Consider the following 72,089-nt stretch of genomic DNA (forward strand, 5'->3'; position numbering starts at 1 on the left):
TGTACTTTTAAAGATTTATAAAAATTTGGTGAGCCGAATCTGAGTAACATGGTGAATTCGGTTAGTTCCCAATAGGCGGCACTAGTAATAAGTGGACTGTTCGGGATATAGGAAAATTTTCAAGAACGGAATCAAAATTTCTAGGCGAATTCAGTGAGTTCCCAATGGGACATGCTTGTATGAGTTTGCTTTTCAATATCGAGCAACATTTTAAGGAACGGAATCTAAGTATCATGGTGAATTGAGTAGGTTCCCAATAGGATTCGCATGTAATAAGCTTGTTATTCAAGATAGAGCAACGTTTTAACGCACTGAAACACTGTTTCTTTGTGAATTCAGTTAGTTCCTAGTAGCCTGCTCTTGTAATATGTGTACTTTTAAAGATTTATAAAAATTGGGTGAGCCGAATCTGAGTAACATGGTGAATTCGGTTAGTTCCCAATAGGCCGCACTAGTAATAAGTGGACTGTTCGGGATATAGGAAAATTTTCAAGAACGGAATCAAAATTTCTAGGCGAATTCAGTGAGTTCCCAATGGGACATGCTTGTATGAGTTTGCTTTTCAATATCGAGCAACATTCTAAGGAACGGAATCTAAGTATCATGTTGAATTGAGTAGGTTCCCAATAGGATTCGCATGTAATAAGCTTGTTATTCAAGTTAGAGCAACGTTTTAACGCACTGAAACACTGTTTCTTTGTGAATTCAGTTAGTTCCTAGTAGCCTGCTCTTGTAATATGTGTACTTTTAAAGATTTATAAAATTTGGTGAGCCGAATCTGAGTAACATGGTGAATTCGGTTAGTTCCCAATAGGCCGCACTAGTAATAAGTGGACTGTTCGGGATATAGGAAAATTTTCAAGAACGGAATCAAAATTTCTAGGCGAATTCAGTGAGTTCCCAATGGGACATGCCTGTATGAGTTTGCTTTTCAATATCGAGCAACATTTTAAGGAACGGAATCTAAGTATCATGTTGAATTGAGTAGGTTCCCAATAGGATTCGCATGTAATAAGCTTGTTATTCAAGATAGAGCAACGTTTTAGCGCACTGAAACACTGTTTCTTTGTGAATTCAGTTAGTTCCTAGTAGCCTGCTCTTGTAATATGTGTACTTTTAAAGATTTATAAAAATTTGGTGAGCCGAATCTGAGTAACATGGTGAATTCGGATAGTTCCCAATAGGCCGCACTAGTAATAAGTGGACTGTTCGGGATATAGGAAAATTTTCACGAACGGAATCAAAATTTCTAGGCGAATTCAGTGAGTTCCCAATGGGACATGCTTGTATGAGTTTGCTTTTCAATATCGAGCAACATTTTAAGGAACGGAATCTAAGTATCATGTTGAATTGAGGAGGTTCCCAATAGGATTCGCATGTAATAAGCTTGTTATTCAAGATAGAGCAACGTTTTAACGCACTGAAACACTGTTTCTTTGTGAATTCAGTTAGTTCCTAGTAGCCTGCTCTTGTAATATGTGTACTTTTAAAGATTTATAAAAATATGGTGAGCCGAATCTGAGTAACATGGTGAATTCGGTTAGTTCCCAATAGGCGGCACTAGTAATAAGTGGACTGTTCGGGATATAGGAAAATTTTCACGAACGGAATCAAAATTCTAGGCGAATTCAGTGAGTTCCCAATGGGACATGCTTGTATGAGTTTGCTTTTCAATATCGAGCAACATTTTAAGGAACGGAATCTAAGTATCATGTTGAATTGAGTAGGTTCCCAATAGGATTCGCATGTAATAAGCTTGTTATTCAAGATAGAGCAACGTTTTAACGCACTGAAACACTGTTTCTTTGTGAATTCAGTTAGTTCCTAGTAGCCTGCTCTTGTAATATGTGTACTTTTAAAGATTTATAAAAATTTGGTGAGCCGAATCTGAGTAACATGGTGAATTCGGTTAGTTCCCAATAGGCCGCACTAGTAATAAGTGGACTGTTCGGGATATAGGAAAATTTTCACGAACGGAATCAAAATTTCTAGGCGAATTCAGTGAGTTCCCAATGGGACATGCTTGTATGAGTTTGCTTTTCAATATCGAGCAACATTTTAAGGAACGGAATCTAAGTATCATGTTGAATTGAGTAGGTTCCCAATAGGATTCGCATGTAATAAGCTTGTTATTCAAGATAGAGCAACGTTTTAACGCACTGAAACACTGTTTCTTTGTGAATTCAGTTAGTTCCTAGTAGCCTGCTCTTGTAATATGTGTACTTTTAAAGATTTATAAAAATTCGGTGAGCCGAATCTGAGTAACATGGTGAATTCGGTTAGTTCCCAATAGGCGGCACTAGTAATAAGTGGACTGTTCGGGATATAGGAAAATTTTCACGAACGGAATCAAAATTTCTAGGCGAATTCAGTGAGTTCCCAATGGGACATGCTTGTATGAGTTTGCTTTTCAATATCGAGCAACATTTTAAGGAACGGAATCTAAGTATCATGTTGAATTGAGTAGGTTCCCAATAGGATTCGCATGTAATAAGCTTGTTATTCAAGATAGAGCAACGTTTTAACGCACTGAAACACTGTTTCTTTGTGAATTCAGTTAGTTCCTAGTAGCCTGCTCTTGTAATATGTGTACTTTTAAAGATTTATAAAAATTTGGTGAGCCGAATCTGAGTAACATGGTGAATTCGGTTAGTTCCCAATAGGCCGCACTAGTAATAAGTGGACTGTTCGGGATATAGGAAAATTTTCACGAACGGAATCAAAATTTCTAGGCGAATTCAGTGAGTTCCCAATGGAACATGCTTGTATGAGTTTGCTTTTCAATATCGAGCAACATTTTAAGGAACGGAATCTAAGTATCATGGTGAATTGAGTATGTTCCCAATAGGATTCGCATGTAATAAGCTTGTTATTCAAGATAGAGCAACGTTTTAACGCACTGAAACACTGTTTCTTTGTGTATTCAGTTAGTTCCTAGTAGCCTGCTCTTGTAATATGTGTACTTTTAAAGATTTATAAAAATTTGGTGAGCCGAATCTGAGTAACATGGTGAATTCGGTTAGTTCCCAATAGGCTGCACTAGTAATAAGTGGACTGTTCGGGATATAGGAAAATTTTCACGAACGGAATCAAAATTTCTAGGCGAATTCAGTGAGTTCCCAATGGGACATGCTTGTATGAGTTTGCTTTTCAATATCGAGCAACATTTTAAGGAACGGAATCTAAGTATCATGTTGAATTGAGTAGGTTCCCAATAGGATTCGCATGTAATAAGCTTGTTATTCAAGATAGAGCAACGTTTTAACGCACTGAAACACTGTTTCTTTGTGAATTCAGTTAGTTCCTAGTAGCCTGCTCTTGTAATATGTGTACTTTTAAAGATTTATAAAAATTTGGTGAGCCGAATCTGAGTAACATGGTGAATTCGGTTAGTTCCCAATAGGCCGCACTAGTAATATGTGGACTGTTCGGGATATAGGAAAATTTTCACGAACGGAATCAAAATTTCTAGGCGAATTCCGTGAGTTCCCAATGGGACATGCTTGTATGAGTTTGCTTTTCAATATCGAGCAACATTTTAAGGAACGGAATCTAAGTATCATGTTGAATTGAGTAGGTTCCCAATAGGATTCGCATGTAATAAGCTTGTTATTCAAGATAGAGCAACGTTTTAACGCACTGAAACACTGTCTCTTTGTGAATTCAGTTAGTTCCTAGTAGCCTGCTCTTGTAATATGTGTACTTTTAAAGATTTATAAAAATTTGGTGAGCCGAATCTGAGCAACATGGTAAATTCGGTTAGTTCCCAATAGGCGGCACTAGTAATAAGTGGACTGTTCGGGATATAGGAAAATTTTCAAGAACGGAATCAAAATTTCTAGGCGAATTCAGTGAGTTCCCAATGGGACATGCTTGTATGAGTTTGCTTTTCAATATCGAGCAACATTCTAAGGAACGGAATCTAAGTATCATGTTGAATTGAGTAGGTTCCCAATAGGATTCGCATGTAATAAGCTTGTTATTCAAGTTAGAGCAACGTTTTAACGCACTGAAACACTGTTTCTTTGTGAATTCAGTTAGTTCCTAGTAGCCTGCTCTTGTAATATGTGTACTTTTAAAGATTTATAAAAATTTGGTGAGCCGAATCTGAGTAACATGGTGAATTCGGTTAGTTCCCAATAGGCCGCACTAGTAATAAGTGGACTGTTCGGGATATAGGAAAATTTTCAAGAACGGAATCAAAATTTCTAGGCGAATTCAGTGAGTTCCCAATGGGACATGCTTGTATGAGTTTGCTTTTCAATATCGAGCAACATTTTAAGGAACGGAATCTAAGTATCATGTTGAATTGAGTAGGTTCCCAATAGGATTCGCATGTAATAAGCTTGTTATTCAAGAGAGAGCAACGTTTTAACGCACTGAAACACTGTTTCTTTGTGAATTCAGTTAGTTCCTAGTAGCCTGCTCTTGTAATATGTGTACTTTTAAAGATTTATAAAATTTGGTGAGCCGAATCTGAGTAACATGGTGAATTCGGTTAGTTCCCAATAGGCCGCACTAGTAATAAGTGGACTGTTCGGGATATAGGAAAATTTTCAAGAACGGAATCAAAATTTCTAGGCGAATTCAGTGAGTACTCAATGGGACATGCCTGTATGAGTTTGCTTTTCAATATCGAGCAACATTTTAAGGAACGGAATCTAAGTATCATGTTGAATTGAGTAGGTTCCCAATAGGATTCGCATGTAATAAGCTTGTTATTCAAGATAGAGCAACGTTTTAGCGCACTGAAACACTGTTTCTTTGTGAATTCAGTTAGTTCCTAGTAGCCTGCTCTTGTAATATGTGTACTTTTAAAGATTTATAAAAATTTGGTGAGCCGAATCTGAGTAACATGGTGAATTCGGATAGTTCCCAATAGGCCGCACTAGTAATAAGTGGACTGTTCGGGATATAGGAAAATTTTCACGAACGGAATCAAAATTTCTAGGCGAATTCAGTGAGTTCCCAATGGGACATGCTTGTATGAGTTTGCTTTTCAATATCGAGCAACATTTTAAGGAACGGAATCTAAGTATCATGTTGAATTGAGGAGGTTCCCAATAGGATTCGCATGTAATAAGCTTGTTATTCAAGATAGAGCAACGTTTTAACGCACTGAAACACTGTTTCTTTGTGAATTCAGTTAGTTCCTAGTAGCCTGCTCTTGTAATATGTGTACTTTTAAAGATTTATAAAAATATGGTGAGCCGAATCTGAGTAACATGGTGAATTCGGTTAGTTCCCAATAGGCGGCACTAGTAATAAGTGGACTGTTCGGGATATAGGAAAATTTTCACGAACGGAATCAAAATTCTAGGCGAATTCAGTGAGTTCCCAATGGGACATGCTTGTATGAGTTTGCTTTTCAATATCGAGCAACATTTTAAGGAACGGAATCTAAGTATCATGTTGAATTGAGTAGGTTCCCAATAGGATTCGCATGTAATAAGCTTGTTATTCAAGATAGAGCAACGTTTTAACGCACTGAAACACTGTTTCTTTGTGAATTCAGTTAGTTCCTAGTAGCCTGCTCTTGTAATATGTGTACTTTTAAAGATTTATAAAAATTTGGTGAGCCGAATCTGAGTAACATGGTGAATTCGGTTAGTTCCCAATAGGCCGCACTAGTAATATGTGGACTGTTCGGGATATAGGAAAATTTTCACGAACGGAATCAAAATTTCTAGGCGAATTCCGTGAGTTCCCAATGGGACATGCTTGTATGAGTTTGCTTTTCAATATCGAGCAACATTTTAAGGAACGGAATCTAAGTATCATGTTGAATTGAGTAGGTTCCCAATAGGATTCGCATGTAATAAGCTTGTTATTCAAGATAGAGCAACGTTTTAACGCACTGAAACACTGTCTCTTTGTGAATTCAGTTAGTTCCTAGTAGCCTGCTCTTGTAATATGTGTACTTTTAAAGATTTATAAAAATTTGGTGAGCCGAATCTGAGCAACATGGTAAATTCGGTTAGTTCCCAATATGCGGCACTAGTAATAAGTGGACTGTTCGGGATATAGGAAAATTTTCAAGAACGGAATCAAAATTTCTAGGCGAATTCAGTGAGTCCCAATGGGACATGCTTGTATGAGTTTGCTTTTCAATATCGAGCAACATTCTAAGGAACGGAATCTAAGTATCATGTTGAATTGAGTAGGTTCCCAATAGGATTCGCATGTAATAAGCTTGTTATTCAAGTTAGAGCAACGTTTTAACGCACTGAAACACTGTTTCTTTGTGAATTCAGTTAGTTCCTAGTAGCCTGCTCTTGTAATATGTGTACTTTTAAAGATTTATAAAAATTTGGTGAGCCGAATCTGAGTAACATGGTGAATTCGGTTAGTTCCCAATAGGCCGCACTAGTAATAAGTGGACTGTTCGGGATATAGGAAAATTTTCAAGAACGGAATCAAAATTTCTAGGCGAATTCAGTGAGTTCCCAATGGGACATGCTTGTATGAGTTTGCTTTTCAATATCGAGCAACATTTTAAGGAACGGAATCTAAGTATCATGTTGAATTGAGTAGGTTCCCAATAGGATTCGCATGTAATAAGCTTGTTATTCAAGAGAGAGCAACGTTTTAACGCACTGAAACACTGTTTCTTTGTGAATTCAGTTAGTTCCTAGTAGCCTGCTCTTGTAATATGTGTACTTTTAAAGATTTATAAAAATTTGGTGAGCCGAATCTGAGTAACATGGTGAATTCGGTTAGTTCCCAATAGGCCGCACTAGTAATAAGTGGACTGTTCGGGATATAGGAAAATTTTCAGGAACGGAATCAAAATTTCTAGGCGAATTCAGTGAGTTCCCAATGGAACATGCTTGTATGAGTTTGCTTTTCAATATCGAGCAACATTTTAAGGAACGGAATCTAAGTATCATGTTGAATTGAGTAGGTTCCCAATAGGATTCGCATGTAATAAGCTTGTTATTCAAGATAGAGCAACGTTTTAACGCACTGAAACACTGTTTCTTTGTGAATTCAGTTAGTTCCTAGTAGCCTGCTCTTGTAATATGTGTACTTTTAAAGATTTATAAAAATTTGGTGAGCCGAATCTGAGTAACATGGTGAATTCGGTTAGTTCCCAATAGGCTGCACTAGTAATAAGTGGACTGTTCGGGATATAGGAAAATTTTCACGAACGGAATCAAAATTTCTAGGCGAATTCAGTGAGTTCCCAATGGGACATGCTTGTATGAGTTTGCTTTTCAATATCGAGCAACATTTTAAGGAACGGAATCTAAGTATCATGTTGAATTGAGTAGGTTCCCAATAGGATTCGCATGTAATAAGCTTGTTATTCAAGATAGAGCAACGTTTTAACGCACTGAAACACTGTTTCTTTGTGAATTCAGTTAGTTCCTAGTAGCCTGCTCTTGTAATATGTGTACTTTTAAAGATTTATAAAAATTTGGTGAGCCGAATCTGAGTAACATGGTGAATTCGGTTAGTTCCCAATAGGCCGCACTAGTAATAAGTGGACTGTTCGGGATATAGGAAAATTTTCAAGAACGGAATCAAAATTTCTAGGCGAATTCAGTGAGTTCCCAATGGGACATGCTTGTATGAGTTTGCTTTTCAATATCGAGCAACATTTTAAGGAACGGAATCTAAGTATCATGTTGAATTGAGTAGGTTCCCAATAGGATTCGCATGTAATAAGCTTGTTATTCAAGATAGAGCAACGTTTTAACGCACTGAAACACTGTTTCTTTGTGAATTCAGTTAGTTCCTAGTAGCCTGCTCTTGTAATATGTGTACTTTTAAAGATTTATAAAAATTTGGTGAGCCGAATCTGAGTAACATGGTGAATTCGGTTAGTTCCCAATAGGCCGCACTAGTAATAAGTGGACTGTTCGGGATATAGGAAAATTTTCAAGAACGGAATCAAAATTTCTAGGCGAATTCAGTGAGTTCCCAATGGGACATGCTTGTATGAGTTTGCTTTTCAATATCGAGCAACATTTTAAGGAACGGAATCTAAGTATCATGTTGAATTGAGTAGGTTCCCAATAGGATTCGCATGTAATAAGCTTGTTATTCAAGATAGAGCAACGTTTTAACGCACTGAAACACTGTTTCTTTGTGAATTCAGTTAGTTCCTAGTAGCCTGCTCTTGTAATATGTGTACTTTTAAAGATTTATAAAAATTTGGTGAGCCGAATCTGAGTAACATGGTGAATTCGGTTAGTTCCCAATAGGCGGCACTAGTAATAAGTGGACTGTTCGGGATATAGGAAAATTTTCAAGAACGGAATCAAAATTTCTAGGCGAATTCAGTGAGTTCCCAATGGGACATGCTTGTATGAGTTTGCTTTTCAATATCGAGCAACATTTTAAGGAACGGAATCTAAGTATCATGTTGAATTGAGTAGGTTCCCAATAGGATTCGCATGTAATAAGCTTGTTATTCAAGATAGAGCAACGTTTTAACGCACTGAAACACTATTTCTTTGTGAATTCAGTTAGTTCCTAGTAGCCTGCTCTTGTAATATGTGTACTTTTAAAGATTTATAAAAATTTGGTGAGCCGAATCTGAGTAACATGGTGAATTCGGTTAGTTCCCAATAGGCCGCACTAGTAATAAGTGGACTGTTCGGGATATAGGAAAATTTTCACGAACGGAATCAAAATTTCTAGGCGAATTCAGTGAGTTCCCAATGGGACATGCTTGTATGAGTTTGCTTTTCAATATCGAGCAACATTTTAAGGAACGGAATCTAAGTATCATGTTGAATTGAGTAGGTTCCCAATAGGATTCGCATGTAATAAGCTTGTTATTCAAGATAGAGCAACGTTTTAACGCACTGAAACACTGTTTCTTTGTGAATTCAGTTAGTTCCTAGTAGCCTGCTCTTGTAATATGTGTACTTTTAAAGATTTATAAAAATTTGGTGAGCCGAATCTGAGTAACATGGTGAATTCGGTTAGTTCCCAATAGGCCGCACTAGTAATAAGTGGACTGTTCGGGATATAGGAAAATTTTCAAGAACGGAATCAAAATTTCTAGGCGAATTCAGTGAGTTCCCAATGGGACATGCTTGTATGAGTTTGCTTTTCAATATCGAGCAACATTTTAAGGAACGGAATCTAAGTATCATGTTGAATTGAGTAGGTTCCCAATAGGATTCGCATGTAATAAGCTTGTTATTCAAGATAGAGCAACGTTTTAACGCACTGAAACACTGTTTCTTTGTGAATTCAGTTAGTTCCTAGTAGCCTGCTCTTGTAATATGTGTACTTTTAAAGATTTATAAAAATTTGGTGAGCCGAATCTGAGTAACATGGTGAATTCGGTTAGTTCCCAATAGGCGGCACTAGTAATAAGTGGACTGTTCGGGATATAGGAAAATTTTCAAGAACGGAATCAAAATTTCTAGGCGAATTCAGTGAGTTCCCAATGGGACATGCTTGTATGAGTTTGCTTTTCAATATCGAGCAACATTTTAAGGAACGGAATCTAAGTATCATGTTGAATTGAGTAGGTTCCCAATAGGATTCGCATGTAATAAGCTTGTTATTCAAGATAGAGCAACGTTTTAACGCACTGAAACACTATTTCTTTGTGAATTCAGTTAGTTCCTAGTAGCCTGCTCTTGTAATATGTGTACTTTTAAAGATTTATAAAAATTTGGTGAGCCGAATCTGAGTAACATGGTGAATTCGGTTAGTTCCCAATAGGCCGCACTAGTAATAAGTGGACTGTTCGGGATATAGGAAAATTTTCACGAACGGAATCAAAATTTCTAGGCGAATTCAGTGAGTTCCCAATGGGACATGCTTGTATGAGTTTGCTTTTCAATATCGAGCAACATTTTAAGGAACGGAATCTAAGTATCATGTTGAATTGAGTAGGTTCCCAATAGGATTCGCATGTAATAAGCTTGTTATTCAAGATAGAGCAACGTTTTAACGCACTGAAACACTGTTTCTTTGTGAATTCAGTTAGTTCCTAGTAGCCTGCTCTTGTAATATGTGTACTTTTAAAGATTTATAAAAATTTGGTGAGCCGAATCTGAGTAACATGGTGAATTCGGTTAGTTCCCAATAGGCCGCACTAGTAATAAGTGGACTGTTCGGGATATAGGAAAATTTTCAAGAACGGAATCAAAATTTCTAGGCGAATTCAGTGAGTTCCCAATGGGACATGCTTGTATGAGTTTGCTTTTCAATATCGAGCAACATTTTAAGGAACGGAATCTAAGTATCATGTTGAATTGAGTAGGTTCCCAATAGGATTCGCATGTAATAAGCTTGTTATTCAAGATAGAGCAACGTTTTAACGCACTGAAACACTGTTTCTTTGTGAATTCAGTTAGTTCCTAGTAGCCTGCTCTTGTAATATGTGTACTTTTAAAGATTTATAAAAATTTGGTGAGCCGAATCTGAGTAACATGGTGAATTCGGTTAGTTCCCAATAGGCGGCACTAGTAATAAGTGGACTGTTCGGGATATAGGAAAATTTTCAAGAACGGAATCAAAATTTCTAGGCGAATTCAGTGAGTTCCCAATGGGACATGCTTGTATGAGTTTGCTTTTCAATATCGAGCAACATTTTAAGGAACGGAATCTAAGTATCATGTTGAATTGAGTAGGTTCCCAATAGGATTCGCATGTAATAAGCTTGTTATTCAAGATAGAGCAACGTTTTAACGCACTGAAACACTGTTTCTTTGTGAATTCAGTTAGTTCCTAGTAGCCTGCTCTTGTAATATGTGTACTTTTAAAGATTTATAAAAATTTGGTGAGCCGAATCTGAGTAACATGGTGAATTCGGTTAGTTCCCAATAGGCCGCACTAGTAATAAGTGGACTGTTCGGGATATAGGAAAATTTTCAAGAACGGAATCAAAATTTCTAGGCGAATTCAGTGAGTTCCCAATGGGACATGCTTGTATGAGTTTGCTTTTCAATATCGAGCAACATTCTAAGGAACGGAATCTAAGTATCATGTTGAATTGAGTAGGTTCCCAATAGGATTCGCATGTAATAAGCTTGTTATTCAAGTTAGAGCAACGTTTTAACGCACTGAAACACTGTTTCTTTGTGAATTCAGTTAGTTCCTAGTAGCCTGCTCTTGTAATATGTGTACTTTTAAAGATTTATAAAAATTTGGTGAGCCGAATCTGAGTAACATGGTGAATTCGGTTAGTTCCCAATAGGCCGCACTAGTAATAAGTGGACTGTTCGGGATATAGGAAAATTTTCAAGAACGGAATCAAAATTTCTAGGCGAATTCAGTGAGTTCCCAATGGGACATGCTTGTATGAGTTTGCTTTTCAATATCGAGCAACATTTTAAGGAACGGAATCTAAGTATCATGTTGAATTGAGTAGGTTCCCAATAGGATTCGCATGTAATAAGCTTGTTATTCAAGAGAGAGCAACGTTTTAACGCACTGAAACACTGTTTCTTTGTGAATTCAGTTAGTTCCTAGTAGCCTGCTCTTGTAATATGTGTACTTTTAAAGATTTATAAAAATTTGGTGAGCCGAATCTGAGTAACATGGTGAATTCGGTTAGTTCCCAATAGGCCGCACTAGTAATAAGTGGACTGTTCGGGATATAGGAAAATTTTCACGAACGGAATCAAAATTTCTAGGCGAATTCAGTGAGTTCCCAATGGGACATGCTTGTATGAGTTTGCTTTTCAATATCGAGCAACATTTTAAGGAACGGAATCTAAGTATCATGTTGAATTGAGTAGGTTCCCAATAGGATTCGCATGTAATAAGCTTGTTATTCAAGATAGAGCAACGTTTTAACGCACTGAAACACTGTTTCTTTGTGAATTCAGTTAGTTCCTAGTAGCCTGCTCTTGTAATATGTGTACTTTTAAAGATTTATAAAAATTTGGTGAGCCGAATCTGAGTAACATGGTGAATTCGGTTAGTTCCCAATAGGCCGCACTAGTAATAAGTGGACTGTTCGGGATATAGGAAAATTTTCACGAACGGAATCAAAATTTCTAGGCGAATTCAGTGAGTTCCCAATGGAACATGCTTGTATGAGTTTGCTTTTCAATATCGAGCAACATTTTAAGGAACGGAATCTAAGTATCATGTTGAATTGAGTAGGTTCCCAATAGGATTCGCATGTAATAAGCTTGTTATTCAAGATAGAGCAACGTTTTAACGCACTGAAACACTGTTTCTTTGTGAATTCAGTTAGTTCCTAGTAGCCTGCTCTTGTAATATGTGTACTTTTAAAGATTTATAAAAATTTGGTGAGCCGAATCTGAGTAACATGGTGAATTCGGTTAGTTCCCAATAGGTTGCACTAGTAATAAGTGGACTGTTCGGGATATAGGAAAATTTTCACGAACGGAATCAAAATTTCTAGGCGAATTCAGTGAGTTCCCAATGGGACATGCTTGTATGAGTTTGCTTTTCAATATCGAGCAACATTTTAAGGAACGGAATCTAAGTATCATGTTGAATTGAGTAGGTTCCCAATAGGATTCGCATGTAATAAGCTTGTTATTCAAGATAGAGCAACGTTTTAACGCACTGAAACACTGTTTCTTTGTGAATTCAGTTAGTTCCTAGTAGCCTGCTCTTGTAATATGTGTACTTTTAAAGATTTATAAAAATTTGGTGAGCCGAATCTGAGTAACATGGTGAATTCGGTTAGTTCCCAATAGGCCGCACTAGTAATAAGTGGACTGTTCGGGATATAGGAAAATTTTCACGAACGGAATCAAAATTTCTAGGCGAATTCAGTGAGTTCCCAATGGGACATGCTTGTATGAGTTTGCTTTTCAATATCGAGCAACATTTTAAGGAACGGAATCTAAGTATCATGTTGAATTGAGTAGGATCCCAATAGGATTCGCATGTAATAAGCTTGTTATTCAAGATAGAGCAACGTTTTAACGCACTGAAACACTGTCTCTTTGTGAATTCAGTTAGTTCCTAGTAGCCTGCTCTTGTAATATGTGTACTTTTAAAGATTTATAAAAATTTGGTGATCCGAATCTGAGCAACATGGTGAATTCGGTTAGTTCCCAATAGGCCGCACTAGTAATAAGTGGACTGTTCGGGATATAGGAAAATTTTCACGAACGGAATCAAAATTTCTAGGCGAATTCAGTGAGTTCCCAATGGGACATGCTTGTATGAGTTTGCTTTTCAATATCGAGCAACATTTTAAGGAACGGAATCTAAGTATCATGTTGAATTGAGTAGGTTCCCAATAGGATTCGCATGTAATAAGCTTGTTATTCAAGATAGAGCAACGTTTTAACGCACTGAAACACTGTTTCTTTGTGAATTCAGTTAGTTCCTAGTAGCCTGCTCTTGTAATATGTGTACTTTTAAAGATTTATAAAAATTTGGTGAGCCGAATCTGAGTAACATGGTGAATTCGGTTAGTTCCCAATAGGCCGCACTAGTAATAAGTGGACTGTTCGGGATATAGGAAAATTTTCAAGAACGGAATCAAAATTTCTAGGCGAATTCAGTGAGTTCCCAATGGGACATGCTTGTATGAGTTTGCTTTTCAATATCGAGCAACATTCTAAGGAACGGAATCTGAGTATCATGTTGAATTGAGTAGGTTCCCAATAGGATTCGCATGTAATAAGCTTGTTATTCAAGTTAGAGCAACGTTTTAACGCACTGAAACACTGTTTCTTTGTGAATTCAGTTAGTTCCTAGTAGCCTGCTCTTGTAATATGTGTACTTTTAAAGATTTATAAAAATTTGGTGAGCCGAATCTGAGTAACATGGTGAATTCGGTTAGTTCCCAATAGGCCGCACTAGTAATAAGTGGACTGTTCGGGATATAGGAAAATTTTCAAGAACGGAATCAAAATTTCTAGGCGAATTCAGTGAGTTCCCAATGGGACATGCTTGTATGAGTTTGCTTTTCAATATCGAGCAACATTCTAAGGAACGGAATCTGAGTATCATGTTGAATTGAGTAGGTTCCCAATAGGATTCGCATGTAATAAGCTTGTTATTCAAGTTAGAGCAACGTTTTAACGCACTGAAACACTGTTTCTTTGTGAATTCAGTTAGTTCCTAGTAGCCTGCTCTTGTAATATGTGTACTTTTAAAGATTTATAAAAATTTGGTGAGCCGAATCTGAGTAACATGGTGAATTCGGTTAGTTCCCAATAGGCGGCACTAGTAATAAGTGGACTGTTCGGGATATAGGAAAATTTTCAAGAACGGAATCAAAATTTCTAGGCGAATTCAGTGAGTTCCCAATGGGACATGCCTGTATGAGTTTGCTTTTCAATATCGAGCAACATTTTAAGGAACGGAATCTAAGTATCATGTTGAATTGAGTAGGTTCCCAATAGGATTCGCATGTAATAAGCTTGTTATTCAAGATAGAGCAACGTTTTAGCGCACTGAAACACTGTTTCTTTGTGAATTCAGTTAGTTCCTAGTAGCCTGCTCTTGTAATATGTGTACTTTTAAAGATTTATAAAAATTTGGTGAGCCGAATCTGAGTAACATGGTGAATTCGGATAGTTCCCAATAGGCCGCACTAGTAATAAGTGGACTGTTCGGGATATAGGAAAATTTTCACGAACGGAATCAAAATTTCTAGGCGAATTCAGTGAGTTCCCAATGGGACATGCTTGTATGAGTTTGCTTTTCAATATCGAGCAACATTTTAAGGAACGGAATCTAAGTATCATGTTGAATTGAGGAGGTTCCCAATAGGATTCGCATGTAATAAGCTTGTTATTCAAGATAGAGCAACGTTTTAACGCACTGAAACACTGTTTCTTTGTGAATTCAGTTAGTTCCTAGTAGCCTGCTCTTGTAATATGTGTACTTTTAAAGATTTATAAAAATTTGGTGAGCCGAATCTGAGTAACATGGTGAATTCGGATAGTTCCCAATAGGCCGCACTAGTAATAAGTGGACTGTTCGGGATATAGGAAAATTTTCACGAACGGAATCAAAATTTCTAGGCGAATTCAGTGAGTTCCCAATGGGACATGCTTGTATGAGTTTGCTTTTCAATATCGAGCAACATTTTAAGGAACGGAATCTAAGTATCATGGTGAATTGAGGAGGTTCCCAATAGGATTCGCATGTAATAAGCTTGTTATTCAAGATAGAGCAACGTTTTAACGCACTGAAACACTGTTTCTTTGTGAATTCAGTTAGTTCCTAGTAGCCTGCTCTTGTAATATGTGTACTTTTAAAGATTTATAAAAATTTGGTGAGCCGAATCTGAGTAACATGGTGAATTCGGTTAGTTCCCAATAGGCCGCACTAGTAATAAGTGGACTGTTCGGGATATAGGAAAATTTTCAAGAACGGAATCAAAATTTCTAGGCGAATTCAGTGAGTTCCCAATGGGACATGCTTGTATGAGTTTGCTTTTCAATATCGATCAACATTCTAAGGAACGGAATCTAAGTATCATGTTGAATTGAGTAGGTTCCCAATTGGATTCGCATGTAATAAGCTTGTTATTCAAGTTAGAGCAACGTTTTAACGCACTGAAACACTGTTTCTTTGTGAATTCAGTTAGTTCCTAGTAGCCTGCTCTTGTAATATGTGTACTTTTAAAGATTTATAAAAATTTGGTGAGCCGAATCTGAGTAACATGGTGAATTCGGTTAGTTCCCAATAGGCGGCACTAGTAATAAGTGGACTGTTCGGGATATAGGAAAATTTTCAAGAACGGAATCAAAATTTCTAGGCGAATTCAGTGAGTTCCCAATGGGACATGCTTGTATGAGTTTGCTTTTCAATATCGAGCAACATTTTAAGGAACGGAATCTAAGTATCATGTTGAATTGAGTAGGTTCCCAATAGGATTCGCATTTAATAAACTTGTTATTCAAGTGAGAGCAACGTTTTAACGCACTGAAACACTGTTTCTTTGTGAATTCAGTTAGTTCCTAGTAGCCTGCTCTTGTAATATGTGTACTTTTAAAGATTTATAAAAATTTGGTGAGCCGAATCTGAGTAACATGGTGAATTCGGTTAGTTCCCAATAGGCCGCACTAGTAATAAGTGGACTGTTCGGGATATAGGAAAATTTTCACGAACGGAATCAAAATTTCTAGGCGAATTCAGTGAGTTCCAAATGGGACATGCTTGTATGAGTTTGCTTTTCAATATCGAGCAACATTTTAAGGAACGGAATCTAAGTATCCTGTTGAATTGAGTAGGTTCCCAATAGGATTCGCATGTAATAAGCTTGTTATTCAAGATAGAGCAACGTTTTAACGCACTGAAACACTGTTTCTTTGTGAATTCAGTTAGTTCCTAGTAGCCTGCTCTTGTAATATGTGTACTTTTAAAGATTTATAAAAATTTGGTGAGCCGAATCTGAGTAACATGGTGAATTCGGTTAGTTCCCAATAGGCTGCACTAGTAATAAGTGGACTGTTCGGGATATAGGAAAATTTTCACGAACGGAATCAAAATTTCTAGGCGAATTCAGTGAGTTCCCAATGGAACATGCTTGTATGAGTTTGCTTTTCAATATCGAGCAACATTTTAAGGAACGGAATCTAAGTATCATGGTGAATTGAGTATGTTCCCAATAGGATTCGCATGTAATAAGCTTGTTATTCAAGATAGAGCAAAGTTTTAACCCACTGAAACACTGTTTCTTTGTGTATTCAGTTAGTTCCTAGTAGCCTGCTCTTGTAATATGTGTACTTTTAAAGATTTATAAAAATTTGGTGAGCTGAATCTGAGTAACATGGTGAATTCGGTTAGTTCCCAATAGGCTGCACTAGTAATAAGTGGACTGTTCGGGATATAGGAAAATTTTCACGAACGGAATCAAAATTTCTAGGCGAATTCAGTGAGTTCCCAATGGGACATGCTTGTATGAGTTTGCTTTTCAATATCGAGCAACATTTTAAGGAACGGAATCTAAGTATCATGTTGAATTGAGTAGGTTCCCAATAGGATTCGCATGTAATAAGCTTGTTATTCAAGATAGAGCAACGTTTTAACGCACTGAAACACTGTTTCTTTGTGAATTCAGTTAGTTCCTAGTAGCCTGCTCTTGTAATATGTGTACTTTTAAAGATTTATAAAAATTTGGTGAGCCGAATCTGAGTAACATGGTGAATTCGGTTAGTTCCCAATAGGCCGCACTAGTAATATGTGGACTGTTCGGGATATAGGAAAATTTTCACGAACGGAATCAAAATTTCTAGGCGAATTCAGTGAGTTCCCAATGGGACATGCTTGTATGAGTTTGCTTTTCAATATCGAGCAACATTTTAAGGAACGGAATCTAAGTATCATGTTGAATTGAGTAGGTTCCCAATAGGATTCGCATGTAATAAGCTTGTTATTCAAGATAGAGCAACGTTTTAACGCACTGAAACACTGTCTCTTTGTGAATTCAGTTAGTTCCTAGTAGCCTGCTCTTGTAATATGTGTACTTTTAAAGATTTATAAAAATTTGGTGAGCCGAATCTGAGCAACATGGTGAATTCTGTTAGTTCCCAATAGGCGGCACTAGTAATAAGTGGACTGTTCGGGATATAGGAAAATTTTCAAGAACGGAATCAAAATTTCTAGGCGAATTCAGTGAGTTCCCAATGGGACATGCTTGTATGAGTTTGCTTTTCAATATCGAGCAACATTTTAAGGAACGGAATCTAAGTATCATGTTGAATTGAGTAGGTTCCCAATAGGATTCGCATGTAATAAGCTTGTTATTCAAGATAGAGCAACGTTTTAACGCACTGAAACACTGTTTCTTTGTGAATTCAGTTAGTTCCTAGTAGCCTGCTCTTGTAATATGTGTACTTTTAAAGATTTATAAAAATTTGGTGAGCCGAATCTGAGTAACATGGTGAATTCGGTTAGTTCCCAATAGGCCGCACTAGTAATAAGTGGACTGTTCGGGATATAGGAAAATTTTCAAGAACGGAATCAAAATTTCTAGGCGAATTCAGTGAGTTCCCAATGGGACATGCTTGTATGAGTTTGCTTTTCAATATCGAGCAACATTCTAAGGAACGGAATCTGAGTATCATGTTGAATTGAGTAGGTTCCCAATAGGATTCGCATGTAATAAGCTTGTTATTCAAGTTAGAGCAACGTTTTAACGCACTGAAACACTGTTTCTTTGTGAATTCAGTTAGTTCCTAGTAGCCTGCTCTTGTAATATGTGTACTTTTAAAGATTTATAAAAATTTGGTGAGCCGAATCTGAGTAACATGGTGAATTCGGTTAGTTCCCAATAGGCCGCACTAGTAATAAGTGGACTGTTCGGGATATAGGAAAATTTTCAAGAACGGAATCAAAATTTCTAGGCGAATTCAGTGAGTTCCCAATGGGACATGCTTGTATGAGTTCGCTTTTCAATATCGAGCAAAATTTTAAGGAACGGACTCTAAGTATCATGTTGAATTGAGTAGGTTCCCAATAGGATTCGCATGTAATAAGCTTGTTATTCAAGATAGAGCAACGTTTTAACGCACTGAAACACTGTCTCTTTGTGAATTCAGTTAGTTCCTAGTAGCCTGCTCTTGTAATATGTGTACTTTTAAAGATTTATAAAAATTTGGTGAGCCGAATCTGAGTAACATGGTGAATTCGGTGAGTTCCCAATAGGCCGCACTAGTAATAAGTGGACTGTTCGGGATATAGGAAAATTTTCAAGAACGGAATCAAAATTTCTAGGCGAATTCAGTGAGTTCCCAATGGGACATGCTTGTATGAGTTTGCTTTTCAATATCGAGCAACATTTTAAGGAACGGAATATAAGTATCATGTTGAATTGAGTAGGTTCCCAATAGGATTCGCATGTAATAAGCTTGTTATTCAAGTTAGAGCAACGTTTTAACGCACTGAAACACTGTTTCTTTGTGAATTCAGTTAGTTCCTAGTAGCCTGCTCTTGTAATATGTGTACTTTTAAAGATTTATAAAATTTGGTGAGCCGAATCTGAGTAACATGGTGAATTCGGTTAGTTCCCAATAGGCCGCACTAGTAATAAGTGGACTGTTCGGGATATAGGAAAATTTTCAAGAACGGAATCAAAATTTCTAGGCGAATTCAGTGAGTTCCCAATGGGACATGCCTGTATGAGTTTGCTTTTCAATATCGAGCAACATTTTAAGGAACGGAATCTAAGTATCATGTTGAATTGAGTAGGTTCCCAATAGGATTCGCATGTAATAAGCTTGTTATTCAAGATAGAGCAACGTTTTAGCGCACTGAAACACTGTTTCTTTGTGAATTCAGTTAGTTCCTAGTAGCCTGCTCTTGTAATATGTGTACTTTTAAAGATTTATAAAAATTTGGTGAGCCGAATCTGAGTAACATGGTGAATTCGGATAGTTCCCAATAGGCCGCACTAGTAATAAGTGGACTGTTCGGGATATAGGAAAATTTTCACGAACGGAATCAAAATTTCTAGGCGAATTCAGTGAGTTCCCAATGGGACATGCTTGTATGAGTTTGCTTTTCAATATCGAGCAACATTTTAAGGAACGGAATCTAAGTATCATGTTGAATTGAGGAGGTTCCCAATAGGATTCGCATGTAATAAGCTTGTTATTCAAGATAGAGCAACGTTTTAACGCACTGAAACACTGTTTCTTTGTGAATTCAGTTAGTTCCTAGTAGCCTGCTCTTGTAATATGTGTACTTTTAAAGATTTATAAAAATATGGTGAGCCGAATCTGAGTAACATGGTGAATTCGGTTAGTTCCCAATAGGCGGCACTAGTAATAAGTGGACTGTTCGGGATATAGGAAAATTTTCACGAACGGAATCAAAATTCTAGGCGAATTCAGTGAGTTCCCAATGGGACATGCTTGTATGAGTTTGCTTTTCAATATCGAGCAACATTTTAAGGAACGGAATCTAAGTATCATGTTGAATTGAGTAGGTTCCCAATAGGATTCGCATGTAATAAGCTTGTTATTCAAGATAGAGCAACGTTTTAACGCACTGAAACACTGTTTCTTTGTGAATTCAGTTAGTTCCTAGTAGCCTGCTCTTGTAATATGTGTACTTTTAAAGATTTATAAAAATTTGGTGAGCCGAATCTGAGTAACATGGTGAATTCGGTTAGTTCCCAATAGGCCGCACTAGTAATAAGTGGACTGTTCGGGATATAGGAAAATTTTCACGAACGGAATCAAAATTTCTAGGCGAATTCAGTGAGTTCCCAATGGGACATGCTTGTATGAGTTTGCTTTTCAATATCGAGCAACATTTTAAGGAACGGAATCTAAGTATCATGTTGAATTGAGTAGGTTCCCAATAGGATTCGCATGTAATAAGCTTGTTATTCAAGATAGAGCAACGTTTTAACGCACTGAAACACTGTTTCTTTGTGAATTCAGTTAGTTCCTAGTAGCCTGCTCTTGTAATATGTGTACTTTTAAAGATTTATAAAAATTCGGTGAGCCGAATCTGAGTAACATGGTGAATTCGGTTAGTTCCCAATAGGCGGCACTAGTAATAAGTGGACTGTTCGGGATATAGGAAAATTTTCACGAACGGAATCAAAATTTCTAGGCGAATTCAGTGAGTTCCCAATGGGACATGCTTGTATGAGTTTGCTTTTCAATATCGAGCAACATTTTAAGGAACGGAATCTAAGTATCATGTTGAATTGAGTAGGTTCCCAATAGGATTCGCATGTAATAAGCTTGTTATTCAAGATAGAGCAACGTTTTAACGCACTGAAACACTGTTTCTTTGTGAATTCAGTTAGTTCCTAGTAGCCTGCTCTTGTAATATGTGTACTTTTAAAGATTTATAAAAATTTGGTGAGCCGAATCTGAGTAACATGGTGAATTCGGTTAGTTCCCAATAGGCCGCACTAGTAATAAGTGGACTGTTCGGGATATAGGAAAATTTTCACGAACGGAATCAAAATTTCTAGGCGAATTCAGTGAGTTCCCAATGGAACATGCTTGTATGAGTTTGCTTTTCAATATCGAGCAACATTTTAAGGAACGGAATCTAAGTATCATGGTGAATTGAGTATGTTCCCAATAGGATTCGCATGTAATAAGCTTGTTATTCAAGATAGAGCAACGTTTTAACGCACTGAAACACTGTTTCTTTGTGTATTCAGTTAGTTCCTAGTAGCCTGCTCTTGTAATATGTGTACTTTTAAAGATTTATAAAAATTTGGTGAGCCGAATCTGAGTAACATGGTGAATTCGGTTAGTTCCCAATAGGCTGCACTAGTAATAAGTGGACTGTTCGGGATATAGGAAAATTTTCACGAACGGAATCAAAATTTCTAGGCGAATTCAGTGAGTTCCCAATGGGACATGCTTGTATGAGTTTGCTTTTCAATATCGAGCAACATTTTAAGGAACGGAATCTAAGTATCATGTTGAATTGAGTAGGTTCCCAATAGGATTCGCATGTAATAAGCTTGTTATTCAAGATAGAGCAACGTTTTAACGCACTGAAACACTGTTTCTTTGTGAATTCAGTTAGTTCCTAGTAGCCTGCTCTTGTAATATGTGTACTTTTAAAGATTTATAAAAATTTGGTGAGCCGAATCTGAGTAACATGGTGAATTCGGTTAGTTCCCAATAGGCCGCACTAGTAATATGTGGACTGTTCGGGATATAGGAAAATTTTCACGAACGGAATCAAAATTTCTAGGCGAATTCCGTGAGTTCCCAATGGGACATGCTTGTATGAGTTTGCTTTTCAATATCGAGCAACATTTTAAGGAACGGAATCTAAGTATCATGTTGAATTGAGTAGGTTCCCAATAGGATTCGCATGTAATAAGCTTGTTATTCAAGATAGAGCAACGTTTTAACGCACTGAAACACTGTCTCTTTGTGAATTCAGTTAGTTCCTAGTAGCCTGCTCTTGTAATATGTGTACTTTTAAAGATTTATAAAAATTTGGTGAGCCGAATCTGAGCAACATGGTAAATTCGGTTAGTTCCCAATAGGCGGCACTAGTAATAAGTGGACTGTTCGGGATATAGGAAAATTTTCAAGAACGGAATCAAAATTTCTAGGCGAATTCAGTGAGTTCCCAATGGGACATGCTTGTATGAGTTTGCTTTTCAATATCGAGCAACATTCTAAGGAACGGAATCTAAGTATCATGTTGAATTGAGTAGGTTCCCAATAGGATTCGCATGTAATAAGCTTGTTATTCAAGTTAGAGCAACGTTTTAACGCACTGAAACACTGTTTCTTTGTGAATTCAGTTAGTTCCTAGTAGCCTGCTCTTGTAATATGTGTACTTTTAAAGATTTATAAAAATTTGGTGAGCCGAATCTGAGTAACATGGTGAATTCGGTTAGTTCCCAATAGGCCGCACTAGTAATAAGTGGACTGTTCGGGATATAGGAAAATTTTCAAGAACGGAATCAAAATTTCTAGGCGAATTCAGTGAGTTCCCAATGGGACATGCTTGTATGAGTTTGCTTTTCAATATCGAGCAACATTTTAAGGAACGGAATCTAAGTATCATGTTGAATTGAGTAGGTTCCCAATAGGATTCGCATGTAATAAGCTTGTTATTCAAGAGAGAGCAACGTTTTAACGCACTGAAACACTGTTTCTTTGTGAATTCAGTTAGTTCCTAGTAGCCTGCTCTTGTAATATGTGTACTTTTAAAGATTTATAAAATTTGGTGAGCCGAATCTGAGTAACATGGTGAATTCGGTTAGTTCCCAATAGGCCGCACTAGTAATAAGTGGACTGTTCGGGATATAGGAAAATTTTCAAGAACGGAATCAAAATTTCTAGGCGAATTCAGTGAGTACTCAATGGGACATGCCTGTATGAGTTTGCTTTTCAATATCGAGCAACATTTTAAGGAACGGAATCTAAGTATCATGTTGAATTGAGTAGGTTCCCAATAGGATTCGCATGTAATAAGCTTGTTATTCAAGATAGAGCAACGTTTTAGCGCACTGAAACACTGTTTCTTTGTGAATTCAGTTAGTTCCTAGTAGCCTGCTCTTGTAATATGTGTACTTTTAAAGATTTATAAAAATTTGGTGAGCCGAATCTGAGTAACATGGTGAATTCGGATAGTTCCCAATAGGCCGCACTAGTAATAAGTGGACTGTTCGGGATATAGGAAAATTTTCACGAACGGAATCAAAATTTCTAGGCGAATTCAGTGAGTTCCCAATGGGACATGTTTGTATGAGTTTGCTTTTCAATATCGAGCAACATTTTAAGGAACGGAATCTAAGTATCATGTTGAATTGAGGAGGTTCCCAATAGGATTCGCATGTAATAAGCTTGTTATTCAAGATAGAGCAACGTTTTAACGCACTGAAACACTGTTTCTTTGTGAATTCAGTTAGTTCCTAGTAGCCTGCTCTTGTAATATGTGTACTTTTAAAGATTTATAAAAATATGGTGAGCCGAATCTGAGTAACATGGTGAATTCGGTTAGTTCCCAATAGGCGGCACTAGTAATAAGTGGACTGTTCGGGATATAGGAAAATTTTCACGAACGGAATCAAAATTCTAGGCGAATTCAGTGAGTTCCCAATGGGACATGCTTGTATGAGTTTGCTTTTCAATATCGAGCAACATTTTAAGGAACGGAATCTAAGTATCATGTTGAATTGAGTAGGTTCCCAATAGGATTCGCATGTAATAAGCTTGTTATTCAAGATAGAGCAACGTTTTAACGCACTGAAACACTGTTTCTTTGTGAATTCAGTTAGTTCCTAGTAGCCTGCTCTTGTAATATGTGTACTTTTAAAGATTTATAAAAATTTGGTGAGCCGAATCTGAGTAACATGGTGAATTCGGTTAGTTCCCAATAGGCCGCACTAGTAATATGTGGACTGTTCGGGATATAGGAAAATTTTCACGAACGGAATCAAAATTTCTAGGCGAATTCCGTGAGTTCCCAATGGGACATGCTTGTATGAGTTTGCTTTTCAATATCGAGCAACATTTTAAGGAACGGAATCTAAGTATCATGTTGAATTGAGTAGGTTCCCAATAGGATTCGCATGTAATAAGCTTGTTATTCAAGATAGAGCAACGTTTTAACGCACTGAAACACTGTCTCTTTGTGAATTCAGTTAGTTCCTAGTAGCCTGCTCTTGTAATATGTGTACTTTTAAAGATTTATAAAAATTTGGTGAGCCGAATCTGAGCAACATGGTAAATTCGGTTAGTTCCCAATAGGCGGCACTAGTAATAAGTGGACTGTTCGGGATATAGGAAAATTTTCAAGAACGGAATCAAAATTTCTAGGCGAATTCAGTGAGTCCCAATGGGACATGCTTGTATGAGTTTGCTTTTCAATATCGAGCAACATTCTAAGGAACGGAATCTAAGTATCATGTTGAATTGAGTAGGTTCCCAATAGGATTCGCATGTAATAAGCTTGTTATTCAAGTTAGAGCAACGTTTTAACGCACTGAAACACTGTTTCTTTGTGAATTCAGTTAGTTCCTAGTAGCCTGCTCTTGTAATATGTGTACTTTTAAAGATTTATAAAAATTTGGTGAGCCGAATCTGAGTAACATGGTGAATTCGGTTAGTTCCCAATAGGCCGCACTAGTAATAAGTGGACTGTTCGGGATATAGGAAAATTTTCAAGAACGGAATCAAAATTTCTAGGCGAATTCAGTGAGTTCCCAATGGGACATGCTTGTATGAGTTTGCTTTTCAATATCGAGCAACATTTTAAGGAACGGAATCTAAGTATCATGTTGAATTGAGTAGGTTCCCAATAGGATTCGCATGTAATAAGCTTGTTATTCAAGAGAGAGCAACGTTTTAACGCACTGAAACACTGTTTCTTTGTGAATTCAGTTAGTTCCTAGTAGCCTGCTCTTGTAATATGTGTACTTTTAAAGATTTATAAAAATTTGGTGAGCCGAATCTGAGTAACATGGTGAATTCGGTTAGTTCCCAATAGGCCGCACTAGTAATAAGTGGACTGTTCGGGATATAGGAAAATTTTCAGGAACGGAATCAAAATTTCTAGGCGAATTCAGTGAGTTCCCAATGGAACATGCTTGTATGAGTTTGCTTTTCAATATCGAGCAACATTTTAAGGAACGGAATCTAAGTATCATGTTGAATTGAGTAGGTTCCCAATAGGATTCGCATGTAATAAGCTTGTTATTCAAGATAGAGCAACGTTTTAACGCACTGAAACACTGTTTCTTTGTGAATTCAGTTAGTTCCTAGTAGCCTGCTCTTGTAATATGTGTACTTTTAAAGATTTATAAAAATTTGGTGAGCCGAATCTGAGTAACATGGTGAATTCGGTTAGTTCCCAATAGGCTGCACTAGTAATAAGTGGACTGTTCGGGATATTGGAAAATTTTCACGAACGGAATCAAAATTTCTAGGCGAATTCAGTGAGTTCCCAATGGGACATGCTTGTATGAGTTTGCTTTTCAATATCGAGCAACATTTTAAGGAACGGAATCTAAGTATCATGTTGAATTGAGTAGGTTCCCAATAGGATTCGCATGTAATAAGCTTGTTATTCAAGATAGAGCAACGTTTTAACGCACTGAAACACTGTTTCTTTGTGAATTCAGTTAGTTCCTAGTAGCCTGCTCTTGTAATATGTGTACTTTTAAAGATTTATAAAAATTTGGTGAGCCGAATCTGAGTAACATGGTGAATTCGGTTAGTTCCCAATAGGCCGCACTAGTAATAAGTGGACTGTTCGGGATATAGGAAAATTTTCAAGAACGGAATCAAAATTTCTAGGCGAATTCAGTGAGTTCCCAATGGGACATGCTTGTATGAGTTTGCTTTTCAATATCGAGCAACATTTTAAGGAACGGAATCTAAGTATCATGTTGAATTGAGTAGGTTCCCAATAGGATTCGCATGTAATAAGCTTGTTATTCAAGATAGAGCAACGTTTTAACGCACTGAAACACTGTTTCTTTGTGAATTCAGTTAGTTCCTAGTAGCCTGCTCTTGTAATATGTGTACTTTTAAAGATTTATAAAAATTTGGTGAGCCGAATCTGAGTAACATGGTGAATTCGGTTAGTTCCCAATAGGCCGCACTAGTAATAAGTGGACTGTTCGGGATATAGGAAAATTTTCAAGAACGGAATCAAAATTTCTAGGCGAATTCAGTGAGTTCCCAATGGGACATGCTTGTATGAGTTTGCTTTTCAATATCGAGCAACATTTTAAGGAACGGAATCTAAGTATCATGTTGAATTGAGTAGGTTCCCAATAGGATTCGCATGTAATAAGCTTGTTATTCAAGATAGAGCAACGTTTTAACGCACTGAAACACTGTTTCTTTGTGAATTCAGTTAGTTCCTAGTAGCCTGCTCTTGTAATATGTGTACTTTTAAAGATTTATAAAAATTTGGTGAGCCGAATCTGAGTAACATGGTGAATTCGGTTAGTTCCCAATAGGCGGCACTAGTAATAAGTGGACTGTTCGGGATATAGGAAAATTTTCAAGAACGGAATCAAAATTTCTAGGCGAATTCAGTGAGTTCCCAATGGGACATGCTTGTATGAGTTTGCTTTTCAATATCGAGCAACATTTTAAGGAACGGAATCTAAGTATCATGTTGAATTGAGTAGGTTCCCAATAGGATTCGCATGTAATAAGCTTGTTATTCAAGATAGAGCAACGTTTTAACGCACTGAAACACTATTTCTTTGTGAATTCAGTTAGTTCCTAGTAGCCTGCTCTTGTAATATGTGTACTTTTAAAGATTTATAAAAATTTGGTGAGCCGAATCTGAGTAACATGGTGAATTCGGTTAGTTCCCAATAGGCCGCACTAGTAATAAGTGGACTGTTCGGGATATAGGAAAATTTTCACGAACGGAATCAAAATTTCTAGGCGAATTCAGTGAGTTCCCAATGGGACATGCTTGTATGAGTTTGCTTTTCAATATCGAGCAACATTTTAAGGAACGGAATCTAAGTATCATGTTGAATTGAGTAGGTTCCCAATAGGATTCGCATGTAATAAGCTTGTTATTCAAGATAGAGCAACGTTTTAACGCACTGAAACACTGTTTCTTTGTGAATTCAGTTAGTTCCTAGTAGCCTGCTCTTGTAATATGTGTACTTTTAAAGATTTATAAAAATTTGGTGAGCCGAATCTGAGTAACATGGTGAATTCGGTTAGTTCCCAATAGGCCGCACTAGTAATAAGTGGACTGTTCGGGATATAGGAAAATTTTCAAGAACGGAATCAAAATTTCTAGGCGAATTCAGTGAGTTCCCAATGGGACATGCTTGTATGAGTTTGCTTTTCAATATCGAGCAACATTTTAAGGAACGGAATCTAAGTATCATGTTGAATTGAGTAGGTTCCCAATAGGATTCGCATGTAATAAGCTTGTTATTCAAGATAGAGCAACGTTTTAACGCACCGAAACACTGTTTCTTTGTGAATTCAGTTAGTTCCTAGTAGCCTGCTCTTGTAATATGTGTACTTTTAAAGATTTATAAAAATTTGGTGAGCCGAATCTGAGTAACATGGTGAATTCGGTTAGTTCCCAATAGGCGGCACTAGTAATAAGTGGACTGTTCGGGATATAGGAAAATTTTCAAGAACGGAATCAAAATTTCTAGGCGAATTCAGTGAGTTCCCAATGGGACATGCTTGTATGAGTTTGCTTTTCAATATCGAGCAACATTTTAAGGAACGGAATCTAAGTATCATGTTGAATTGAGTAGGTTCCCAATAGGATTCGCATGTAATAAGCTTGTTATTCAAGATAGAGCAACGTTTTAACGCACTGAAACACTGTTTCTTTGTGAATTCAGTTAGTTCCTAGTAGCCTGCTCTTGTAATATGTGTACTTTTAAAGATTTATAAAAATTTGGTGAGCCGAATCTGAGTAACATGGTGAATTCGGTTAGTTCCCAATAGGCCGCACTAGTAATAAGTGGACTGTTCGGGATATAGGAAAATTTTCACGAACGGAATCAAAATTTCTAGGCGAATTCAGTGAGTTCCCAATGGGACATGCTTGTATGAGTTTGCTTTTCAATATCGAGCAACATTTTAAGGAACGGAATCTAAGTATCATGTTGAATTGAGTAGGTTCCCAATAGGATTCGCATGTAATAAGCTTGTTATTCAAGATAGAGCAACGTTTTAACGCACTGAAACACTGTTTCTTTGTGAATTCAGTTAGTTCCTAGTAGCCTGCTCTTGTAATATGTGTACTTTTAAAGATTTATAAAAATTTGGTGAGCCGAATCTGAGTAACATGGTGAATTCGGTTAGTTCCCAATAGGCCGCACTAGTAATAAGTGGACTGTTCGGGATATAGGAAAATTTTCAAGAACGGAATCAAAATTTCTAGGCGAATTCAGTGAGTTCCCAATGGGACATGCTTGTATGAGTTTGCTTTTCAATATCGAGCAACATTTTAAGGAACGGAATCTAAGTATCATGTTGAATTGAGTAGGTTCCCAATAGGATTCGCATGTAATAAGCTTGTTATTCAAGATAGAGCAACGTTTTAACGCACTGAAACACTGTTTCTTTGTGAATTCAGTTAGTTCCTAGTAGCCTGCTCTTGTAATATGTGTACTTTTAAAGATTTATAAAAATTTGGTGAGCCGAATCTGAGTAACATGGTGAATTCGGTTAGTTCCCAATAGGCGGCACTAGTAATAAGTGGACTGTTCGGGATATAGGAAAATTTTCAAGAACGGAATCAAAATTTCTAGGCGAATTCAGTGAGTTCCCAATGGGACATGCTTGTATGAGTTTGCTTTTCAATATCGAGCAACATTTTAAGGAACGGAATCTAAGTATCATGTTGAATTGAGTAGGTTCCCAATAGGATTCGCATGTAATAAGCTTGTTATTCAAGATAGAGCAACGTTTTAACGCACTGAAACACTGTTTCTTTGTGAATTCAGTTAGTTCCTAGTAGCCTGCTCTTGTAATATGTGTACTTTTAAAGATTTATAAAAATTTGGTGAGCCGAATCTGAGTAACATGGTGAATTCGGTTAGTTCCCAATAGGCCGCACTAGTAATAAGTGGACTGTTCGGGATATAGGAAAATTTTCAAGAACGGAATCAAAATTTCTAGGCGAATTCAGTGAGTTCCCAATGGGACATGCTTGTATGAGTTTGCTTTTCAATATCGAGCAACATTCTAAGGAACGGAATCTAAGTATCATGTTGAATTGAGTAGGTTCCCAATAGGATTCGCATGTAATAAGCTTGTTATTCAAGTTAGAGCAACGTTTTAACGCACTGAAACACTGTTTCTTTGTGAATTCAGTTAGTTCCTAGTAGCCTGCTCTTGTAATATGTGTACTTTTAAAGATTTATAAAAATTTGGTGAGCCGAATCTGAGTAACATGGTGAATTCGGTTAGTTCCCAATAGGCCGCACTAGTAATAAGTGGACTGTTCGGGATATAGGAAAATTTTCAAGAACGGAATCAAAATTTCTAGGCGAATTCAGTGAGTTCCCAATGGGACATGCTTGTATGAGTTTGCTTTTCAATATCGAGCAACATTTTAAGGAACGGAATCTAAGTATCATGTTGAATTGAGTAGGTTCCCAATAGGATTCGCATGTAATAAGCTTGTTATTCAAGAGAGAGCAACGTTTTAACGCACTGAAACACTGTTTCTTTGTGAATTCAGTTAGTTCCTAGTAGCCTGCTCTTGTAATATGTGTACTTTTAAAGATTTATAAAAATTTGGTGAGCCGAATCTGAGTAACATGGTGAATTCGGTTAGTTCCCAATAGGCCGCACTAGTAATAAGTGGACTGTTCGGGATATAGGAAAATTTTCACGAACGGAATCAAAATTTCTAGGCGAATTCAGTGAGTTCCCAATGGGACATGCTTGTATGAGTTTGCTTTTCAATATCGAGCAACATTTTAAGGAACGGAATCTAAGTATCATGTTGAATTGAGTAGGTTCCCAATAGGATTCGCATGTAATAAGCTTGTTATTCAAGATAGAGCAACGTTTTAACGCACTGAAACACTGTTTCTTTGTGAATTCAGTTAGTTCCTAGTAGCCTGCTCTTGTAATATGTGTACTTTTAAAGATTTATAAAAATTTGGTGAGCCGAATCTGAGTAACATGGTGAATTCGGTTAGTTCCCAATAGGCCGCACTAGTAATAAGTGGACTGTTCGGGATATAGGAAAATTTTCACGAACGGAATCAAAATTTCTAGGCGAATTCAGTGAGTTCCCAATGGAACATGCTTGTATGAGTTTGCTTTTCAATATCGAGCAACATTTTAAGGAACGGAATCTAAGTATCATGTTGAATTGAGTAGGTTCCCAATAGGATTCGCATGTAATAAGCTTGTTATTCAAGATAGAGCAACGTTTTAACGCACTGAAACACTGTTTCTTTGTGAATTCAGTTAGTTCCTAGTAGCCTGCTCTTGTAATATGTGTACTTTTAAAGATTTATAAAAATTTGGTGAGCCGAATCTGAGTAACATGGTGAATTCGGTTAGTTCCCAATAGGTTGCACTAGTAATAAGTGGACTGTTCGGGATATAGGAAAATTTTCACGAACGGAATCAAAATTTCTAGGCGAATTCAGTGAGTTCCCAATGGGACATGCTTGTATGAGTTTGCTTTTCAATATCGAGCAACATTTTAAGGAACGGAATCTAAGTATCATGTTGAATTGAGTAGGTTCCCAATAGGATTCGCATGTAATAAGCTTGTTATTCAAGATAGAGCAACGTTTTAACGCACTGAAACACTGTTTCTTTGTGAATTCAGTTAGTTCCTAGTAGCCTGCTCTTGTAATATGTGTACTTTTAAAGATTTATAAAAATTTGGTGAGCCGAATCTGAGTAACATGGTGAATTCGGTTAGTTCCCAATAGGCCGCACTAGTAATAAGTGGACTGTTCGGGATATAGGAAAATTTTCACGAACGGAATCAAAATTTCTAGGCGAATTCAGTGAGTTCCCAATGGGACATGCTTGTATGAGTTTGCTTTTCAATATCGAGCAACATTTTAAGGAACGGAATCTAAGTATCATGTTGAATTGAGTAGGATCCCAATAGGATTCGCATGTAATAAGCTTGTTATTCAAGATAGAGCAACGTTTTAACGCACTGAAACACTGTCTCTTTGTGAATTCAGTTAGTTCCTAGTAGCCTGCTCTTGTAATATGTGTACTTTTAAAGATTTATAAAAATTTGGTGATCCGAATCTGAGCAACATGGTGAATTCGGTTAGTTCCCAATAGGCCGCACTAGTAATAAGTGGACTGTTCGGGATATAGGAAAATTTTCACGAACGGAATCAAAATTTCTAGGCGAATTCAGTGAGTTCCCAATGGGACATGCTTGTATGAGTTTGCTTTTCAATATCGAGCAACATTTTAAGGAACGGAATCTAAGTATCATGTTGAATTGAGTAGGTTCCCAATAGGATTCGCATGTAATAAGCTTGTTATTCAAGATAGAGCAACGTTTTAACGCACTGAAACACTGTTTCTTTGTGAATTCAGTTAGTTCCTAGTAGCCTGCTCTTGTAATATGTGTACTTTTAAAGATTTATAAAAATTTGGTGAGCCGAATCTGAGTAACATGGTGAATTCGGTTAGTTCCCAATAGGCCGCACTAGTAATAAGTGGACTGTTCGGGATATAGGAAAATTTTCAAGAACGGAATCAAAATTTCTAGGCGAATTCAGTGAGTTCCCAATGGGACATGCTTGTATGAGTTTGCTTTTCAATATCGAGCAACATTCTAAGGAACGGAATCTGAGTATCATGTTGAATTGAGTAGGTTCCCAATAGGATTCGCATGTAATAAGCTTGTTATTCAAGTTAGAGCAACGTTTTAACGCACTGAAACACTGTTTCTTTGTGAATTCAGTTAGTTCCTAGTAGCCTGCTCTTGTAATATGTGTACTTTTAAAGATTTATAAAAATTTGGTGAGCCGAATCTGAGTAACATGGTGAATTCGGTTAGTTCCCAATAGGCCGCACTAGTAATAAGTGGACTGTTCGGGATATAGGAAAATTTTCAAGAACGGAATCAAAATTTCTAGGCGAATTCAGTGAGTTCCCAATGGGACATGCTTGTATGAGTTTGCTTTTCAATATCGAGCAACATTCTAAGGAACGGAATCTGAGTATCATGTTGAATTGAGTAGGTTCCCAATAGGATTCGCATGTAATAAGCTTGTTATTCAAGTTAGAGCAACGTTTTAACGCACTGAAACACTGTTTCTTTGTGAATTCAGTTAGTTCCTAGTAGCCTGCTCTTGTAATATGTGTACTTTTAAAGATTTATAAAAATTTGGTGAGCCGAATCTGAGTAACATGGTGAATTCGGTTAGTTCCCAATAGGCGGCACTAGTAATAAGTGGACTGTTCGGGATATAGGAAAATTTTCAAGAACGGAATCAAAATTTCTAGGCGAATTCAGTGAGTTCCCAATGGGACATGCCTGTATGAGTTTGCTTTTCAATATCGAGCAACATTTTAAGGAACGGAATCTAAGTATCATGTTGAATTGAGTAGGTTCCCAATAGGATTCGCATGTAATAAGCTTGTTATTCAAGATAGAGCAACGTTTTAGCGCACTGAAACACTGTTTCTTTGTGAATTCAGTTAGTTCCTAGTAGCCTGCTCTTGTAATATGTGTACTTTTAAAGATTTATAAAAATTTGGTGAGCCGAATCTGAGTAACATGGTGAATTCGGATAGTTCCCAATAGGCAGCACTAGTAATAAGTGGACTGTTCGGGATATAGGAAAATTTTCACGAACGGAATCAAAATTTCTAGGCGAATTCAGTGAGTTCCCAATGGGACATGCTTGTATGAGTTTGCTTTTCAATATCGAGCAACATTTTAAGGAACGGAATCTAAGTATCATGTTGAATTGAGGAGGTTCCCAATAGGATTCGCATGTAATAAGCTTGTTATTCAAGATAGAGCAACGTTTTAACGCACTGAAACACTGTTTCTTTGTGAATTCAGTTAGTTCCTAGTAGCCTGCTCTTGTAATATGTGTACTTTTAAAGATTTATAAAAATTTGGTGAGCCGAATCTGAGTAACATGGTGAATTCGGATAGTTCCCAATAGGCCGCACTAGTAATAAGTGGACTGTTCGGGATATAGGAAAATTTTCACGAACGGAATCAAAATTTCTAGGCGAATTCAGTGAGTTCCCAATGGGACATGCTTGTATGAGTTTGCTTTTCAATATCGAGCAACATTTTAAGGAACGGAATCTAAGTATCATGGTGAATTGAGGAGGTTCCCAATAGGATTCGCATGTAATAAGCTTGTTATTCAAGATAGAGCAACGTTTTAACGCACTGAAACACTGTTTCTTTGTGAATTCAGTTAGTTCCTAGTAGCCTGCTCTTGTAATATGTGTACTTTTAAAGATTTATAAAAATTTGGTGAGCCGAATCTGAGTAACATGGTGAATTCGGTTAGTTCCCAATAGGCCGCACTAGTAATAAGTGGACTGTTCGGGATATAGGAAAATTTTCAAGAACGGAATCAAAATTTCTAGGCGAATTCAGTGAGTTCCCAATGGGACATGCTTGTATGAGTTTGCTTTTCAATATCGATCAACATTCTAAGGAACGGAATCTAAGTATCATGTTGAATTGAGTAGGTTCCCAATTGGATTCGCATGTAATAAGCTTGTTATTCAAGTTAGAGCAACGTTTTAACGCACTGAAACACTGTTTCTTTGTGAATTCAGTTAGTTCCTAGTAGCCTGCTCTTGTAATATGTGTACTTTTAAAGATTTATAAAAATTTGGTGAGCCGAATCTGAGTAACATGGTGAATTCGGTTAGTTCCCAATAGGCGGCACTAGTAATAAGTGGACTGTTCGGGATATAGGAAAATTTTCAAGAACGGAATCAAAATTTCTAGGCGAATTCAGTGAGTTCCCAATGGGACATGCTTGTATGAGTTTGCTTTTCAATATCGAGCAACATTTTAAGGAACGGAATCTAAGTATCATGTTGAATTGAGTAGGTTCCCAATAGGATTCGCATTTAATAAACTTGTTATTCAAGTGAGAGCAACGTTTTAACGCACTGAAACACTGTTTCTTTGTGAATTCAGTTAGTTCCTAGTAGCCTGCTCTTGTAATATGTGTACTTTTAAAGATTTATAAAAATTTGGTGAGCCGAATCTGAGTAACATGGTGAATTCGGTTAGTTCCCAATAGGCCGCACTAGTAATAAGTGGACTGTTCGGGATATAGGAAAATTTTCACGAACGGAATCAAAATTTCTAGGCGAATTCAGTGAGTTCCAAATGGGACATGCTTGTATGAGTTTGCTTTTCAATATCGAGCAACATTTTAAGGAACGGAATCTAAGTATCCTGTTGAATTGAGTAGGTTCCCAATAGGATTCGCATGTAATAAGCTTGTTATTCAAGATAGAGCAACGTTTTAACGCACTGAAACACTGTTTCTTTGTGAATTCAGTTAGTTCCTAGTAGCCTGCTCTTGTAATATGTGTACTTTTAAAGATTTATAAAAATTTGGTGAGCCGAATCTGAGTAACATGGTGAATTCGGTTAGTTCCCAATAGGCTGCACTAGTAATAAGTGGACTGTTCGGGATATAGGAAAATTTTCACGAACGGAATCAAAATTTCTAGGCGAATTCAGTGAGTTCCCAATGGAACATGCTTGTATGAGTTTGCTTTTCAATATCGAGCAACATTTTAAGGAACGGAATCCAAGTATCATGGTGAATTGAGTATGTTCCCAATAGGATTCGCATGTAATAAGCTTGTTATTCAAGATAGAGCAAAGTTTTAACCCACTGAAACACTGTTTCTTTGTGTATTCAGTTAGTTCCTAGTAGCCTGCTCTTGTAATATGTGTACTTTTAAAGATTTATAAAAATTTGGTGAGCTGAATCTGAGTAACATGGTGAATTCGGTTAGTTCCCAATAGGCTGCACTAGTAATAAGTGGACTGTTCGGGATATAGGAAAATTTTCACGAACGGAATCAAAATTTCTAGGCGAATTCAGTGAGTTCCCAATGGGACATGCTTGTATGAGTTTGCTTTTCAATATCGAGCAACATTTTAAGGAACGGAATCTAAGTATCATGTTGAATTGAGTAGGTTCCCAATAGGATTCGCATGTAATAAGCTTGTTATTCAAGATAGAGCAACGTTTTAACGCACTGAAACACTGTTTCTTTGTGAATTCAGTTAGTTCCTAGTAGCCTGCTCTTGTAATATGTGTACTTTTAAAGATTTATAAAAATTTGGTGAGCCGAATCTGAGTAACATGGTGAATTCGGTTAGTTCCCAATAGGCCGCACTAGTAATATGTGGACTGTTCGGGATATAGGAAAATTTTCACGAACGGAATCAAAATTTCTAGGCGAATTCAGTGAGTTCCCAATGGGACATGCTTGTATGAGTTTGCTTTTCAATATCGAGCAACATTTTAAGGAACGGAATCTAAGTATCATGTTGAATTGAGTAGGTTCCCAATAGGATTCGCATGTAATAAGCTTGTTATTCAAGATAGAGCAACGTTTTAACGCACTGAAACACTGTCTCTTTGTGAATTCAGTTAGTTCCTAGTAGCCTGCTCTTGTAATATGTGTACTTTTAAAGATTTATAAAAATTTGGTGAGCCGAATCTGAGCAACATGGTGAATTCTGTTAGTTCCCAATAGGCGGCACTAGTAATAAGTGGACTGTTCGGGATATAGGAAAATTTTCAAGAACGGAATCAAAATTTCTAGGCGAATTCAGTGAGTTCCCAATGGGACATGCTTGTATGAGTTTGCTTTTCAATATCGAGCAACATTTTAAGGAACGGAATCTAAGTATCATGTTGAATTGAGTAGGTTCCCAATAGGATTCGCATGTAATAAGCTTGTTATTCAAGATAGAGCAACGTTTTAACGCACTGAAACACTGTTTCTTTGTGAATTCAGTTAGTTCCTAGTAGCCTGCTCTTGTAATATGTGTACTTTTAAAGATTTATAAAAATTTGGTGAGCCGAATCTGAGTAACATGGTGAATTCGGTTAGTTCCCAATAGGCCGCACTAGTAATAAGTGGACTGTTCGGGATATAGGAAAATTTTCAAGAACGGAATCAAAATTTCTAGGCGAATTCAGTGAGTTCCCAATGGGACATGCTTGTATGAGTTTGCTTTTCAATATCGAGCAACATTCTAAGGAACGGAATCTGAGTATCATGTTGAATTGAGTAGGTTCCCAATAGGATTCGCATGTAATAAGCTTGTTATTCAAGTTAGAGCAACGTTTTAACGCACTGAAACACTGTTTCTTTGTGAATTCAGTTAGTTCCTAGTAGCCTGCTCTTGTAATATGTGTACTTTTAAAGATTTATAAAAATTTGGTGAGCCGAATCTGAGTAACATGGTGAATTCGGTTAGTTCCCAATAGGCCGCACTAGTAATAAGTGGACTGTTCGGGATATAGGAAAATTTTCAAGAACGGAATCAAAATTTCTAGGCGAATTCAGTGAGTTCCCAATGGGACATGCTTGTATGAGTTTGCTTTTCAATATCGAGCAACATTTTAAGGAACGGAATCTAAGTATCATGTTGAATTGAGTAGGTTCCCAATAGGATTCGCATGTAATAAGCTTGTTATTCAAGTTAGAGCAACGTTTTAACGCACTGAAACACTGTTTCTTTGTGAATTCAGTTAGTTCCTAGTAGCCTGCTCTTGTAATATGTGTACTTTTAAAGATTTATAAAAATTTGGTGAGCCGAATCTGAGTAACACGGTGAATTCGGTTAGTTCCCAATAGGCCGCACTAGTAATAAGTGGACTGTTCGGGATATAGGAAAATTTTCAAGAACGGAATCAAAATTTCTAGGCGAATTCAGTGAGTTCCCAATGGGACATGCTTGTATGAGTTTGCTTTTCAATATCGAGCAACATTTTAAGGAACGGAATCTAAGTATCATGTTGAATTGAGTAGGTTCCCAATAGGATTCGCATGTAATAAGCTTGTTATTCAAGAGAGAGCAACGTTTTAACGCACTGAAACACTGTTTCTTTGTGAATTCAGTTAGTTCCTAGTAGCCTGCTCTTGTAATATGTGTACTTTTAAAGATTTATAAAAATTTGGTGAGCCGAATCTGAGTAACATGGTGAATTCGGTTAGTTCCCAATAGGCCGCACTAGTAATAAGTGGACTGTTCGGGATATAGGAAAATTTTCACGAACGGAATCAAAATTTCTAGGCGAATTCAGTGAGTTCCCAATGGGACATGCTTGTATGAGTTTGCTTTTCAATATCGAGCAACATTTTAAGGAACGGAATCTAAGTATCATGTTGAATTGAGTAGGTTCCCAATAGGATTCGCATGTAATAAGCTTGTTATTCAAGATAGAGCAACGTTTTAACGCACTGAAACACTGTTTCTTTGTGAATTCAGTTAGTTCCTAGTAGCCTGCTCTTGTAATATGTGTACTTTTAAAGATTTATAAAAATTTGGTGAGCCGAATCTGAGTAACATGGTGAATTCGGTTAGTTCCCAATAGGCGGCACTAGTAATAAGTGGACTGTTCGGGATATAGGAAAATTTTCACGAACGGAATCAAAATTTCTAGGCGAATTCCGTGAGTTCCCAATGGAACATGCTTGTATGAGTTTGCTTTTCAATATCGAGCAACATTTTAAGGAACGGAATCTAAGTATCATGTTGAATTGAGTAGGTTCCCAATAGGATTCGCATGTAATAAGCTTGTTATTCAAGAGAGAGCAACGTTTTAACGCACTGAAACACTGTTTCTTTGTGAATTCAGTTAGTTCCTAGTAGCCTGCTCTTGTAATATGTGTACTTTTAAAGATTTATAAAAATTTGGTGAGCCGAATCTGAGTAACATGGTGAATTCGGTTAGTTCCCAATAGGCGGCACTAGTAATAAGTGGACTGTTCGGGATATAGGAAAATTTTCACGAACGGAATCAAAATTTCTAGGCGAATTCAGTGAGTTCCCAATGGGACATGCTTGTATGAGTTTGCTTTTCAATATCGAGCAACATTTTAAGGAACGGAATCTAAGTATCATGTTGAATTGAGTAGGTTCCCAATAGGATTCGCATGTAATAAGCTTGTTATTCAAGATAGAGCAACGTTTTAACGCACTGAAACACTGTTTCTTTGTGAATTCAGTTAGTTCCTAGTAGCCTGCTCTCGTAATATGTGTACTTTTAAAGATTTATAAAAATTTGGTGAGCCGAATCTGAGTAACATGGTGAATTCGGTTAGTTCCCAATAGGCCGCACTAGTAATAAGTGGACAGTTCGGGATATAGGAAAATTTTCATGAACGGAATCAAAATTTCTAGGCGAATTCAGTGAGTTCCCAATGGGACATGCTTGTATGAGTTTGCTTTTCAATATCGAGCAACATTTTAAGGAACGGAATCTAAGTATCATGTTGAATTGAGTAGGTTCCCAATAGGATTCGCATGTAATAAGCTTGTTATTCAAGATAGAGCAACGTTTTAACGCACTGAAACACTGTTTCTTTGTGAATTCAGTTAGTTCCTAGTAGCCTGCTCTTGTAATATGTGTACTTTTAAAGATTTATAAAAATTTGGTGAGCCGAATCTGAGTAACATGGTGAATTCGGTTAGTTCCCAATAGGCGGCACTAGTAATAAGTGGACTGTTCGGGATATAGGAAAATTTTCAAGAACGGAATCAAAATTTCTAGGCGAATTCAGTGAGTTCCCAATGGGACATGCCTGTATGAGTTTGCTTTTCAATATCGAGCAACATTTTAAGGAACGGAATCTAAGTATCATGTTGAATTGAGTAGGTTCCCAATAGGTTTCGCACGTAATAAGCTTGTTATTCAAGATAGAGCAACGTTTTAACGCACTGAAACACTGTTTCTTTGTGAATTCAGTTAGTTCCTAGTAGCCTGCTCTTGTAATATGTGTACTTTTAAAGATTTATAAAAATTTGGTGAGCCGAATCTGAGTAACATGGTGAATTCGGTTAGTTCCAAGTAGACGGCACTAGTAATAAGTGGACTGTTCGGGATATAGGAAAATTTTCAAGAACGGAATCATAATTTCTAGGCGAATTCAGTGAGTTCCCAATGGGACATGCTTGTATGAGTTTGCTTTTCAATATCGAGCAACATTTTAAGGAACGGAATCTAAGTATCATGTTGAATTGAGTAGGTTCCCAATAGGATTCGCATGTAATAAGCTCGTTATTCAAGATAGAGCAACGTTTTAACGCACTGAAACACTGTTTCTTTGTGAATTCAGTTAGTTCCTAGTAGCCTGCTCTTGTAATATGTGTACTTTTAAAGATTTATAAAAATATGGTGAGCCGAATCTGAGTAACATGGTGAATTCGGTTAGTTCCCAATAGGCGGCACTAGTAATAAGTGGACTGTTCGGGATATAGGAAAATTTTCAAGAACGGAATCAAAATTTCTAGGCGAATTCAGTGAGTTCCCAATGGGACATGCTTGTATGAGTTTGCTTTTCAATATCGAGCAACATTTTAAGGAACGGAATCTAAGTATCATGTTGAATTGAGTAGGTTCCCAATAGGATTCGCATGTAATAAGCTTGTTATTCAAGATAGAGCAACGTTTTAACGCACTGAAACACTGTTTCTTTGTGAATTCAGTTAGTTCCTAGTAGCCTGCTCTTGTAATATGTGTACTTTTAAAGATTTATAAAAATTTGGTGAGCCGAATCTGAGTAACATGGTGAATTCGGATAGTTCCCAATAGGCCGTACTAGTAATAAGTGGACTGTTCGGGATATAGGAAAATTTTCACGAACGGAATCAAAATTTCTAGGCGAATTCAGTGAGTTCCCAATGGGACATGCTTGTATGAGTTTGCTTTTCAATATCGAGCAACATTTTAAGGAACGGAATCTAAGTATCATGTTGAATTGAGTAGGTTCCCAATAGGATTCGCATGTAATAAGCTTGTTATTCAAGATAGAGCAACGTTTTAACGCACTGAAACACTGTTTCTTTGTGAATTCAGTTAGTTCCTAGTAGCCTGCTCTTGTAATATGTGTACTTTTAAAGATTTATAAAAATTTGGTGAGCCGAATCTGAGTAACATGGTGAATTCGGTTAGTTCCCAATAGGCCGCACTAGAAATAAGTGGACTGTTTGGGATATAGGAAAATTTTCAAGAACGGAATCAAAATTTCTAGGCGAATTCAGTGAGTTCCCAATGGGACATGCTTGTATGAGTTTGCTTTTCAATATCGAGCAACATTTTAAGGAACGGAATCTAAGTATCATGTTGAATTGAGTAGGTTCCCAATAGGATTCGCATGTAATAAGCTTGTTATTCAAGATAGAGCAACGTTTTAACGCACTGAAACACTGTTTCTTTGTGAATTCAGTTAGTTCCTAGTAGCCTGCTCTCGTAATATGTGTACTTTTAAAGATTTATAAAAATTTGGTGAGCCGAATCTGAGTAACATGGTGAATTCGGTTAGTTCCCAATAGGCCGCACTAGTAATAAGTGGACTGTTCGGGATATAGGAAAATTTTCACGAACGGAATCAAAATTTCTAGGCGAATTCAGTGAGTTCCCAATGGGACATGCTTGTATGAGTTTGCTTTTCAATATCGAGCAACATTTTAAGGAACGGAATCTAAGTATCATGGTGAATTGAGTAGGTTCCCAATAGGATTCGCATGTAATAAGCTTGTTATTCAAGATAGAGCAACGTTTTAACGCACTGAAACACTGTTTCTTTGTGAATTCAGTTAGTTCCTAGTAGCCTGCTCTTGTAATATGTGTACTTTTAAAGATTTATAAAGATTTGGTGAGCCGAATCTGAGTAACATGGTGAATTCGGTTAGTTCCCAATAGGCCGCACTAGTAATAAGTGGACTGTTCGGGATATAGGAAAATTTTCACGAACGGAATCAAAATTTCTAGGCGAATTCAGTGAGTTCCCAATGGGACATGCTTGTATGAGTTTGCTTTTCAATATCGAGCAACATTTTAAGGAACGGAATCTAAGTATCATGTTGAATTGAGGAGGTTCCCAATAGGATTCGCATGTAATAAGCTTGTTATTCAAGATAGAGCAACGTTTTAACGCACTGAAACACTGTTTCTTTGTGAATTCAGTTAGTTCCTAGTAGCCTGCTCTTGTAATATGTGTACTTTTAAAGATTTATAAAAATTTGGTGAGCCGAATCTGAGTAACATGGTGAATTCGGTTAGTTCCCAATAGGCCGCACTAGTAATAAGTGGACTGTTTGGGATATAGGAAAATTTTCAAGAACGGAATCAAAATTTCTAGGCGAATTCAGTGAGTTCCCAATGGGACAGGCTTGTATGAGTTTGCTTTTCAATATCGAGCAACATTTTAAGGAACGGAATCTAAGTATCATGTTGAATTGAGTAGGTTGCCAATAGGATTCGCATGTAATAAGCTTGTTATTCAAGATAGAGCAACGTTTTAACGCACTGAAACACTGTTTCTTTGTGAATTCAGTTAGTTCCTAGTAGCCTGCTCTCGTAATATGTGTACTTTTAAAGATTTATAAAAATTTGGTGAGCCGAATCTGAGTAACATGGTGAATTCGGTTAGTTCCCAATAGGCCGCACTAGTAATAAGTGGACAGTTCGGGATATAGGAAAATTTTCACGAACGGAATCAAAATTTCTAGGCGAATTCAGTGAGTTCCCAATGGGACATGCTTGTATGAGTTTGCTTTTCAATATCGAGCAACATTTTAAGGAACGGAATCTAAGTATCATGTTGAATTGAGTAGGTTCCCAATAGGATTCGCATGTAATAAGCTTGTTATTCAAGATAGAGCAACGTTTTAACGCACTGAAACACTGTTTCTTTGTGAATTCAGTTAGTTCCTAGTAGCCTGCTCTTGTAATATGTGTACTTTTAAAGATTTATAAAAATTTGGTGAGCCGAATCTGAGTAACATGGTGAATTCGGTTAGTTCCCAATAGGCGGCACTAGTAATAAGTGGACTGTTCGGGATATAGGAAAATTTTCAAGAACGGAATCAAAATTTCTAGGCGAATTCAGTGAGTTCCCAATGGGACATGCCTGTATGAGTTTGCTTTTCAATATCGAGCAACATTTTAAGGAACGGAATCTAAGTATCATGTTGAATTGAGTAGGTTCCCAATAGGATTCGCATGTAATAAGCTTGTTATTCAAGATAGAGCAACGTTTTAACGCACTGAAACACTGTTTCTTTGTGAATTCAGTTAGTTCCTAGTAGCCTGCTCTTGTAATATGTGTACTTTTAAAGATTTATAAAAATTTGGTGAGCCGAATCTGAGTAACATGGTGAATTCGGTTAGTTCCCAGTAGACGGCACTAGTAATAAGTGGACTGTTCGGGATATAGGAAAATTTTCAAGAACGGAATCAAAATTTCTAGGCGAATTCAGTGAGTTCCCAATGGGACATGCTTGTATGAGTTTGCTTTTCAATATCGAGCAACATTTTAAGGAACGGAATCTAAGTATCATGTTGAATTGAGTAGGTTCCCAATAGGATTCGCATGTAATAAGCTCGTTATTCAAGATAGAGCAACGTTTTAACGCGCTGAAACACTGTTTCTTTGTGAATTCAGTTAGTTCCTAGTAGCCTGCTCTTGTAATATGTGTACTTTTAAAGATTTATAAAAATATGGTGAGCTGAATCTGAGTAACATGGTGAATTCGGTTAGTTCCCAATAGGCGGCACTAGTAATAAGTGGACTGTTCGGGATATAGGAAAATTTTCAAGAACGGAATCAAAATTTCTAGGCGAATTCAGTGAGTTCCCAATGGGACATGCTTGTATGAGTTTGCTTTTCAATATCGAGCAACATTTTAAGGAACGGAATCTAAGTATCATGTTGAATTGAGTAGGTTCCCAATAGGATTCGCATGTAATAAGCTTGTTATTCAAGATAGAGCAACGTTTTAACGCACTGAAACACTGTTTCTTTGTGAATTCAGTTAGTTCCTAGTAGCCTGCTCTTGTAATATGTGTACTTTTAAAGATTTATAAAAATTTGGTGAGCCGAATCTGAGTAACATGGTGAATTCGGATAGTTCCCAATAGGCCGCACTAGTAATAAGTGGACTGTTAGGGATATAGGAAAATTTTCACGAACGGAATCAAAATTTCTAGGCGAATTCAGTGAGTTCCCAATGGGACATGCTTGTATGAGTTTGCTTTTCAATATCGAGCAACATTTTAAGGAACGGAATCTAAGTATCATGTTGAATTGAGGAGGTTCCCAATAGGATTCGCATGTAATAAGCTTGTTATTCAAGATAGAGCAACGTTTTAACGCACTGAAACACTGTTTCTTTGTGAATTCAGTTAGTTCCTAGTAGCCTGCTCTTGTAATATGTGTACTTTTAAAGATTTATAAAAATTTGGTGAGCCGAATCTGAGTAACATGGTGAATTCGGTTAGTTCCCAATAGGCCGCACTAGTTATAAGTGGACTGTTTGGGATATAGGAAAATTTTCAAGAACGGAATCAAAATTTCTAGGCGAATTCAGTGAGTTCCCAATGGGACATGCTTGTATGAGTTTGCTTTTCAATATCGAGCAACATTTTAAGGAACGGAATCTAAGTATCATGTTGAATTGAGTAGGTTGCCAATAGGATTCGCATGTAATAAGCTTGTTATTCAAGATAGAGCAACGTTTTAACGCACTGAAACACGGTTTCTTTGTGAATTCAGTTAGTTCCTAGTAGCCTGCTCTCGTAATATGTGTACTTTTAAAGATTTATAAAAATTTGGTGAGCCGAATCTGAGTAACATGGTGAATTCGGTTATTTCCCAATAGGCCGCACTAGTAATAAGTGGACTGTTCGGGATATAGGAAAATTCACGAACGGAATCAAAATTTCTAGGCGAATTCAGTGAGTTCCCAATGGGACATGCTTGTATGAGTTTGCTTTTCAATATCGAGCAACATTTTAAGGAACGGAATCTAAGTATCATGTTGAATTGAGTAGGTTCCCAATAGGATTCGCATGTAATAAGCTTGTTATTCAAGATAGAGCAACGTTTTAACGCACTGAAACACTGTTTCTTTGTGAATTCAGTTAGTTCCTAGTAGCCTGCTCTTGTAATATGTGTACTTTTAAAGATTTATAAAAATTTGGTGAGCCGAATCTGAGTAACATGGTGAATTCGGTTAGTTCCCAATAGGCGGCACTAGTAATAAGTGGACTGTTCGGGATATAGGAAAATTTTCAAGAACGGAATCAAAATTTCTAGGCGAATTCAGTGAGTTCCCAATGGGACATGCTTGTATGAGTTTGCTTTTCAATATCGAGCAACATTTTAAGGAACGGAATCTAAGTATCATGTTGAATTGAGTAGGTTCCCAATAGGATTCGCATGTAATAAGCTTGTTATTCAAGATAGAGCAACGTTTTAACGCACTGAAACACTGTTTCTTTGTGAATTCAGTTAGTTCCTAGTAGCCTGCTCTTGTAATATGTGTACTTTTAAAGATTTATAAAAATTTGGTGAGCCGAATCTGAGTAACATGGTGAATTCGGATAGTTCCCAATAGGCCGCACTAGTAATAAGTGGACTGTTCGGGATATAGGAAAATTTTCACGAACGGAATCAAAATTTCTAGGCGAATTCAGTGAGTTCCCAATGGGACATGCTTGTATGAGTTTGCTTTTCAATATCGAGCAAAATTTAAAGAACGGAATCTAAGTATCATGTTGAATTGAGTAGGTTCCCAATAGGATTCGCATGTAATAAGCTTGTTATTCAAGATAGAGCAACGTTTTAACGCACTGAAACACTGTTTCTTTGTGAATTCAGTTAGTTCCTAGTAGCCTGCTCTTGTAATATGTGTACTTTTAAAGATTTATAAAAATTCGGTGAGCCGAATCTGAGTAACATGGTGAATTCGTTTAGTTCCCAATAGGCGGCACTAGTAATAAGTGGACTGTTCGGGATATAGGAAAATTTTCACGAACGGAATCAAAATTTCTAGGAGAATTAAGTGAGTTCCCAATGGGACATGCTTGTATGAGTTTGCTTTTCAATATCGAGCAACATTTTAAGGAACGGAATCTAAGTATCATGTTGAATTGAGTAGGTTCCCAATAGGATTCGCATGTAATAAGCTTGTTATTCAAGATAGAGCAACGTTTTAACGCACTGAAACACTGTTTCTTTGTGAATTCAGTTAGTTCCTAGTAGCCTGCTCTTGTAATATGTGTACTTTTAAAGATTTATAAAAATTTGGTGAGCCGAATCTGAGTAACATGGTGAATTCGGTTTGTTCCCAATAGGCCGCACTAGTAATAAGTGGACTTTTCGGGATATAGGAAAATTTTCAAGAACGGAATCAAAATTTCTAGGCGAATTCAGTGAGTTCCCAATGGGACATGCTTGTATGAGTTTGCTTTTCAATATCGAGCAACATTCTAAGGAACGGAATCTAAGTATCATGTTGAATTGAGTAGGTTCCCAATAGGATTCACATGTAATAAGCTTGTTATTCAAGTTAGAGCAACGTTTTAACGCACTGAAACACTGTTTCTTTGTGAATTCAGTTAGTTCCTAGTAGCCTGCTCTTGTAATATGTGTACTTTTAAAGATTTATAAAAATTTGGTGAGTGAATCTGAGTAACATGGTGAATTCGGTTAGTTCCCAATAGGCCGCATTAGTAATAAGTGGACTGTTCGGGATATAGGAAAATTTTCACGAACGGAATCAAAATTTCTAGGCGAATTCAGTGAGTTCCAAATGGGACATGCTTGTATGAGTTTGCTTTTCAATATCGAGCAACATTTTAAGGAACGGAATCTAAGTATCATGTTGAATTGAGTAGGTTCCCAATAGGATTCGCATGTAATAAGCTTGCTATTCAAGAGAGAGCAACGTTTTAACGCACTGAAACACTGTTTCTTTGTGAATTCAGTTAGTTCCTAGTAGCCTGCTCTTGTAATATGTGTACTTTTAAAGATTTATAAAAATTTAGTGAGCCGAATCTGAGTAACATGGTGAATTCGGTTAGTTCCCAATAGGCCGCACTAGTAATAAGTGGACTGTTCGGGATATAGGAAAATTTTCACGAACGGATTCAAAATTTCTAGGCGAATTCAGTGAGTTCCCAATGGGACATGCTTGTATGAGTATGCTTTTCAATATCGAGCAACATTTTAAGGAACGGAATCTAAGTATCATGTTGAATTGAGTAGGTTCCCAATAGGATTCGCATGTAATAAGCTTGTTATTCAAGATAGAGCAACGTTTTAACGCACTGAAACACTGTTTCTTTGTGAATTCAGTTAGTTCCTAGTAGCCTGCTCTTGTAATATGTGTACTTTTAAAGATTTATAAAAATTTGGTGAGCCGAATCTGAGTAACATGGTGAATTCGGTTAGTTCCCAATATGCCGCACTAGTAATAAGTGGACTTTTCGGGATATAGGAAAATTTTCAAGAACGGAATCAAAATTTCTAGGCGAATTCAGTGAGTTCCCAATGGGACATGCTTGTATGAGTTTGCTTTTCAATATCGAGCAACATTTTAAGGAACGGAATCTAAGTATCATGTTGAATTGAGTAGGTTCCCAATAGGATTCGCATGTAATAAGCTTGTTATTCAAGAGAGAGCAACGTTTTAACGCACTGAAACACTGTTTCTTTGTGAATTCAGTTAGTTCCTAGTAGCCTGCTCTTGTAATATGTGTACTTTTAAAGATTTATAAAAATTTGGTGAGCCGAATCTGAGTAACATGGTGAATTCGGATAGTTCCCAATAGGCCGCACTAGTAATAAGTGGACTGTTCGGGATATAGGAAAATTTTCACGAACGGAATCAAAATTTCTAGGCGAATTCAGTGAGTTCCCAATGGGACATGCTTGTATGAGTTTGCTTTTCAATATCGAGCAACATTTTAAGGAACGGAATCTAAGTATCATGTTGAATTGAGTAGGTTCCCAATAGGATTCGCATGTAATAAGCTTGTTATTCAAGATAGAGCAACGTTTTAACGCACTGAAACACTGTTTCTTTGTGAATTCAGTTAGTTCCTAGTAGCCTGCTCTTGTAATATGTGTACTTTTAAAGATTTATAAAAATTTGGTGAGCCGAATCTGAGTAACATGGTGAATTCGGTTAGTTCCCAATAGGCCGCACTAGTAATAAGTGGACTGTTCGGGATATAGGAAAATTTTCAAGAACGGAATCAAAATTTCTAGGCGAATTCAGTGAGTTCCCAATGGGACATGCTTGTATGAGTTTGCTTTTCAATATCGAGCAACATTCTAAGGAACGGAATCTAAGTATCATGTTGAATTGAGTAGGTTCCCAATAGGATTCGCATGTAATAAGCTCGTTATTCAAGTTAGAGCAACGTTTTAACGCACTGAAACACTGTTTCTTTGTGAATTCAGTTAGTTCCTAGTAGCCTGCTCTTGTAATATGTGTACTTTTAAAGATTTATAAAAATTTGGTGAGCCGAATCTGAGTAACATGGTGAATTCGGTTAGTTCCCAATAGGCCGCACTAGTAATAAGTGGACTGTTCGGGATATAGGAAAATTTTCAAGAACGGAATCAAAATTTCTAGGCGAATTCAGTGAGTTCCCAATGGGACATGCTTGTATGAGTTTGCTTTTCAATATCGAGCAACATTTTAAGGAACGGAATCTAAGTATCATGTTGAATTGAGTAGGTTCCCAATAGGATTCGCATGTAATAAGCTTGTTATTCAAGAGAGAGCAACGTTTTAACGCACTTAAACACTGTTTCTTTGTGAATTCAGTTAGTTCCTAGTAGCCTGCTCTTGTAATATGTGTACTTTTAAAGATTTATAAAAATTTGGTGAGCCGATTCTGAGTAACATGGTGAATTCGGTTAGTTCCCAATAGGCCGCACTAGTAATAAGTGGACTGTTCGGGATATAGGAAAATTTTCACGAACGGAATCAAAATTTCTAGGCGAATTCAGTGAGTTCCCAATGGGACATGCTTGTATGAGTTTGCTTTTCAATATCGAGCAACATTTTAAGGAACGGAATCTAAGTATCATGTTGAATTGAGTAGGTTCCCAATAGGATTCGCATGTAATAAGCTTGTTATTCAAGATAGAGCAACGTTTTAACGCACTGAAACACTGTTTCTTTGTGAATTCAGTTAGTTCCTAGTAGCCTGCTCTTGTAATATGTGTACTTTTAAAGATTTATAAAAATTCGGTGAGCCGAATCTGAGTAACATGGTGAATTCGGTTAGTTCCCAATAGGCGGCACTAGTAATAAGTGGACTGTTCGGGATATAGGAAAATTTTCAAGAACGGAATCAAAATTTCTAGGCGAATTCAGTGAGTTCCCAATGGGACATGCTTGTATGAGTTTGCTTTTCAATATCGAGCAACATTTTAAGGAACGGAATCTAAGTATCATGTTGAATTGAGTAGGTTCCCAATAGGATTCGCATGTAATAAGCTTGTTATTCAAGATAGAGCAACGTTTTAACGCACTGAAACACTGTTTCTTTGTGAATTCAGTTAGTTCCTAGTAGCCTGCTCTTGTAATATGTGTACTTTTAAAGATTTATAAAAATTTGGTGAGCCGAATCTGAGTAACATGGTGAATTCGGTTAGTTCCCAATAGGCCGCACTAGTAATAAGTGGACTGTTCGGGATATAGGAAAATTTTCAAGAACGGAATCAAAATTTCTAGGCGAATTCAGTGAGTTCCCAATGGGACATGCTTGTATGAGTTTGCTTTTCAATATCGAGCAACATTCTAAGGAACGGAATCTAAGTATCATGTTGAATTGAGTAGGTTCCCAATAGGATTCGCATGTAATAAGCTCGTTATTCAAGTTAGAGCAACGTTTTAACGCACTGAAACACTGTTTCTTTGTGAATTCAGTTAGTTCCTAGTAGCCTGCTCTTGTAATATGTGTACTTTTAAAGATTTATAAAAATTTGGTGAGCCGAATCTGAGTAACATGGTGAATTCGGTTAGTTCCCAATAGGCCGCACTAGTAATAAGTGGACTGTTCGGGATATAGGAAAATTTTCAAGAACGGAATCAAAATTTCTAGGCGAATTCAGTGAGTTCCCAATGGGACATGCTTGTATGAGTTTGCTTTTCAATATCGAGCAACATTTTAAGGAACGGAATCTAAGTATCATGTTGAATTGAGTAGGTTCCCAATAGGATTCGCATGTAATAAGCTTGTTATTCAAGATAGAGCAACGTTTTAACGCACTGAAACACTGTTTCTTTGTGAATTCAGTTAGTTCCTAGTAGCCTGCTCTTGTAATATGTGTACTTTTAAAGATTTATAAAAATTTGGTGAGCCGAATCTGAGTAACATGGTGAATTCGGTTAGTTCCCAATAGGCCGCACTAGTAATAAGTGGACTGTTCGGGATATAGGAAAATTTTCACGAACGGAATCAAAATTTCTAGGCGAATTCAGTGAGTTCCCAATGGGACATGCTTGTATGAGTTTGCTTTTCAATATCGAGCAACATTTTAAGGAACGGAATCTAAGTATCATGTTGAATTGAGTAGGTTCCCAATAGGATTCGCATGTAATAAGCTTGTTATTCAAGATAGAGCAACGTTTTAACGCACTGAAACACTGTTTCTTTGTGAATTCAGTTAGTTCCTAGTAGCCTGCTCTTGTAATATGTGTACTTTTAAAGATTTATAAAAATTTGGTGAGCCGAATCTGAGTAACATGGTGAATTCGGTTAGTTCCCAATAGGCCGCACTAGTAATAAGTGGACTGTTCGGGATATAGGAAAATTTTCACGAACGGAATCAAAATTTCTAGGCGAATTCAGTGAGTTCCCAATGGAACATGCTTGTATGAGTTTGCTTTTCAATATCGAGCAACATTTTAAGGAACGGAATCTAAGTATCATGTTGAATTGAGTAGGTTCCCAATAGGATTCGCATGTAATAAGCTTGTTATTCAAGATATAGCAACGTTTTAACTCACTGAAACACTGTTTCTTTGTGAATTCAGTTAGTTCCTAGTAGCCTGCTCTTGTAATATGTGTACTTTTAAAGATTTATAAAAATTTGGTGAGCCGAATCTGAGTAACATGGTGAATTCGGTTAGTTCCCAATAGGCGGCACTAGTAATAAGTGGACTGTTCGGGATATAGGAAAATTTTCACGAACGGAATCAAAATTTCTAGGCGAATTCAGTGAGTTCCCAATGGGACATGCTTGTATGAGTTTGCTTTTCATATCGAGCAACATTTTAAGGAACGGAATCTAAGTATCATGTTGAATTGAGTAGGTTCCCAATAGGATTCGCATGTAATAAGCTTGTTATTCAAGAGAGAGCAACGTTTTAACGCACTGAAACACTGTTTCTTTGTGAATTCAGTTAGTTCCTAGTAGCCTGTTCTTGTAATATGTGTACTTTTAAAGATTTATAAAAATTTGGTGAGCCGAATCTGAGTAACATGGTGAATTCGGTTAGTTCCCAATAGGCCGCACTAGTAATAAGTGGACTGTTCGGGATATAGGAAAATTTTCACGAACGGAATCAAAATTTCTAGGCGAATTCAGTGAGTTCCCAATGGGACATGCTTGTATGAGTTTGCTTTTCAATATCGAGCAACAGTTTAAGGAACGGAATCTAAGTATCATGTTGAATTGAGTAGGTTCCCAATAGGATTCGCATGTAATAAGCTTGTTATTCAAGATAGAGCAACGTTTTAACACACTGAAACACTGTTTCTTTGTGAATTCAGTTAGTTCCTAGTAGCCTGCTCTTGTAATATGTGTACTTTTAAAGATTTATAAAAATTTGGTGAGCCGAATCTGAGTAACATGGTGAATTCGGTTAGTTCCCAATAGGCCGCACTAGTAATAAGTGGACTGTTCGGGATATAGGAAAATTTTCACGAACGGAATCAAAATTTCTAGGCGAATTCAGTGAGTTCCCAATGGGACATGCTTGTATGAGTTTGCTTTTCAATATCGAGCAACATTTTAAGGAACGGAATCTAAGTATCATGGTGAATTGAGTAGGTTCCCAATAGGATTCGCATGTAATAAGCTTGTTATTCAAGATAGAGCAACGTTTTAACGCACTGAAACACTGTTTCTTTGTGAATTCAGTTAGTTCCTAGTAGCCTGCAATTGTAATATGTGTACTTTTAAAGATTTATAAAAATTTGGTGAGCCGAATCTGAGTAACATGGTGAATTCGGTTAGTTCCCAATAGGCGGCACTAGTAATAAGTGGATTGTTCGGGATATAGGAAAATTTTCACGAACGGAATCAAAATTTCTAGGCGAATTCAGTGAGTTCCCAATGGGACATGCTTGTATGAGTTTGCTTTTCAATATCGAGCAACATTTTAAGGAACGGAATCTAAGTATCATGTTGAATTGAGTAGGTTCCCAATAGGATTCGCATGTAATAAGCTTGTTATTCAAGATAGAGCAACGTTTTAACGCACTGAAACACTGTTTTTGTGAATTCAGTTAGTTCCTAGTAGCCTGCTCTTGTAATATGTGTACTTTTAAAGATTTATAAAAATTTGGTGAGCCGAATCTGAGTAACATGGTGAATTCGGTTAGTTCCCAATAGGCCGCACTAGTAATAAGTGGACTGTTCGGGATATAGGAAAATTTTCACGAACTGAATCAAAATTTCGAGGCGAATTCAGTGAGTTCCCAATGGGACATGCTTGTATGAGTTTGCTTTTCAATATCGATCAACATTTTAAGGAACGGAATCTAAGTATCATGGTGAATTGAGTAAATTCCCAATAGGATTGGCATGTAATAAGCTTGTTATTCAAGATAGAGCAACGTTTTAACGCACTGAAACACTGTTTCTTTGTGAATTCAGTTAGTTCCTAGTAGCCTGCTCTTGTAATATGTGTACTTTTAAAGATTTATAAAAATTTGGTGAGCCGAATCTGAGTAACATGGTGAATTCGGTTAGTTCCCAATAGGCCGCACTAGTAATAAGTGGACTGTTCAGGATATAGGAAAATTTTCACGAACGGAATCAAAATTTCTAGGCGAATTCAGTGAGTTCCCAATGGGACATGCTTGTATGAGTTTGCTTTTCAATATCGAGCAACATTTTAAGGAACGGAATCTAAGTATCATGGTGAATTGAGTAGGTTCCCAATAGGATTGGCATGTAATAAGCTTGTTATTCAAGATAGAGCAACGTTTTAACGCACTGAAACACTGTTTCTTTGTGAATTCAGTTAGTTCCTAGTAGCCTGCTCTTGTAATATGTGTACTTTTAAAGATTTATAAAAATTTGGTGAGCCGAATCTGAGTAACATGGTGAATTCGGATAGTTCCCAATAGGCCGCACTAGTAATAAGTGGACTGTTCGGGATATAGGAAAATTTTCACGAACGGAATCAAAATTTCTAGGCGAATTCAGTGAGTTCCCAATGGGACATGCTTGTATGAGTTTGCTTTTCAATATCGAGCAACATTTTAAGGAACGGAATCTAAGTATCATGTTGAATTGAGTAGATTCCCAATAGGATTCGCATGTAATAAGCTTGTTATTCAAGATAGAGCAACGTTTTAACGCACTGAAACACTGTTTCTTTGTGAATTCAGTTAGTTCCTAGTAGCCTGCTCTTGTAATATGTGTACTTTTAAAGATTTATAAAAATTTGGTGAGCCGAATCTGAGTAACATGGTGAATTCGGTTAGTTCCCAATAGGCGACACTAGTAATAAGTGGACTGTTCGGGATATAGGAAAATTTTCAAGAACGGAATCAAAATTTCTAGGCGAATTCAGTGAGTTCCCAATGGGACATGCTTGTATGAGTTTGCTTTTCAATATCGACCAACATTTTAAGGAACGGAATCTAAGTATCATGTTGAATTGAGTAGGTTCCCAATAGGATTCGCATGTAATAAGCTTGTTATTCAAGATAGAGCAACGTTTTAACACACTGAAACACTGTTTCTTTGTGAATTCAGTTAGTTCCTAGTAGCCTGCTCTTGTAATATGTGTACTTTTAAAGATTTATAAAAATTTGGTGAGCCGAATCTGAGTAACATGGTGAATTCGGTTAGTTCCCAATAGGCGGCACTAGTAATAAGTGGACTGTTCGGGATATAGGAAAATTTTCACGAACGGAATCAAAATTTCTAGGCGAATTCAGTGAGTTCCCAATGGGACATGCTTGTATGAGTTTGCTTTTCAATATCGAGCAACATTTTAAGGAACGGAATCTAAGTATCATGTTGAATTGAGTAGGTTCCCAATAGGATTCGCATATAATAAGCTTGTTATTCAAGAGAGAGCAACGTTTTAACGCACTGAAACACTGTTTCTTTGTGAATTCAGTTAGTTCCTAGTAGCCTGCTCTTGTAATATGTGTACTTTTAAAGATTTATAAAAATTTGGTGAGCCGAATCTGAGTAACATGGTGAATTCGGTTAGTTCCCAATAGGCGACACTAGTAATAAGTGGACTGTTCGGGATATAGGAAAATTTTCAAGAACGGAATCAAAATTTCTAGGCGAATTCAGTGAGTTCCCAATGGGACATGCTTGTATGAGTTTGCTTTTCAATATCGACCAACATTTTAAGGAACGGAATCTAAGTATCATGTTGAATTGAGTAGGTTCCCAATAGGATTCGCATGTAATAAGCTTGTTATTCAAGATAGAGCAACGTTTTAACACACTGAAACACTGTTTCTTTGTGAATTCAGTTAGTTCCTAGTAGCCTGCTCTTGTAATATGTGTACTTTTAAAGATTTATAAAAATTTGGTGAGCCGAATCTGAGTAACATGGTGAATTCGGTTAGTTCCCAATAGGCGGCACTAGTAATAAGTGGACTGTTCGGGATATAGGAAAATTTTCACGAACGGAATCAAAATTTCTAGGCGAATTCAGTGAGTTCCCAATGGGACATGCTTGTATGAGTTTGCTTTTCAATATCGAGCAACATTTTAAGGAACGGAATCTAAGTATCATGTTGAATTGAGTAGGTTCCCAATAGGATTCGCATATAATAAGCTTGTTATTCAAGAGAGAGCAACGTTTTAACGCACTGAAACACTGTTTCTTTGTGAATTCAGTTAGTTCCTAGTAGCCTGCTCTTGTAATATGTGTACTTTTAAAGATTTATAAAAATTTGGTGAGCCGAATCTGAGTAACATGGTGAATTCGGTTAGTTCCCAATAGGCCGCACTAGTAATAAGTGGACTGTTCGGGATATAGGAAAATTTTCACGAACGGAATCAAAATTTCTAGGCGAATTCAGTGAGTTCCCAATGGGACATGCTTGTATGAGTTTGCTTTTCAATATCGAGCAACATTTTAAGGAACGGAATCTAAGTATCATGGTGAATTGAGTAGGTTCCCAATAGGATTGGCATGTAATTAGCTTGTTATTCAAGATAGAGCAACGTTTTAACGCACTGAAACACTGTTTCTTTGTGAATTCAGTTAGTTCCTAGTAGCCTGCTCTTGTAATATGTGTACTTTTAAAGATTTATAAAAATTTGGTGAGCCGAATCTGAGTAACATGGTGAATTCGGTTAGTTCCCAATAGGCCGCACTAGTAATAAGTGGACTGTTCGGGATATAGGAAAATTTTCACGAACGGAATCAAAATTTCTAGGCGAATTCAGTGAGTTCCCAATGGGACATGCTTGTATGAGTTTGCTTTTCAATATCGAGCAACATTTTAAGGAACGGAATCTAAGTATCATGTTGAATTGAGTAGATTCCCAATAGGATTCGCATGTAATAAGCTTGTTATTCAAGATAGAGCAACGTTTTAACGCACTGAAACACTGTTTCTTTGTGAATTCAGTTAGTTCCTAGTAGCCTGCTCTTGTAATATGTGTACTTTTAAAGATTTATAAAAATTTGGTGAGCCGAATCTGAGTAACATGGTGAATTCGGTTAGTTCCCAATAGGCGACACTAGTAATAAGTGGACTGTTCGGGATATAGGAAAATTTTCAAGAACGGAATCAAAATTTCTAGGCGAATTCAGTGAGTTCCCAATGGGACATGCTTGTATGAGTTTGCTTTTCAATATCGAGCAACATTTTAAGGAACGGAATCTAAGTATCATGTTGAATTGAGTAGGTTCCCAATAGGATTCGCATGTAATAAGCTTGTTATTCAAGATAGAGCAACGTTTTAACACACTGAAACACTGTTTCTTTGTGAATTCAGTTAGTTCCTAGTAGCCTGCTCTTGTAATATGTGTACTTTTAAAGATTTATAAAAATTTGGTGAGCCGAATCTGAGTAACATGGTGAATTCGGTTAGTTCCCAATAGGCGGCACTAGTAATAAGTGGACTGTTCGGGATATAGGAAAATTTTCACGAACGGAATCAAAATTTCTAGGCGAATTCAGTGAGTTCCCAATGGGACATGCTTGTATGAGTTTGCTTTTCAATATCGAGCAACATTTTAAGGAACGGAATCTAAGTATCATGTTGAATTGAGTAGGTTCCCAATAGGATTCGCATGTAATAAGCTTGTTATTCAAGAGAGAGCAACGTTTTAACGCACTGAAACACTGTTTCTTTGTGAATTCAGTTAGTTCCTAGTAGCCTGCTCTTGTAATATGTGTACTTTTAAAGATTTATAAAAATTTGGTGAGCCGAATCTGAGTAACATGGTGAATTCGGTTAGTTCCCAATAGGCCGCACTAGTAATAAGTGGACTGTTCGGAATATAGGAAAATTTTCACGAACGGAATCAAAATTTCTAGGCGAATTCAGTGAGTTCCCAACGGGACATGCTTGTATGAGTTTGCTTTTCAATATCGAGCAACATTTTAAGGAACGGAATCTAAGTATCATGTTGAATTGAGTAGGTTCCCAATAGGATTCGCATGTAATAAGCTTGTTATTCAAGATAGAGCAACGTTTTAACACACTGAAACACTGTTTCTTTGTGAATTCAGTTAGTTCCTAGTAGCCTGCTCTTGTAATATGTGTACTTTTAAAGATTTATAAAAATTTGGTGAGCCGAATCTGAGTAACATGGTGAATTCGGTTAGTTCCCAATAGGCCGCACTAGTAATAAGTGGACTGTTCGGGATATAGGAAAATTTTCACGAACGGAATCAAAATTTCTAGGCGAATTCAGTGAGTTCCCAATGGGACATGCTTGTATGAGTTTGCTTTTCAATATCGAGCAACATTTTAAGGAACGGAATCTAAGTATCATGTGGAATTGAGTAGGTTCCCAATAGGATTCGCATGTAATAAGCTTGTTATTCAAGAGAGAGCAACGTTTTAACGCACTGAAACACTGTTTCTTTGTGAATTCAGTTAGTTCCTAGTAGCCTGCTCTTGTAATATGTGTACTTTTAAAGATTTATAAAAATTTGGTGAGCCGAATCTGAGTAACATGGTGAATTCGGTTAGTTCCCAATAGGCCGCACTAGTAATAAGTGGACTGTTCGGGATATAGGAAAATTTTCACGAACGGAATCAAAATTTCTAGGCGAATTCAGTGAGTTCCCAATGGGACATGCTTGTATGAGTTTGCTTTTCAATATCGAGCAACATTTTAAGGAACGGAATCTAAGTATCATGGTTAATTGAGTAGGTTCCCAATAGGATTGGCATGTAATAAGCTTGTTATTCAAGATAGAGCAACGTTTTAACGCACTGAAACACTGTTTCTTTGTGAATTCAGTTAGTTCCTAGTAGCCTGCTCTTGTAATATGTGTACTTTTAAAGATTTATAAAAATTTGGTGAGCCGAATCTGAGTAACATGGTGAATTCGGATAGTTCCCAATAGGCCGCACTAGTAATAAGTGGACTGTTCGGGATATAGGAAAATTTTCACGAACGGAATCAAAATTTCTAGGCGAATTCAGTGAGTTCCCAATGGGACATGCTTGTATGAGTTTGCTTTTCAATATCGAGCAACATTTTAAGGAACGGAATCTAAGTATCATGTTGAATTGAGTAGATTCCCAATAGGATTCGCATGTAATAAGCTTGTTATTCAAGATAGAGCAACGTTTTAACGCACTGAAACACTGTTTCTTTGTGAATTCAGTTAGTTCCTAGTAGCCTGCTCTTGTAATATGTGTACTTTTAAAGATTTATAAAAATTTGGTGAGCCGAATCTGAGTAACATGGTGAATTCGGTTAGTTCCCAATAGGCGACACAGGTAATAAGTGGACTGTTCGGGATATAGGAAAATTTTCAAGAACGGAATCAAAATTTCTAGGCGAATTCAGTGAGTTCCCAATGGGACATGCTTGTATGAGTTTGCTTTTCAATATCGACCAACATTTTAAGGAACGGAATCTAAGTATCATGTTGAATTGAGTAGGTTCCCAATAGGATTCGCATGTAATAAGCTTGTTATTCAAGATAGAGCAACGTTTTAACACACTGAAACACTGTTTCTTTGTGAATTCAGTTAGTTCCTAGTAGCCTGCTCTTGTAATATGTGTACTTTTAAAGATTTATAAAAATTTGGTGAGCCGAATCTGAGTAACATGGTGAATTCGGTTAGTTCCCAATAGGCGGCACTAGTAATAAGTGGACTGTTCGGGATATAGGAAAATTTTCACGAACGGAATCAAAATTTCTAGGCGAATTCAGTGAGTTCCCAATGGGACATGCTTGTATGAGTTTGCTTTTCAATATCGAGCAACATTTTAAGGAACGGAATCTAATTATCATGTTGAATTTAGTAGGTTCCCAATAGGATTCGCATGTAATAAGCTTGTTATTCAAGAGAGAGCAACGTTTTAACGCACTGAAACACTGTTTCTTTGTGAATTCAGTTAGTTCCTAGTAGCCTGCTCTTGTAATATGTGTACTTTTAAAGATTTATAAAAATTTGGTGAGCCGACTCTGAGTAACATGGTGAATTCGGTTAGTTCCCAATAGGCCGCACTAGTAATAAGTGGAGTGTTCGGAATATAGGAAAATTTTCACGAACGGAATCAAAATTTCTAGGCGAATTCAGTGAGTTCCCAACGGGACATGCTTGTATGAGTTTGCTTTTCAATATCGAGCAACATTTTAAGGAACGGAATCTAAGTATCATGTTGAATTGAGTAGGTTCCCAATAGGATTCGCATGTAATAAGCTTGTTATTCAAGATAGAGCAACGTTTTAACACACTGAAACACTGTTTCTTTGTGAATTCAGTTAGTTCCTAGTAGCCTGCTCTTGTAATATGTGTACTTTTAAAGATTTATAAAAATTTGGTGAGCCGAATCTGAGTAACATGGTGAATTCGGTTAGTTCCCAATAGGCCGCACTAGTAATAAGTGGACAGTTCGGGATATAGGAAAATTTTCACGAACGGAATCAAAATTTCTAGGCGAATTCAGTGAGTTCCCAATGGGACATGCTTGTATGAGTTTGCTTTTCAATATCGAGCAACATTTTAAGGAACGGAATCTAAGTATCATGGTGAATTGAGTAGGTTCCCAATAGGATTCGCATGTAATAAGCTTGTTATTCAAGATAGAGCAACGTTTTAACGCACTGAAACACTGTTTCTTTGTGAATTCAGTTAGTTCCTAGTAGCCTGCAATTGTAATATGTGTACTTTTAAAGATTTATAAAAATTTGGTGAGCCGAATCTGAGTAACATGGTGAATTCGGTTAGTTCCCAAAAGGCGGCACTAGTAATAAGTGGATTGTTCGGGATATAGGAAAATTTTCACGAACGGAATCAAAATTTCTAGGCGAATTCAGTGAGTTCCCAATGGGACATGCTTGTATGAGTTTGCTTTTCAATATCGAGCAACATATTAAGGAACGGAATCTAAGTATCATGGTGAATTGAGTAGGTTCCCAATAGGATTCGCATGTAATAAGCTTGTTATTCAAGATAGAGCAACGTTTTAACGCACTGAAACACTGTTTCTTTGTGAATTCAGTTAGTTCCTAGTAGCCTGCTCTTGTAATATGTGTACTTTTAAAGATTTATAAAAATTTGGTGAGCCGAATCTGAGTAACATGGTGAATTCGGTTAGTTCCCAATAGGCCGCACTAGTAATAAGTGGACTGTTCGGGATATAGGAAAATTTTCACGAACTGAATCAAAATTTCTAGGCGAATTCAGTGAGTTCCCAATGGGACATGCTTGTATGAGTTTGCTTTTCAATATCGATCAACATTTTAAGGAACGGAATCTAAGTATCATGGTGAATTGAGTAAATTCCCAATAGGATTCGCATGCAATAAGCTTGTTATTCAAGATAGAGCAACGTTTTAACGCACTGAAACACTGTTTCTTTGTGAATTCAGTTAGTTCCTAGTAGCCTGCTCTTGTAATATGTGTACTTTTAAAGATTTATAAAAATTAGGTGAGCCGAATCTGAGTAACATGGTGAATTCGGTTAGTTCCCAATAGGCCGCACTAGTAATAAGTGGACTGTTCGGGATATAGGAAAATTTTCACGAACGGAATCAAAATTTCTAGGCGAATTCAGTGAGTTCCCAATGGGACATGCTTGTATGAGTTTGCTTTTCAATATCGAGCAACATTTTAAGGAACGGAATCTAAGTATCATGGTGAATTGAGTAGGTTCCCAATAGGATTCGCATGTAATAAGCTTGTTATTCAAGATAGAGCAACGTTTTAACGCACTGAAACACTGTTTCTTTGTGAATTCAGTTAGTTCCTAGTAGCCTGCTCTTGTAATATGTGTACTTTTAAAGATTTATAAAAATTTGGTGAGCCGAATCTGAGTAACATGGTGAATTCGGTTAGTTCCCAATAGGCCGCACTAGTAATAAGTGGACTGTTCGGGATATAGGAAAATTTTCACGAACGGAATCAAAATTTCTAGGCGAATTCAGTGAGTTCCCAATGGGACATGCTTGTATGAGTTTGCTTTTCAATATCGAGCAACATTTTAAGGAACGGAATCTAAGTATCATGGTGAATTGAGTAGGTTCCCAATAGGATTCGCATGTAATAAGCTTGTTATTCAAGATAGAGCAACGTTTTAACGCACTGAAACACTGTTTCTTTGTGAATTCAGTTAGTTCCTAGTAGCCTGCTCTTGTAATATGTGTACTTTTAAAGATTTATAAAAATTTGGTGAGCCGAATCTGAGTAACATGGTGAATTCGGTTAGTTCCCAATAGGCCGCACTAGTAATAAGTGGACTGTTCGGGATATAGGAAAATTTTCACGAACTGAATCAAAATTTCTAGGCGAATTCAGTGAGTTCCCAATGGGACATGCTTGTATGAGTTTGCTTTTCAATATCGATCAACATTTTAAGGAACGGAATCTAAGTATCATGGTGAATTGAGTAAATTCCCAATAGGATTCGCATGCAATAAGCTTGTTATTCAAGATAGAGCAACGTTTTAACGCACTGAAACACTGTTTCTTTGTGAATTCAGTTAGTTCCTAGTAGCCTGCTCTTGTAATATGTGTACTTTTAAAGATTTATAAAAATTTGGTGAGCCGAATCTGAGTAACATGGTGAATTCGGTTAGTTCCCAATAGGCCGCACTAGTAATAAGTGGACTGTTCGGGATATAGGAAAATTTTCACGAACGGAATCAAAATTTCTAGGCGAATTCAGTGAGTTCCCAATGGGACATGCTTGTATGAGTTTGCTTTTCAATATCGAGCAACATTTTAAGGAACGGAATCTAAGTATCATGGTGAATTGAGTAGGTTCCCAATAGGATTCGCATGTAATAAGCTTGTTATTCAAGATAGAGCAACGTTTTAACGCACTGAAACACTGTTTCTTTGTGAATTCAGTTAGTTCCTAGTAGCCTGCTCTTGTAATATGTGTACTTTTAAAGATTTATAAAAATTTGGTGAGCCGAATCTGAGTAACATGGTGAATTCGGTTAGTTCCCAATAGGCCGCACTAGTAATAAGTGGACTGTTCGGGATATAGGAAAATTTTCACGAACGGAATCAAAATTTCTAGGCGAATTCAGTGAGTTCCCAATGGGACATGCTTGTATGAGTTTGCTTTTCAATATCGAGCAACATTTTAAGGAACGGAATCTAAGTATCATGATGAATTGAGTAGGTTCCCAATAGGATTCGCATGTAATAAGCTTGTTATTCAAGATAGAGCAACGTTTTAACGCACTGAAACACTGTTTCTTTGTGAATTCAGTTAGTTCCTAGTAGCCTGCTCTTGTAATATGTGTACTTTTAAAGATTTATAAAAATTTGGTGAGCCGAATCTGAGTAACATGGTGAATTCTGTTAGTTCCCAATAGGCCGCACTAGTAATAAGTGGACTGTTCGGGATATAGGAAAATTTTCACGAACGGAATCAAAATTTCTAGGCGAATTCAGTGAGTTCCCAATGGGACATGCTTGTATGAGTTTAGTTTTCAATATCGAGCAACATTTTAAGGAACGGAATCTAAGTATCATGTTGAATTGAGTAGGTTCCCAATAGGATTCGCATGTAATAAGCTTGTTACTCAAGATAGAGCAACGTTTTAACGCACTGAAACACTGTTTCTTTGTGAATTCAGTTAGTTCCTAGTAGCCTGCTCTTGTAATATGTGTACTTTTAAAGATTTATAAAAATTTGGTGAGCCGAATCTGAGTAACATGGTGAATTCGGTTAGTTCCCAATAGGCGGCACTAGTAATAAGTGGACTGTTCGGGATATAGGAAAATTTTCACGGACGGAATCAAAATTCCTAGGCGAATTCAGTGAGTTCCCAATGGGACATGCTTGTATGAGTTTGCTTTTCAATATCGAGCAACATTTTAAGGAACGGAATCTAAGTATCATGTTGAATTGAGTAGGTTCCCAATAGGATTCGCATGTAATAAGCTTGTTATTCAAGATAGAGCAACGTTTTAACGCACTGAAACACTGTTTCTTTGTGAATTCAGTTAGTTCCTAGTAGCCTGCTCTTGTAATATGTGTACTTTTAAAGATTTATAAAAATTTGGTGAGCCGAATCTGAGTAACATGGTGAATTCGGTTAGTTCCCAATAGGCCGCACTAGTAATGAGTGGACTGTTCGGGATATAGGATAATTTTCACGAACGGAATCAAAATTTCTAGGCGAATTCAGTGAGTTCCCAATGGGACATGCTTGTATGAGTTTGCTTTTCAATATCGAGCAACATTTTAAGAAACGGAATCTAAGTATCATGTTGAATTGAGTAGGTTCCCAATAGGATTCGCATGTAATAAGCTTGTTATTCAAGATAGAGCAACGTTTTAACGCACTGAAACACTGTTTCTTTGTGAATTCAGTTAGTTCCTAGTAGCCTGCTCTTGTAATATGTGTACTTTTAAAGATTTATAAAAATTTGGTGAGCCGAATCTGAGTAACATGGTGAATTCGGTTAGTTCCCAATAGGCCGCCCTAGTAATAAGTGGACTGTTCGGGATATAGGAAAATTTTCACGAACGGAATCAAAATTTCTAGGCGAATTCAGTGAGTTCCCAATGGACATGCTTGTATGAGTTTGCTTTTCAATATCGAGCAACATTTTAAGGAACGGAATCTAAGTATCATGGTGAATTGAGTAGGTTCCCAATAGGATTGGCATGTAATAAGCTTGTTATTCAAGATACAGCAACGTTTTAACGCATTGAAACACTGTTTCTTTGTGAATTCAGTTAGTTCCTAGTAGCCTGCTCTTGTAATATGTGTACTTTTAAAGATTTATAAAAATTTGGTGAGCCGAATCTGAGTAACATGGTGAATTCGGTTAGTTCCCAATAGGCCGCACTAGTAATAAGTGGACTGTTCGGGATATAGGAAAATTTTCACGAACGGAATCAAAATTTCTAGGCGAATTCAGTGAGTTCCCAATGGGACATGCTTGTATGAGTTTGCTTTTCAATATCGAGCAACATTTTAAGGAACGGAATCTAAGTATCATGGTGAATTGAGTAGGTTCCCAATAGGATTCGCATGTAATAAGCTTGTTATTCAAGATAGAGCAACGTTTTAACGCACTGAAACACTGTTTCTTTGTGAATTCAGTTAGTTCCTAGTAGCCTGCTCTTGTAATATGTGTACTTTTAAAGATTTATAAAAATTTGGTGAGCCGAATCTGAGTAACATGGTGAATTCGGTTAGTTCCCAATAGGCCGCACTAGTAATAAGTGGACTGTTCGGGATATAGGAAAATTTTCACGAACGGAATCAAAATTTCTAGGCGAATTCAGTGAGTTCCCAATGGGACATGCTTGTATGAGTTGGCTTTTCAATATCGAGCAACATTTTAAGGAACGGAATCTAAGTATAATGTTGAATTGAGTAGGTTCCCAATAGGATTCGCATGTAATAAGCTTGTTACTCAAGATAGAGCAACGTTTTAACGCACTGAAACACTGTTTCTTTGTGAATTCAGTTAGTTCCTAGTAGCCTGCTCTTGTAATATGTGTACTTTTAAAGATTTATAAAAATTTGGTGAGCCGAATCTGAGTAACATGGTGAATTCGGTTAGTTCCCAATAGGCGGCACTAGTAATAAGTGGACTGTTCGGGATATAGGAAAATTTTCACGAACGGAATCAAAATTTCTAGGCGAATTCAGTGAGTTCCCAATGGGACATGCTTGTATGAGTTTGCTTTTCAATATCGAGCAACATTTTAAGGAACCGAATCTAAGTATCATGTTGAATTGAGTAGGTTCCCAATAGGATTCGCATGTAATAAGCTTGTTATTCAGGATAGAGCAACGTTTTAACGCACTGAAACACTGTTTCTTTGTGAATTCAGTTAGTTCCTAGTAGCCTGCTCTTGTAATATGTGTACTTTTAAAGATTTATAAAAATTTGGTGAGCCGAATCTGAGTAACATGGTGAATTCGGTTAGTTCCCAATAGGCGGCACTAGTTATAAGTGGACTGTTCGGGATATAGGAAAATTTTCAAGAACGGAATCAAAATTTCTAGGCGAATTCAGTGAGTTCCCAATGGGACATGCTTGTATGAGTTTGCTTTTCAATATCGAGCAACATTTTAAGGAACGGAATCTAAGTATCATGGTGAATTGAGTAGGTTCCCAATAGGATTCGCATGTAATAAGCTTGTTATTCAAGATAGAGCAACGTTTTGACGCACTGAAACACTGTTTCTTTGTGAATTCAGTTAGTTCCTAGTAGCCTGCTCTTGTAATATGTGTACTTTTAAAGATTTATAAAAATTTGGTGAGCCGAATCTGAGTAACATGGTGAATTCTGTTAGTTCCCAATAGGCCGCACTAGTAATAAGTGGACTGTTCGGGATATAGGAAAATTTTCACGAACGGAATCAAAATTTCTAGGCGAATTCAGTGAGTTCCCAATGGGACATGCTTGTATGAGTTTGCTTTTCAATATCGAGCAACATTTTAAGGAACGGAATCTAAGTATCATGTTGAATTGAGTAGGTTCCCAATAGGATTCGCATGTAATAAGCTTGTTATTCAAGATAGAGCAACGTTTTAACGCACTGAAACACTGTTTCTTTGTGAATTCAGTTAGTTCCTAGTAGCCTGCTCTTGTAATATGTGTACTTTTAAAGATTTATAAAAATTTGGTGAGCCGAATCTGAGTAACATGGTGAATTCGGTTAGTTCCCAATAGGCCGCAGTAGTAATAAGTGGACTGTTCGGGATTTAGGAAAATTTTCAAGAACGGAATCAAAATTTCTAGGCGAATTCAGTGAGTTCCCAATGGGACATGCTTGTATGAGTTTGCTTTTCAATATCGAGTAACATTTTAAGGAACGGAATCTAAGTATCATGGTGAATTGAGTAGGTTCCCAATAGGATTCGCATGTAATAAGCTTGTTATTCAAGATAGAGCAACGTTTTGACGCACTGAAACACTGTTTCTTTGTGAATTCAGTTAGTTCCTAGTAGCCTGCTCTTGTAATATGTGTACTTTTAAAGATTTATAAAAATTTGGTGAGCCGAATCTGAGTAACATGGTGAATTCGGTTAGTTCCCAATAGGCCGCACTAGTAATAAGTGGACTGTTCGGGATATAGGAAAATTTTCACGAACGGAATCAAAATTTCTAGGCGAATTCAGTGAGTTCCCAATGGGACATGCTTGTATGAGTTTGCTTTTCAATATCGAGCAACATTTTAAGGAACGGAATCTAAGTACCATGTTGAATTTAGTAGGTTCCCAATAGGATTCGCATGTAATAAGCTTGTTATTCAGGATAGAGCAACGTTTTAACGCACTGAAACACTGTTTCTTTGTGAATTCAGTTAGTTCCTAGTAGCCTGCTCTTGTAATATGTGTACTTTTAAAGATTTATAAAAATTTGGTGAGCCGAATCTGAGTAACATGGTGAATTCGGTTAGTTCCCAATAGGCGGCACTAGTAATAAGTGGACTGTTCGGGATATAGGAAAATTTTCAAGAACGGAATCAAAATTTCTAGGCGAATTCAGTGAGTTCCCAATGGGACATGCTTGTATGAGTTTGCTTTTCAATATCGAGCAACATTTTAAGGAACGGAATCTAAGTATCATGGTGAATTGAGTAGGTTCCCAATAGGATTCGCATGTAATAAGCTTGTTATTCAAGATAGAGCAACGTTTTGACGCACTGAAACACTGTTTCTTTGTGAATTCAGTTAGTTCCTAGTAGCCTGCTCTTGTAATATGTGTACTTTTAAAGATTTATAAAAATTTGGTGAGCCGAATCTGAGTAACATGGTGAATTCGGTTAGTTCCCAATAGGCCGCACTAGTAATAAGTGGACTGTTCGGGATATAGGAAAATTTTCACGAACGGAATCAAAATTTCTAGGCGAATTCAGTGAGTTCCCAATGGGACATGCTTGTATGAGTATGCTTTTCAATATCGAGCAACATTTTAAGGAACGGAATCTAAGTATCATGTTGAATTGAGTAGGTTCCCAATAGGATTCGCATGTAATAAGCTTGTTATTCAAGATAGAGCAACGTTTTAACGCACTGAAACACTGTTTCTTTGTGAATTCAGTTAGTTCCTAGTAGCCTGCTCTTGTAATATGTGTACTTTTAAAGATTTATAAAAATTTGGTGAGCCGAATCTGAGTAACATGGTGAATTTCGGTTAGTTCCCAATAGGCGGCACTAGTAATAAGTGGACTGTTCGGGATTTAGGAAAATTTTCAAGAACGGAATCAAAATTTCTAGGCGAATTCAGTGAGTTCCCAATGGGACATGCTTGTATGAGTTTGCTTTTCAATATCGAGCAACATTTTAAGGAACGGAATCTAAGTATCATGGTGAATTGAGTAGGTTCCCAATAGGATTCGCATGTAATAAGCTTGTTATTCAAGATAGAGCAACGTTTTAACGCACTGAAACACTGTTTCTTTGTGAATTCAGTTAGTTCCTAGTAGCCTGCTCTTGTAATATGTGTACTTTTAAAGATTTATAAAAATTTGGTGAGCCGAATCTGAGTAACATGTTGAATTCGGTTAGTTCCCAATAGGCCGCACTAGTAATAAGTGGACTGTTCGGGATATAGGAAAATTTTCACGAACGGAATCAAAATTTCTAGGCGAATTCAGTGAGTTCCCAATGGGACATGCTTGTATGAGTTTGCTTTTCAATATCGAGCAACATTTTAAGGAACGGAATCTAAGTACCATGTTGAATTTAGTAGGTTCCCAATAGGATTCGCATGTAATAAGCTTGTTATTCAGGATAGAGCAACGTTTTAACGCACTGAAACACTGTTTCTTTGTGAATTCAGTTAGTTCCTAGTAGCCTGCTCTTGTAATATGTGTACTTTTAAAGATTTATAAAAATTTGGTGAGCCGAATCTGAGTAACATGGTGAATTCGGTTAGTTCCCAATAGGCGGCACTAGTAATAAGTGGACTGTTCGGGATATAGGAAAATTTTCAAGAACGGAATCAAAATTTCTAGGCGAATTCAGTGAGTTCCCAATGGGACATGCTTGTATGAGTTTGCTTTTCAATATCGAGCAACATTTTAAGGAACGGAATCTAAGTATCATGGTGAATTGAGTAGGTTCCCAATAGGATTCGCATGTAATAAGCTTGTTATTCAAGATAGAGCAACGTTTTGACGCACTGAAACACTGTTTCGTTGTGAATTCAGTTAGTTCCTAGTAGCCTGCTCTTGTAATATGTGTACTTTTAAAGATTTATAAAAATTTGGTGAGCCGAATCTGAGTAACATGGTGAATTCGGTTAGTTCCCAATAGGCGGCACTAGTAATAAGTGGACTGTTCGGGATATAGGAAAATTTTCAAGAACGGAATCAAAATTTCTAGGCGAATTCAGTGAGTTCCCAATGGGACATGCTTGTATGAGTTTGCTTTTCAATATCGAGCAACATTTTAAGGAACGGAATCTAAGTATCATGTTGAATTGAGTAGGTTCCCAATAGGATTCGCATGTAATAAGCTTGTTATTCAAGATAGAGCAACGTTTTGACGCACTGAAACACTGTTTCTTTGTGAATTCAGTTAGTTCCTAGTAGCCTGCTCTGGTAATATGTGTACTTTTAAAGATTTAAAAAAATTTGGTGAGCCGAATCTGAGTAACATGGTGAATTCGGTTAGTTCCCAATAGGCCGCACTAGTAATAAGTGGACTGTTCGGGATATAGGGAAATTTTCACGAACGGAATCAAAATTTCTAGGCGAATTCAGTGAGTTCCCAATGGGACATGCTTGTATGAGTTTGCTTTTCAATATCGAGCAACATTTTAAGGAACGGAATCTAAGTATCATGTTGAATTGAGTAGGTTCCCAATAGGATTCGCATGTAATAAGCTTGTTATTCAGGATAGAGCAACGTTTTAACGCACTGAAACACTGTTTCTTTGTGAATTCAGTTAGTTCCTAGTAGCCTGCTCTTGTAATATGTGTACTTTTAAAGATTTATAAAAATTTGGTGAGCCGAATCTGAGTAACATGGTGAATTCGGTTAGTTCCCAATAGGCCGCACTAGTAATAAGTGGACTGTTCGGGATATAGGGAAATTTTCACGAACGGAATCAAAATTTCTAGGCGAATTCAGTGAGTTCCCAATGGGACATGCTTGTATGAGTTTGCTTTTCAATATCGAGCAACATTTTAAGGAACGGAATCTAAGTATCATGTTGAATTGAGTAGGTTCCCAATAGGATTCGCATGTAATAAGCTTGTTATTCAAGATAGAGCAACGTTTTAACGCACTGAAACACTGTTTCTTTGTGAATTCAGTTAGTTCCTAGTAGCCTGCTCTTGTAATATGTGTACTTTTAAAGATTTATAAAAATTTGGTGAGCCGAATCTGAGTAACATGGTGAATTCGGTTAGTTCCCAATAGGCCGCACTAGTAATAAGTGGACTGTTCGGGATATAGGAAAATTTTCACGAACGGAATCAAAATTTCTAGGCGAATTCAGTGAGTTCCCAATGGGACATGCTTGTATGAGTTTGCTTTTCAATATCGAGCAACATTTTAAGGAACGGAATCTAAGTACCATGTTGAATTTAGTAGGTTCCCAATAGGATTCGCATGTAATAAGCTTGTTATTCAGGATAGAGCAACGTTTTAACGCACTGAAACACTGTTTCTTTGTGAATTCAGTTAGTTCCTAGTAGCCTGCTCTTGTAATATGTGTACTTTTAAAGATTTATAAAAATTTGGTGAGCCGAATCTGAGTAACATGGTGAATTCGGTTAGTTCCCAATAGGCGGCACTAGTAATAAGTGGACTGTTCGGGATATAGGAAAATTTTCAAGAACGGAATCAAAATTTCTAGGCGAATTCAGTGAGTTCCCAATGGGACATGCTTGTATGAGTTTGCTTTTCAATATCGAGCAACATTTTAAGGAACGGAATCTAAGTATCATGGTGAATTGAGTAGGTTCCCAATAGGATTCGCATGTAATAAGCTTGTTATTCAAGATAGAGCAACGTTTTGACGCACTGAAACACTGTTTCTTTGTGAATTCAGTTAGTTCCTAGTAGCCTGCTCTTGTAATATGTGTACTTTTAAAGATTTATAAAAATTTGGTGAGCCGAATCTGAGTAACATGGTGAATTCGGTTAGTTCCCAATAGGCCGCACTAGTAATAAGTGGACTGTTCGGGATATAGGAAAATTTTCACGAACGGAATCAAAATTTCTAGGCGAATTCAGTGAGTTCCCAATGGGACATGCTTGTATGAGTATGCTTTTCAATATCGAGCAACATTTTAAGGAACGGAATCTAAGTATCATGTTGAATTGAGTAGGTTCCCAATAGGATTCGCATGTAATAAGCTTGTTATTCAAGATAGAGCAACGTTTTAACGCACTGAAACACTGTTTCTTTGTGAATTCAGTTAGTTCCTTGTAGCCTGCTCTTGTAATATGTGTACTTTTAAAGATTTATAAAAATTTGGTGAGCCGAATCTGAGTAACATGGTGAATTTCGGTTAGTTCCCAATAGGCGGCACTAGTAATAAGTGGACTGTTCGGGATTTAGGAAAATTTTCAAGAACGGAATCAAAATTTCTAGGCGAATTCAGTGAGTTCCCAATGGGACATGCTTGTATGAGTTTGCTTTTCAATATCGAGCAACATTTTAAGGAACGGAATCTAAGTATCATGGTGAATTGAGTAGGTTCCCAATAGGATTCGCATGTAATAAGCTTGTTATTCAAGATAGAGCAACGTTTTAACGCACTGAAACACTGTTTCTTTGTGAATTCAGTTAGTTCCTAGTAGCCTGCTCTTGTAATATGTGTACTTTTAAAGATTTATAAAAATTTGGTGAGCCGAATCTGAGTAACATGTTGAATTCGGTTAGTTCCCAATAGGCCGCACTAGTAATAAGTGGACTGTTCGGGATATAGGAAAATTTTCACGAACGGAATCAAAATTTCTAGGCGAATTCAGTGAGTTCCCAATGGGACATGCTTGTATGAGTTTGCTTTTCAATATCGAGCAACATTTTAAGGAACGGAATCTAAGTACCATGTTGAATTTAGTAGGTTCCCAATAGGATTCGCATGTAATAAGCTTGTTATTCAGGATAGAGCAACGTTTTAACGCACTGAAACACTGTTTCTTTGTGAATTCAGTTAGTTCCTAGTAGCCTGCTCTTGTAATATGTGTACTTTTAAAGATTTATAAAAATTTGGTGAGCCGAATCTGAGTAACATGGTGAATTCGGTTAGTTCCCAATAGGCGGCACTAGTAATAAGTGGACTGTTCGGGATATAGGAAAATTTTCAAGAACGGAATCAAAATTTCTAGGCGAATTCAGTGAGTTCCCAATGGGACATGCTTGTATGAGTTTGCTTTTCAATATCGAGCAACATTTTAAGGAACGGAATCTAAGTATCATGGTGAATTGAGTAGGTTCCCAATAGGATTCGCATGTAATAAGCTTGTTATTCAAGATAGAGCAACGTTTTGACGCACTGAAACACTGTTTCGTTGTGAATTCAGTTAGTTCCTAGTAGCCTGCTCTTGTAATATGTGTACTTTTAAAGATTTATAAAAATTTGGTGAGCCGAATCTGAGTAACATGGTGAATTCGGTTAGTTCCCAATAGGCGGCACTAGTAATAAGTGGACTGTTCGGGATATAGGAAAATTTTCAAGAACGGAATCAAAATTTCTAGGCGAATTCAGTGAGTTCCCAATGGGACATGCTTGTATGAGTTTGCTTTTCAATATCGAGCAACATTTTAAGGAACGGAATCTAAGTATCATGTTGAATTGAGTAGGTTCCCAATAGGATTCGCATGTAATAAGCTTGTTATTCAAGATAGAGCAACGTTTTGACGCACTGAAACACTGTTTCTTTGTGAATTCAGTTAGTTCCTAGTAGCCTGCTCTGGTAATATGTGTACTTTTAAAGATTTAAAAAAATTTGGTGAGCCGAATCTGAGTAACATGGTGAATTCGGTTAGTTCCCAATAGGCCGCACTAGTAATAAGTGGACTGTTCGGGATATAGGGAAATTTTCACGAACGGAATCAAAATTTCTAGGCGAATTCAGTGAGTTCCCAATGGGACATGCTTGTATGAGTTTGCTTTTCAATATCGAGCAACATTTTAAGGAACGGAATCTAAGTATCATGTTGAATTGAGTAGGTTCCCAATAGGATTCGCATGTAATAAGCTTGTTATTCAGGATAGAGCAACGTTTTAACGCACTGAAACACTGTTTCTTTGTGAATTCAGTTAGTTCCTAGTAGCCTGCTCTTGTAATATGTGTACTTTTAAAGATTTATAAAAATTTGGTGAGCCGAATCTGAGTAACATGGTGAATTCGGTTAGTTCCCAATAGGCCGCACTAGTAATAAGTGGACTGTTCGGGATATAGGGAAATTTTCACGAACGGAATCAAAATTTCTAGGCGAATTCAGTGAGTTCCCAATGGGACATGCTTGTATGAGTTTGCTTTTCAATATCGAGCAACATTTTAAGGAACGGAATCTAAGTATCATGTTGAATTGAGTAGGTTCCCAATAGGATTCGCATGTAATAAGCTTGTTATTCAAGATAGAGCAACGTTTTAACGCACTGAAACACTGTTTCTTTGTGAATTCAGTTAGTTCCTAGTAGCCTGCTCTTGTAATATGTGTACTTTTAAAGATTTATAAAAATTTGGTGAGCCGAATCTGAGTAACATGGTGAATTCGGTTAGTTCCCAATAGGCCGCAGTAGTAATAAGTGGACTGTTCGGGATTTAGGAAAATTTTCAAGAACGGAATCAAAATTTCTAGGCGAATTCAGTGAGTTCCCAATGGGACATGCTTGTATGAGTTTGCTTTTCAATATCGAGTAACATTTTAAGGAACGGAATCTAAGTATCATGGTGAATTGAGTAGGTTCCCAATAGGATTCGCATGTAATAAGCTTGTTATTCAAGATAGAGCAACGTTTTGACGCACTGAAACACTGTTTCTTTGTGAATTCAGTTAGTTCCTAGTAGCCTGCTCTTGTAATATGTGTACTTTTAAAGATTTATAAAAATTTGGTGAGCCGAATCTGAGTAACATGGTGAATTCGGTTAGTTCCCAATAGGCCGCACTAGTAATAAGTGGACTGTTCGGGATATAGGAAAATTTTCACGAACGGAATCAAAATTTCTAGGCGAATTCAGTGAGTTCCCAATGGGACATGCTTGTATGAGTTTGCTTTTCAATATCGAGCAACATTTTAAGGAACGGAATCTAAGTACCATGTTGAATTTAGTAGGTTCCCAATAGGATTCGCATGTAATAAGCTTGTTATTCAGGATAGAGCAACGTTTTAACGCACTGAAACACTGTTT

Source organism: Rattus norvegicus, chromosome 17 (genome assembly GCF_021556685.1).
Source record: "Rattus norvegicus strain SHRSP/BbbUtx chromosome 17, alternate assembly SHRSP_T2T, whole genome shotgun sequence".
NCBI classification, from domain to species: Eukaryota; Metazoa; Chordata; class Mammalia; order Rodentia; family Muridae; genus Rattus; species Rattus norvegicus.